Consider the following 72,089-nt stretch of genomic DNA (forward strand, 5'->3'; position numbering starts at 1 on the left):
TAAATGGTCTAATTTTAAAAGAATAGGTTAATTGGTTTTTTCTAAGATCACCCAAAAGGTTTAGTTTAATAAAGAAAACTGTGATCTTGAATTTATAATTTTACTCCTCCAAGTCCTAGATAGTGACTGGGAGCCTAAGACAGTGTCTCTAGCTTTTAGACTGTACTCAAATTTTCAAAATACAGTGTTTCACAACTTTTAAAGGAATTAATCAATGAATGAAAACATTGATTAGAAATTGAAGGCAGTCTAACAGGGAAACATTTTTAAAGCTAATGACAAAAAACCCAAGTCCAAGACAAGTTCTTTATCCCCAGCTTTTCCTTTACTATTATGTTAATAAACTGCATTGTTCCTTCTGCTTCCGCCAGGCCTTATGAATTTAAAACCCTGAGGAGTTGCTTGTCTTTAAACAACAGCTTGATGCATTTATTTATGATTTATTAGGTTTCTGCAGTACCTTTCCACCTAATTAAGAGCCCATGGCACTGGTCATGTAATCTTTAGGATGTTATTTTTATCATAAACATTTCTAAGTATCCTTACGTTGACTAGACAGCCAAGAGGAATGGTCCCCATTATAGCTGAAGAGGAGAGGCAACGAAGAAATTATTAGAGTGACATAACAATGAACTATAAACATAAAAATGTGAGCTAGGTACAAGGGGGTACAAGGGGGCTACAGAGGAGGAAAATCTAATTTTGGCTTCTGAAGTGAGGGTGGGGAGGAACTGGAAGAGATCCCAGAGAGAGACGTATGGAGGTGACTTTTGAAGGATAATTTAAACAATGTAAGATAGACAAGGATGAAAAGGACAGATTGTTTTTTAAAAGCTCTTTTTTATATTTATTTGATATACAATTAAGCTGTGGATATTTAAATTTCAGATTTAGTAATTTTTTTAAAAGATTTTATTTATTTATTTATTTATTTATTTATAGAGCAGCACAAGCAGGGGGAGGGGCAAAGGGAAAGGGAGAGAATCTCAAGCAGACTGTGCACTGAGCAGGGAGCCCAATGCAGGGCTCGATCCCATGACCCTTAGATCATGACCTGAGCTGAAATCAAGAGTCGGATGCTCAACCGATTGAGCCACCCCAGATTTGGTAAATTTTGACATGTATGTGCACCCATGAAATCATGCCATAATCCAAGATATTGAACGTAATCACCACTCCTAAACGTTTCCTTGTGGCCGTATAATCCTTCCCTCCTGCCTTGCCCCACCCTCCCCACACTCAACGTGGCCCCTTTCTCTCACTCTTGCATCAACTTGCATTTTGCTAGAATGTGTTTACACAGAATCGTAGAATGTGTACCCTTTTCATTCAGCATTAATCATTTTGAGACTAACCTAGAGGTAATTCATTCCTTTTTATTGTTGAACAGCTTTCCGTTGTATGGATTTACCCCAGTGGTGTTCATCACCTTTTGATGAATATTTGAGTTTGCTTCTAGTTTTGTAAAATTGCTGCTGAGAATACCCTATATACAAGTCTTGGGTAAGTACCTAGTTGTGGAATGACTGGGTCATAGGGCATATGTTAGTTTAACAATTTAGAACCTGCCGAACAGTTTTCCAGAGTGGAATTACCGTTCTGTATACTCACCTGCAACATATGAGAGGCTGGGTTCCTCCGCGTGACTTGGCCCAGCCAGCCTTTTTAATTTTAATTTCAAAACTAAAATTTTGTTTTGTGGTGGAAGGGAGCATTTCTGATGATTCTCTTGGGAGAGAATCACTAAAGCAATATGAACATTTTAAACCTCTTGCTTCATATGGGAAATTGGTTTGCATAAAATTCTTCATTCATTTATGCTCCTAAGTATAGGAGTATAGTAAGGAGTATAGTAAAGACTTCCTCTTACTGGCCTCCACTTTTTTTTTTTTTTTCCTGAGAGAGAGAGGGAAAGAGAGAGAGAGAGAGAGAGTGAGCAGGGGAAGGGGCAGAGGGAGAGGGAGAGAATTCCAAGCAGACTCTGTATTCAGCATGAGCCCTATGAGGTACTTGATCTGACAACCCTGAGATCATCCCTTGAGCTGAAATCAAGAGTCAGATGCTAAACCAACTGAGCCACCCAGGCTCTCTGGCCTTCACATTTTAAAATCCTTCCTCATCTCCCTGAAAATTCCTGTACCGAAAGTCGCCACATACCACCCTTCCCAGGACACGTGTGCAAAGCATCCTTGAGGGCTTTCTAATATTATCATCCACCTCTGCTGTGGTCCTACTCTAACACATATCTCTCCAAGACGAAGGACTCCACTACACCAGAGAGCAGGAATTTGGTGGGGGCAGAGAACCAGAAACGGGAAGGTACAGTTTTGAGGACCCAGGGCTGACTTCCATACCATGAGCTGGTCTTTTGGCCCCTTTTAAAACCTGGCATTCCTTATAGCCTGGTCAAAACTATAACTTTATTTTTCTGTCTCTCAAGTACCGCTTATTATTAGGAACACTTATAAACATGTTTATTTTTGTTATAATGAGTCCATCTAAAATCTTTTGGGGGAACAATTTAGCCCAGGGTTTACATTAGAAGATAATCTGTAATGTCTTTTCCAGTTTTATGGCTCTCTGGATGCTATTTCCCTTAAAAACAAAAACAAAAAAGAAAAACAAACCAAAAAAAAAAAAAGGCCGCTGCTTCTGTCTGTTCAGCAATGAATGTCTCTGCCGTTCACAGACCTTCGGGAACTTCATCATTAATGCAACCCCAGTACCTTGGCTTACATTTAGCTTGAGAATTCTGGGATTTATCTTTCCTGTCAAGTTTTAACCCACGATGCTTCTTCATAGGGACAGTCTGGCAGTATTTTGAGGTTTATGTCCTTGGACAAATGGCTCCCTCCAGCCTAAAAAGGGAGTAGACACATGGTTCTTTTTAAACACAGCTGAAGGCTGTGTGCAAGGGATGAGGCCTTCCTGGCTCATGAGGGACCCTAATCAGAGGGACACTGATTAGAATTAGAATTAGAATTAGAATCTGCCTTTTGTTGTAGCTCCAGCCGTCTCTGTGGTCGGTGGTCCCGGGGTGACATGGGAGTCGTAGGTCTTCTGAGGGTCTTGTCCTGGGCGTATGGGCTGGACGTAACCATTCTTTTAACTTATGGCTAAAGTTGTTTAAATATCGGAATAATTAAGATCCTCTACGGCAACTATTAACAATTAAGGGCCCTAAAGAAGAGTCTCGATCTTGTTCTCTCTCACCACCACTCCTCCCCAGATGGCTGAAAGGCTTACTCTAGGAGAGATTGCCTCAAATGTTAACATTGGCTTTCTCCGGACGGTGAGTCTCCCTACAGAGGGACATTGTTTTTTCTTCTTTCCTCTTCTCACATTATCTTTCCCTCACCCTCTTTGCCTTTCTCTCGATTTCCACTTTCCATTAGTGGGGAGACATTTTTACCCATTAGAATACTGCCCTGGGTGTTCCCCCACTCATAAGAATTTGACAGTTGACCCAGCCGCCCTGTTTAGGGGGCCAGCCCTCAGGGGACACAGTGCATTTTTTTCTGAATCTGCCCACCTTCCCAGGCAAAGCCGGACCCCTGAAATCCTAACCCAGCAGCGAAAACCCACCAAGAAATTTCTCCACTACACCGCTTCTTTCCTGGTCGTATTATCAGGTCAACGCAACTCCCACTTTGGCGTAATCAAACTCTAGTGAGTTTTGACTATAATGCCACCACCATCTAAGCATTTATGTTCTTTGTCTCCTTTTGGGTGATGGCAGGAGGTGACACCAGCTCCATTTAAATAAAGAAGGAAACAGGAAGACACCAAAGTCATCACATCATCTGGTTATGCAATGACTCAGGAGCCAAGTGAGAACTACATTTTCAACTTTCTTTCAACGTTTCATGGGAGTCCGTAGACCTACTTGAACCAGTCTAACCTTTCCCGTTGCCCCTCAGAGGGCTCCATTTTCATACCTACACTGATATTTTCCACACAGACTCATGGAGATAGGGATCCCCCTAAATCCACCCCTCTCCCTCGGCCCCTCTTTGCCTTCCCGGTGCTCCTCCCAGACTAGCTGAAGGAGAGGGTCCCTCAGCAGCCTCTTTCACCACACAGGTGCCTGTGACCTAGAACGTGTCCTACTATTCCACAAGTCACCCCAACTGTGGAACAGAACCCCCAAGGCGCTGCTCTGGTGAGCTCCCCTTCCTGGTCTGCTCTGCACAGGTCTCCCTCTCGGGGCGAAAGTGTCTGAGAAGGGGAGACTTCCGAATTCACATGAAGGCTGCTGACTCTCAGAGAGGGGGTTGGGGTGGGGGGCGGAAGCGGCAGTGGTCATGAACTATGCCCTCGCAGAGGGGGGTTGAGACCGGGGCCAGCTGCTGAGGTCAGCCCGATGGAACGCTTCTGGGTGACACACCCTCCCTTGTCAAGGGTGTGAGTCAGAGGATATGACGCAGCCCTGCCCAGCTGTGAGCAAAACTGCACCCCAGAAGCAAGGAAAGGAGGAAAGCCGGGCTGCACTGCCCCCACGGAGCGAGCGAGCACGTCGCTCTCCTCCGCTCTGGGGCGCGGGGGCGGGACTCCACCGCGTTTCACCCATTGCGTCTGCGCCCGCTCTCTTTCCGACCAATCAAAACGTGCGTTGGCGGCTTGGATGGGTTTGGTCTTCTTGGGAGCCGAGAGGAGGAAGCCACTTGTCTCCAGCAGCAACTTCTGGGAGGAAGGGAGCGTCTTGCTCAGTGGAGGTCAAGGTCAGGGGGTGCCCGGCTCCCGGCACACGGTAGGCAGTCAGCAAATAATGGACCCACCCAGCTGAGGAATGGGAGGTCTGCACTCGCCCCCGTCCCGTCCACAGGTCTCTCCCTCTTATCCCTGCAGTCACATTTTCTCAGCAGGAGGAACTGCCCCTCAGAACAATTCAGGGACTCAGAAACGGCCCTGCTGAGCTCAGCACGTTCCCTGAGGAGATCCGGCAGCTGGAGGCCCGACTACAGTGGCCTAATTGTGGGACACGGCCCATGACTTAAAAAAAAAAAAAAAGGTGTTGGAAAGAAAACCACAGGCCCAAAATGGCATCACCGAGGCCAGATCACCAAACGAGGACTTAACATCTAAGCGATCTGCAGTTTCACTCTCCCCCAGAAATGTAGTCTGAACGGGTCAGTTGGGAAATTTCTGATCAGCACCCATGAGGTGAATGTCCCGCGGGCCCTCTCGAACCCCCGAGGAAAGATGAGGTCATCCTCCTAAGAGGACCCTCTGCCCTTCCCCTAAGGAAAGGAGACCTCGCCTGGAAGAGTCAGTTATTTTCTTTAGCGAATAACTTCCTTGTTCTACTTCCTTCCTAGACAAACCTTCCATTTTCTACAGCTCCTCAGAGCTCCCCTCTACTTGCTAGATGGGATGCTGCCTATTGGTAAATCGTTTTTTTAAATAGAGCAAATCGATCTCCAGTTCCTTGGTTGAATTTTTGTTCTTTCACAGTGATTTCCACAGAGGTGCCTCAGGCCTTACTGAGATGGAGCCAGCGCCTGGACTTGGGCCTCCCGCCAGGGTGACACTGATGGACCAGGAGCCTGTTGCTGGGACAGGTAGGCTGCTTGGAGCACGGAGCGTGGGGCCCCAGGTTCCGAGGGCTCTAAAAGCCACTGCTGTGGGCAGCGCAGGCCTGAAACACGGTGCCCGAGATGGGAAAAGAAGCCCTCGGGCAGGTAGGCAGGCCGGTTGGCTTTGCGGGCTCTGGATGCCCACTTAGCCAGCTTTATAAGCACAGGCCAGCTCCGTTCTCAGAGTCCCTCCCCCTCCTGGGAGGGGCCGGTTGCATAGTCCAGAAGGGGTGGAGAGCCTTGAACCTGACCTCAGCCACCCTGAGGCACGGAGGAGCCCCAGCTGCACCAGCCAGGTAGATGCAGGTTTTCAGGGTGAGACCCCAAGGGCCTCATTCCCAGGAGGGCGGGCCCTGACTTCTTCCTTAAAATGGTCTCTGCCCACCCTTCTGATTTGCTTCTTATAACACGGAGCTATCCTGCCGTCCTAGATGGACGGGAAATTTGGCTTCCCATACTCTGTCCTGCATCCTTTCCACAAGGACAATCTCACCTATCACCCCTCGTTTCTTCTATCATCCTACCTCTTCCTGTCCCGCCACCACCTGACTGAGTGGGCACGGGGGTGTGCCAAACCCTTTGCAGGCCTGGGGATACAAAGTCCCATCCTGCCAGGGACTCCTGCTGGCATTCAGGGAAAAGCCCCCATGGCATCACGAGGACCCCACTTAAATTTTGTGACTGTGGCAAGAGGGAAGGACAGCAGAACAAACAGTATGCCCCCAGGGAGGTGGGGTGGGGAGACCTTTTGTCGGGGAGTCAGGGAGTCGGGACCTGAAAGGTTGAGCTGATTTCCCCAAAGATAGGTGGGCCTCATTCTGGGAAGAAGGGAAAAATGCGCTGGGGTCCGGGCTGTGAGGAGCATGCTGATTTGGAGGAAGAGCGCAGCTGAGCCGCCCTGGGTTTGCTGAAGTCTCAGGGCTCAAGGTGAGCTGGGGAGGGGCTGGTGTCTCCACATGCTGACCCTCTGTCCCCCCTCTGTCCCTGAATTTGGGGAAGCGTGGCACACTTTCCTCTCAGCCTCCTCCTGCCTCCTCCTCTGGGATAATTAATTAATAGGTCCCTCCCTCCTAGATCCGGCCTCCCAGGCACCTGTCCTGCTAGTCCTTGCTTTGACTCTCAAGCATGACCTGCCTTCCCATTTTGCCTGGGGCGGGAAGGAAAAAAAAAAAAAAAAAACGGAGTTGAGATCAGCAGCTATAGGAATGAGAAAGCAGCCCTCTCAGGAATCCTAGCAAACAAGTGAAACAAAGGCAGGAAGGATGTTTTAAAGGAAAATCCTCACACAGGAAGTAGGGAGACAAAAATAAAAAAAGGGAAAGGGAAAAGCAAACCAACATAGGTCACCTGTGAAAACCACTAAGTTAATGAAATACAGGATGTGACAAAATGAATCAGAAAAAGCTGGGGAAGTGATCAGTAAACCCTTAAGTAAATTAAATAAATTTAATATACTTAAGTAATTAAGTAAGCACTTCAATAGCAGTCACAGTGTAAGACCTTTTCTAAGCACGAAACATATTAAATCATTAAAGCCTCACGGAAACCCTATGTGTTGAGTACTCTTATAATCCCCATTTTACAGATGGGGAGACCAAGGCACAGAGAAGCAAAGGTAGTGAAGTAGGGAAGAATGCAGTGGATAGGAATTAGTGGCCTGCATGTGTTGTAACAGAAGTTCACAAAGAGTAAGTTTCCTTGAGGGGGTTGGGAGAATTCTTGCTTCGCGTTCTTCCCGTTCTCACCTGAGAGGGTCGCATTATATGGAGAGTCATGCCTGCTGAAGTCCAAGTTTGGGACTCAGACATGGCCTGAGTACACGGCAGTCTTTTTACATGACAGCCAAAATGAGTCCTGGGGGAGAAAAAGACCTACCCATACAGAAAACTGGTCCTAAGAGAGGGGAGGGCAGGCAGACCGCCTTCTTCTAAGACTAGAGATGGAGTGAATGGCTGTGCTTAGCTTCCAGATCTGTCTCCCGCTGCAGCCCCGTGAACTCATTCAGGCCTGAATCTCATTTCAAACAGATGATGAGAGTAATGGCGGCTAAATACAGAGCCGTTTCACAAAACCCTTGGGTGTGTAGTTTCTGGGCCAGTGTATAGGTGTATAGCGCTAAAAGGAAGTGAAGGATTCTTTCCCACTTGTTCAAGGAACATTCTACAACTCAGAAACCCCCCAACCAACCCCTCAACCCTGAGGTTTCAATATCTCAGTGCCTTGTGTGTGGGCTCCAGGGTGTCTGAGGGAAAGAGAACCGGGAGAACAATGGCGCCCACAGGAGGGCAGAGAGGAGCCGACAGCAGCCTGGCGGTGCCCAGCAGGAGTGTGGCCTAGCCCCCAGGGCACACAGCATGGTGTTCAGAAGGGGCAGCAAGTCCCCACCAGAACCCTGGTACCCAAAAAAGCTTCTCTAGTATCTGGAAGCAACAATGGGGCTTGGTTGCAACTGACGTGTCTAGCAAAGCTGTAGCCACACAGAAGAAATGTAAACAAGAGGAATAATCTTATTCACAAGTAAATGTAGGAAGAAACCCCAAAGAATCCTTGGGGAAAGAGATCTGTGGCAGGGCGCCTGGGTGGCTCAGTGCGTTAAGCCTCTGCCTTTGGGTCAGGTCATGATCCCAGGGTACTGGGACCCTCTGCTCAGCGGGGAGCCTGCTCCCCTCACCCCCCGCCACCTGCTTGTGATCTCTGTCTGTCAAATAAATAAATAAAATCGTAAAAAAAAAAAAAAAAAGATCTGTGGCAAGAGCAGTAAGTACATGTGACCTTAAAAAAACACAAATTCAACTAGTCTTATGGAGAAATATTTGAGTTGCTTTCATTTCAACTTCAACTTCAGGCAGAATCTGTGTTTTAAAAGAAAAACGTGTTCACAAATAATAAATTTTTCTAAGACAAGATATTTTAAGTGATGATGACATCAACCCAAAGGAGAGTTCGTGTTTAAAAAAAAAATTAGTGTCTTAGAAATCCGTGTTCATTTTTGTTTCCTTAAAGCTTTGCTAATTACTGTTGAATCTTTTCTGTTTTCTGTTGTTTGGGATAGTGGTAGTGTTTCTGTGGACAAAATCCAAGACTCGAGAGTACAAAAAGAAAGCTCATGGCATTTAGGTCAAGATCTGCTGCTCACCTCTCCCCTCCCACCCACCCCCCACCCCCCACCCCCCACCCCTCCGCACACCCCTGGTTTTGATTCATTGTGGTCTTGGAGGCATGACCTTATCTATTAATCTCAGTGACATTCTGGGTTCTGAAAGGGCAAAACTCTGAATGGCAAATAGTAAGATGAAAGTATTGAATCTCTTTAGTCCGTCTGGATCCTAGAGCACTTTATTTTCAAGGGCAGATAGTCTGTACAACTAACCCTCAGGGTGATCACTCCCGTTATAGCTAATGCAACAAATACTATTCAACTTTCACAAAATAAGAATTTTATACTGTCTGGCTTGTTCTTAATTCTTCCCTAAGGGCCTATTTGGTTTAGCATCAAATATAAGATTAAGAGCCTCTAAATTTTAGCTGAACAGCCACTCAAGGGATTTAGATGATCTCTTTACACAACAGAGAGTTAGTGTGTAGCTGACACCTCCCGCTCGGGGAGCACAGGCTTACACATACGATACACCTCAATTTCCCAAGGTTGGTTGCTTATTTGAAAGCAAAATGGAGAACACTATTACTCTGCCCTCAAAAAATCAACTCTCTTAGTTGCGGAAAACTTGGGGCCAAATAAATCTCTATCAATTTTTTTTTTAAAGATTTTATTTATTTGTCAGAGAAAGAGAGCAACAGGCAGGGGGAGAAGCAGACTCCCCACTGAGCAGGGAGCCTGATGCGGGACTTGATGCGAGGACTCCGGGATCATGACTTGAGCTGAAAGCAGATGCTTAACCGACTGAGCCACCCAGGCATCCCAAGTCTTTGTCGATTTATAACGAATAAAGCAAAAGAAGAGAACAAATTTTATACTGACTATATAATCACATAAAAATATGTGTGTGTATCTACACATGTGTGTATTTGCATAAATCTTAAATCTGCATGGCATAAAGGAAATGGGGAATTAATAGTGCGACAGGAATTCAGACTTTGGTCTTTTAAGACTGATTCTGGTGCTCCTTGCTTTACCCTGGGCTGTAACCCAAACGGGGATAGAAACTTACAGGCCAGAGGAGAAAAAAACATGCAGGGTAGTAGCTCTCAATCCCACCAGCTGGCCAATAAATAAATATTTTTTGTATAAGTAGTGAATCATAACATGTGCTTTTTTTGTGTATTTGGACTTAAGACTGTTTAAGTGATTTTAAAGAGATAGCAAGGATAAAGAAACAGAGAAGGCGAAAGGCAATAATAAAGATAAAAGGAATGAAAAGAAATCTCCCTCTCTCTTTTCTCTCCCTCTCTCTCTCTTTAGAACAGCTTTTCTCCAGACATTCTAGAACCATATAAAGAGCTGAAAAACTCCAAAAGCCTCACTGTGAAGTTACAAAGCAGAGGAGAGCTTTGGAAATGGGAATGGGAATGGAGGAAGGGAACGGGGAAGGTTCAGGAAGGCAGAACAACACCAGTTGGCCAGACCTGGCTCAGCTGAAAATGCTTTTGTGCCACCGTGTCCCAGCAGAGTGGAGTCATTCTCCTAGATTATTTGCAGGTGAGAGGAAATACATTTTTTTAATATCTGACTGTATTACCTTTGCAAGGCAAATGCAAATATTTGTATGCATAAACACATTTGAATGACGGCAATTGATGGTTACATTTTCCAGAATTAATTATTTCCATGTTCATAACGCTTGAGTGCCTATCCAGTTGCGGGGTGGAGGGAGAGAGAGAGCCCCCCCACCAGGTTGTACGCAGCTCCTTCATTCACGAGGAGCGAACGGGTTTGGAGATCCCATATGGTCTACATACGCCCAGCTTACGTAAGGTTGTATTTTTAAATGTGAGGGTATGACTAAGCCTTCAAAAACTACTTAGACTGCCTTACATGGCTTCAATTCTCCAAAGTCGTGCATTTTCTGCAAATGGAAGTCAGGGAGTAACCTTTGCTACACCTTCATTTCCTCGCACAGGGACCCCCCCCCCCCCCCCGCCTTCCGCTCAGAGGACCTCTCGCCCTGGTAAGAAATGCTAATGGTATGGCAACAGCAACCAAATAAAAGATTAGGAGCTGCTAGGGAAAGACTATTACTCATAACTCGGTATACATCCTGTCAGCTATCCTGCCCTGATGAACAGTATGTGACGGGAAACAAGGAAGTGATAAAAGACCTCCCAACCCCATCTCCTTGAAGGGAAGGCGGAGCGTCGAGTGACAGCATACCGGGCACCTTGCCACACACACTAAAGAGCGGGGGCCAGGCTCATCTGTCACTCAGACCACTGCAGACAACCTCTGAGCCCTATAAAGTATGGGTATAAAAGGGTTTGACATTCAGGTCTAAGTAGTTAAGTCAAGAGTATAAAGGGTCCAAAAAGAATGTCTCGTCCCAAACCAAAATATTGATTAAGGGCAAGGGGAGAAGCATAATCGGGCAAGTGAAAGGGTGGCTTTGCCTAGGAAATACATTTTTTATCCCTTCTCTTTTTTCCAGTTTGTAAATCACGTGATCTAATCCATGCGCCATGATCGAAACAAAATTTTCACATCTCTGAGTGTGTCTGTGGATAGTCAATAGCTTAGTTTTTGAATAGCAGACCCAGAATTGCAGGTGTCCTGGTGGCCTTGACATTGAAGTTCTCACCCAATGAAGGGATTCCTGTAACACTCTGGAGAATGACCCAGATCCTGTTAGTCCTTGAAAATTGCCGGTTTTATGGACAAATCGTGACCTAACTGGACACCCATTCTGTTTTCAAGTAGTTCTAATTACTAGAAAAGCTCTGATGTGATAAGATGGGGTGAGGTATTGGATACTTTTCAAAGTTTGCATGTCCCTCACCAACTTTCCATGTGCATGGAGTGATGTGATCGGGAGCTTGTTTTGACCCAGGGACAAGGAGAGAAGAGAATAAAGACCACACAGTTTCCTACCAAGCCCTTAGGCCTGGTTGGAGCTCCAAAGGAGATAAGGATTAAGAGCCAGAAATTGAAGGACTCCTTGCGAGAACTTGCTGCTGTAGAAGCCGGGGACCAACTGCGGTCGACAGAGAGCCCTTCCCTGCGCTTTTCTGTGGAGCCCAGCTCTGCAGCGCCCCCCCCCCCCCCCGGGATGGACAGCGGGGGTAGTAGAAGGGGAAGGAGAGAGGCATCTGTGACTCAGTCAGCTAGAGCAAGAATGTGGCTCCTTCAAGTGCCTGGGTGGGCAGCTCTCCTGGACCAGCGAGAGGCAAAATACAAAGTGAAGAACGTGACAGATGCCTCTGGGGTATGCTGTGGACAAGCTGGTTATGGGAAAGTCCCCGAAGTACTGCGGTTGCGAGGAGGCAGGAGGGAGGTCTTGGTGCAGGGAGCCAGGATAGTGTGGGCAGGATCAGTTGCCTGTGTTACTGACACTGACGCGTCTCCAGGCTGCTGAGCCTCGGCAACATTTGGGCCACATTTATGCCGAGTCACAATCCCTTCTGTTGCAACAGGCGCTGATTAAATTACTCGTCATTTCCCCAGACTGGGGGGCTCCAATGTGTGACCGACTCTGCCAGCATTGTTTTTTTGTTTCTTTTTAAAAACACAAATTGCTCTTGTCCATAGAAATGATTGGTGACTCCTATTTTCTCACAATAGAAAACATATTTGAATCTTCAGGGCTCTGAGCCGTGAGGAGTATCGCAATGGGGCTAAAAATGGTCCCTTAAAGGAAGAGCGGCCATATCCTATGTCAGCCAAACCAGGACACTTTCGAGGGTGAAAGACGGTGTTATTAGTTATTGTGCCGGAACAAGAGACAGTAACAGGGACGGTTAGGATCAAGTGGGCCACACAGATCCCCTACCTTAAGGTGCCTGGTATGACTAAAGCTAGTGGCCATACTTGTGTTTTTCAAACAGCTCAGAATGCGGCCTAAGTAGCACTGAGCCACCTTGAAGCCTACCTCCGCTGACACCAGCCCTCCCTGACAATAATGGGGTGGGGGTGGGGTGCAGTGCAGATTCTTCCAGAAACCGCAAAGCGTTATACAGATATTTCTTACAGGTTTTCTTGAAAGGGGGGGTTCAGTGGTTTCAAGGAGTGCATTATGCACACCGCTGAGCCTCCAAAAATTGTTCTTCCCCTTTCTGGCTCACCAGTCCCCACTGCAAAGGCTTCCTGCTACCCCCATCATGTCCTTCCTCCCGCCACCCAGTTATCTCACCGCTATTCTCCACTGTCTCTTTTCCCTCTCCCCCCTCACATCTGTCCTCTCCCGTCCTGCCCACTCCTCCCCACCATTGAACCCGGGCAGTGGGGGAAAGTGGGAGATTGTGAACACGCATGCATTAATTTGTTGTGTGTGTTCATCACGCCTTTTAGAGCCTCGTTAGGATAAAAATAAACATTTGTGTTAGGGAAAGAGGTGACCCCCATGTGGGACACGCTGGAGGACTGGAATTCAGATGGAAGAAAGAGTAACACAGGAACTGACGTTCGCTGAGCACCGGCCAAGGATGGGGGCTTGATTTGCACGGAGTGAAAATGGGCACTTCCAGCCTTGGTTTGCTGACACAGGAAGACCGTAGTTGCTGCATGTCGGGTGAGATAAACAATCCCATGGATATTTTCAACCGTGTCAGACAGTTCACCTGTGCCGAGGGCCAAAAGAGTTGCGTGGTCGGAGATTGAAGGGATCTGTGGCGATTACTTATTTTGAGATTGCTGCCAGTGTGTTGTAAGTTCTGCCCATGCCTCTTACCTAGAGCAGCACAGGGGCTGGGAAGGACCACTTAGAAACCTTGTGTCCTAGCATTAGATAGAGTGGATTTGGCCTTGACTCGTGGCCAAGGATCATAAGGTCCAAAAATGCCCTGCTGTCTTCTGAGGGCGGAGTGAAGGAGATTGATGGGTTGGTCAACTCAGCTGTTTGAGTAGGCAAATAATCCAGGAGCGTTTCCCATTGACCTCATCTGCTGAGCCCCTGCTGAAGAGAAGGCATCAAGTCTTGCCTTTGAACCCGTTCCGGGGGCCTCTAGCCTTCAGGAGAGGAGAAGCTGGAGGTGCTCTCCTCTTTCGATAGGCTTGAGAGGAGAGTGAGCAACCCCAAAACAAATTTCATTTGCCCAGGCCAAGGGAAGCCTACCTGGGAGCTGCCCCAGATGCGAGGGCCCCGGGATTGGCAAACCATCGCCAGCAGGCTTGCTGCCAGCTTTCGTAAAAACAAATTGACTGGGACGCAGCCACACCCTCTCTTTGGTGTCTCATCCGTGGCAGAAGTGAGTAGCCATGACAGACTGTGTAACCCACAAAGCCTCATACATTTACTACTTGGCCTTTCACAGGAAGCATTTGCGGATGGCTGGGGAGGGTCTTCAGAAATGCTCCCAGGAGGGAGAAGAGTCAGACTTCAACCGTTTTAGAGCGAATAACCATCTGAACACTGCCCACTGCTGCTTCTTGCTCCCCCTGTATCAGCCTGACAGGGTCCGAAATGTCTGTGGCAGAAGAAGTGGCGCGGACCCAGCCCTCCCTTCCCATCACGAGGGGTCAGACCTCAGCAGCCCGGGCTTAGGTGTGTGTGCGGGAGAATCAGACAGCATGAGATTTTTACTGAGTCACATTTGAAATTTTGCTTATTATGGAGGCCTGGACACTATAAATGACTAAACTTGAGAACGTGCTGGTGAAAAGTAAATGTGTTTTTCATTCAGAGGTAAGGAAGGTACTTCTACCACTGAGCAAATACACAGGAGCAGTGGGAGACAAAAAATAAACTTTGCTTTAAACGAACACCCCAAGGGTCCAGCCCGTTTCATTAGTTTGCTGGTTGCACATACATGTCTTCAGGGAGGAAAGCCAGACTCAAGATGGAACTCTCCCACTGTTTATATGATACCGGGCGGTGGTTCAACCTTTCTAGAATTCAGTTTTCTCATCTATAACGTGAGGATTGGACCAGCTCTGGATAAGTCTGTCCCATACTGGTAATCTGTGATCCCAGATCTTGGTGGACAGCCATAGAGACAGATCACATGTCTTTAGGACTGTGTACAATGGAGCTCGTAGCCTGTGGGTAACGGGCATCTAACAATGGGGCAGTGGTGCACAGTGTGTCCCCACCCTCGCCTCTAAGATCATCCTTGAGCCCTTCCTGACTACAAGAGCCTCTCCCGTTATGTGGGACGAAAGGAGCTGGGGTACAGAGGCCTTTGTGTAAGGCTTTATGTTTATCTGGCTGTGTTTGCCGTCTGCTATAGCTGTAATGTCTGAGGCTAAAATTCCCTTAAATGTCCTGGCTCTTGTGCCCCTTGTCGTCTCTCGAAAATTCCTAAAAACTCTTAAATAGGGTCTGAGGCTTGCAGTCCTTTAGCAGTATTCCCCTATGGCAACACGGGAGCGCCGCTGGGGTGGTGGTGTGGTGTAGGGGCAGGGGAGGCATTTATAATGCTGTGATTAGGTCTCAGTCTGTTAGGGAGAGGGAGCTGGAGGGGGTGGGGCGGGTGGTCGAGGCTTGGATAAAGTAGTTTCCCTTTGGGCAGTCTTTGTTAAGGAGAACAAAATGCTCTGGGTGCATTCAAAATGCCCTGCCAGACACACACACGGGATTTTTCTTCAGTCTTCACAGGAGAACTTGGCAGAGCTCCTGGAGGTCAAATTCATGAAAGTGTAGGGGGCCCAGTCTCGGGGGGTAGTTTCTAACTCTCAAAGTAAACTGTGACTCTTGCTACCCACCCACCCGTCTCTCTCCAGTGTGAGGGACAGCTGTTGGCTCAGGACCTCCGTTCTCTGACGGATCCAAGAAGAGTTGTTGATCTTTGCTTCGCTCAGCCTTTTTCTTGGAAGGACAGGAGTGATGCGTTGCCTGCTCTTCCCATGTCTGACCAGAAACCAGAAGTCTTCTCACTAATATAGCAAAACTATATGAAATCATGGAGAGGCTACAGTTTTTGTCCAACAAAATGGCCATTTCACTGGCTCAACCACACTCAAGCAGATGAAGAAAATTCATAGAGTGCAGGGAAACTGGTAAATGTGAGATTTGGGGTGTGTTGTTACCGGGCCTCCTGAAAGGGCTTTAAAGACCTATTATGATGCTTTGGGTTACAATACCGTTTTGGAAACCCAGTTATGTAAATCTCTAAAGCAATTTTCTGAGTACTGTTTCATAGGGAATTCTTACTCCAAGTCCTTCAAGCAATAGCTGACACATATTTTATTTTAAAATTATAATCACTTTTAGCACTTTATGCTTTACAGAGATTTTCACATACATTTTCTCAAAGGTGGGTTGAATCTCCAAGGTGGGTATCTTTGTCCCAAGAACTTCAAAATTTCCTCGTGGCCGTGGGACCAGGAGAGGGCCACTCTATTCTATGACAGATACTTGTGGAGGACATGCATTTGCAAACCTAAATTCATGGACGCCAGGAATGGAACCATTTCCTTAACTAAAGTAATTCCGATTTGGGATTCCCATTCTGAGGGGAGCAGCAGCAAATTCTGTTTCTGTGGTTACCAGTGTCCCTCTCTCCTCTCTAAGACACCAAGAGCCTGGAAGACCTGAATGGTACTCAGAAGGGAGAAGGACCACCTGTGTTTTGAGCCCATCCTGAGTGTTGCCGAGCACACAATTCTCTGAGCCCGTGACCCCCACACGGGAGTACACTCTCAACTCAAGCAGCTGCTTCTTGCTTTCCCATGAAGCACAGGTGTCTCGTTTTGCCAACATGGGTTCCCCCAGTGGGACTGCCAAAGTGAGCGTGTGGGTCTCCGATGTATCTGTACCTCATGATCTCACTACAGAAAGAAGAGGAAGGAAGGTAGGAAGGAAGGAAAAAAGAAAACAACAGAAAGAGTTTCTCCCCTCCCCGGACACAGAATACATTGAATCCAGTGAGTTCCAACTTTTGTAAAAGGCCGGTGGTGATGTTGCCCTCCATGAGCTTCCGCTTTCTGCCCTGTCAGAAGCCCCTACAGCGAGGGCCAGCGTCCAGGAGTTATGAACACTACAGGGAAACAGGAAGAAGAAACGCATTTTATCTTTTCAGCGAATTATCCTGCCACGCATCTATCAGTTAAGAAACCAAAACCTTAAAAAAAAAAAAAAAGAAAAGAAACCAAAACCTTACCCACAATAATTTCTTAATTTGATTCGAGGTAGTTTAACTCCTGAAAACTCTTTCCTTCATTTCCCAGATTTGCATACTAATGACAGAAGTCACGTGATGGAATGACACTGTACAAGTGAGTCCGCGGGGTGACACCGAGTAACGCTCAGAGGAAGATCAGTTTCCTCCAAGCAAAACCACCCAAGGACAATCACTTTACAACATGGGATTCAAGACAGCGGGAAGAATGGAGTAAATACTGCCTTGAAATTAAGACAGAGCCGCACGCAAAGAGTTTTAACAAGGCGGTGACACAATTAGCTTGATAAAAAGAAGACTCTGAGGTAGCTTCTGACAGAAAGTTAGAAGGCTGAGCACAGAGAAGAAGGAAATGGAGTAGGGAATGAAGAGGAAGGAAGAAAGCCTTACATGTAACTCAGTTACCGTGTTAAAGAAATTATATTGTGCTTTGTCATTGCGTGTTTATCTATAGGAGTTGAAAATGTTTTCTTAGTCGAGAGAGTGGCGTGCCTAGATGGAGGATACTTTTCCTTTCTTAAACTATACTTCAAATACCTGGAGTGTCATTGCAAAGTTCTCTACCACCTATCACAATCAGTCATTAATGGTCAATATCCCAGCGTCCTCTAAGACGTAGGGATGTCTATGTTTTGGGTTCCTGTTGTAGACCTACCTTTTCTTTTTGTGCCTTCATTTCTGTATTTGGCAGGCATTCGTTAGTATAATTATTAAATTATTCGATAGCCCAGAAATTCAGTGAAGCATGCGAGTCTCATTTTATATTTCCACTGGAGAACAGCCTCTGAATTCTTGCCACTGGACATGACAAAAATCCAGTCAAAGCAAAAATCTATCTTAGAATGCTTTCAGGGTATCAGGGCAGATAGAAGAGGGGAATAAGGGTGAGGCAATTCACTTAAGACAATGATTTCAATCATTCAAGCAGTAGGGAAAGGTCCTGTGAAGTGTTAGATTTTCTTGAGTAAGCCAGCAAGGGTGTGCGCACGTGCGCACGCAAACACACACACACACACACACACACACACACACACACACACATATGCTTACAAAAGACCAGTTCTATTTCTGGAAAAAATAAGGCAGACAAGATAATCAGATAAATCTCTTTAAGTATAACTCATCTAAAAATCCTAGATGTATATTTATATAAACATATATGTAAAGATATATAGGTGATAGATAACCACATGACTTAGCTGGTAGAAGTAAGGAAACTCTCTAGTGTCCAGAAATGGCAGGAAATCTTGAATCCATGGGGCATGCACTGGCACTGGAGTTTTCTCTAGGGATATCTTGTTGCCCTGGTGACAGAGAGCCTGAAATTTAACAGACCACATATGGGTGTTGGGAGACAAACCCTAGAGCCTGAACTTTGCAAGGGATCACATCTGAGACCCCGTCCGTAAAACTGTACCTCCAGGAGTGGCATGCTCAATTTGGACAGAGAACTTCCTTTGGAGAGGAAGAGAGTGAGCAGAACTGCCTAAATTTTGGTTTTGGTGCAATGTGACTAGAGGAAGGTGGGAAAAAACTCTTTATGAAAATTTCTAACCTCAAGACCATACTAACAAGTATTTAAGACCAGAATTTCTACTCTCTGTGTGGTCTGAAAAACCATAAGTTTACATTTAACATGGTCCTGAGTTGGTAGGACCCTTAAGGGAATAGTGTTCTCCGACCGCTGGTAGAACCTTCACCCTCTAAAGCCAGACCTCCATCCCACAGATGAGGCTGTTAACAAGGAGGATTCAGCAGGAACAGGAAACTGTAGAGTCAGATATGCAAAGATGATGGATATTGGAACTGTCAAAGAATATAAAATAAGTATGTTTAGTATGCTTAAAGGGAGAAAAAGGCAAATTGAAAGAATGACAGTGTAATAAGAGATTATGAAAATCAACCAGATGGACGTGAAAAAGAACCAAATGAATACGTCAAGATGAAAACCTGGAAATTGGAAACTTAATGACTGGATACATAGTTGATTATGGGAAATAGAGCTGGTGACATTTCCCAGATGACAGCAGAAACAAACATGGAAATGGAAAATCTGAGCGACTAAACGATGTGGACAGTGGATCAAAACTGGCCAATGTTAAAATACATCTACTGCTTCCTAAAGGAGAAACCAGAGAGGGGAGGAAAGAATAATTTGGAAAGATAGTAATTGGGAATTTTCTAGGACTGATGGAAAAACCATGTCTTGGGGTTCTGAAAACCCAGCCAATCCCAAGCAGAGTAAATAAAAAGAAATTCAACACTAACATATATAATAAAATTGCAGAACACTACAGATAAAGAAAGACTGTCTTGAAAGTAGCCAGAGGGAAAGGATAGATTGCCCATTAATTGGCTGACTACATACCTTATCATTTAAACCAGGATACTTCTGAGAAGGAAGGGGGGATGCTAACCAAACAGGAGACCAGGGAAACAGGCATAATCTGGGTCTGCAACAGACAGAGGAGAGTGTCTGATCACCAAATCTGTAAAAGAATAACAATTTAATTGACAGCAAGGACAAGGAGAGTCAGGCAGACACTGGATAATATTTTCAAAGTACTGAAAAAATTATTCAATTAGAATTGCATATCAGTAAAATCTCTTTTAATAATAAGGGTTGGGACGCCTGGGTGACTCAGTCCGTTAAGCGTCTGCCTTTGGTTCGATCATGATCCCAGTGTCCTGGGTTTGAGCCCCTTGTTGGGATCCTTGTTTCAGTGGGGAGTCCGCTTCTCCCTCTCCCTCTGCCCCTCCACTCTGCTTGTGTGCATTCTCTCTCTTAATAAATAAAATCTTTTTTAAAAATAATAAAGGTCAAAAAAAGACATGTTTAGATAAGCAAAAATGGAGAAGTCACAATCAGCAGACCCTCTCAAAAGCAAATTCCTTGTAAGAGAAGGAAAATGAGCCCAGAAAGAGTCTGATATGCAAAAAGTCAACGAAGAAAATTGAAATTCACATTGACGATAAAGTAATAATAATAATAATGCCTAACGTATAAGGCTACAAAAATTAAGACAGATCTAAATTTCTGTGCAAAAATAGCAAAGAAGTCCAGAAGGGAGGTAGCTTTTTTAAAAAGCTAATTAAGACTCTTAACGCTTTTGGAGGAGAGTAAAGGTATTGATTAATTTTATATTTTGTTAAATGAAATATCCATGTTATATTTTCTGGGTCAGTACTAAAAAATAGAAGCAAAGTATTACTTAGAAAATACAAGAAAGACAATGTTAAGGTATGGAATAAAAATGTAATCCGAAGGAAGTTAAGAAAAGCATAAAAGGAAGATAAACTTAGGAGGATTGGGCGGAGGGTGGGTGGGGGAGAACAATTAGAAAGTATGAAATAATAAGTGCATTAATTATAAGTAGACTAATATCTCCAGTCCGAGGATGAAGATAGACCAGATTTTTTTTAGAAATGCAGCTACAGAACTGCCTGGGTGGCTCAGTCGGCTAAACGTCTAGCTGTTGATTTCAGCTCAGGTCATGATTTTGGGGTCATGAGATTGAGCTTTGTCAAGCCTTATGCTTAGCAGGGAGTCTGCTTGAGATTATCTCTCTCTCTCTGCCCCTCCCCCTGCTTGCACACGCTCTGTCTCAAATACATATTTTTTTTTTCTTAAGAAAGAAATACAGCTACATTCTGTTTACAAGAAACAACACTTCAAAGCACAGTAAGGTTGAATAAAAAAAAAAAAAACGGGGGAAGGTAATATGAGGCAAATTCTACAAAGATGAAAGTAGGGTGGCCATTTTAATCTTAAATGAAAGAAACTTTAAAGCAAAAAACATGAATGACAATAAAGAAGATCACTACATATTGATAAAAATTTCAACTCTACCAGGGAATTATAGCAATTCTAAATTTGTCTAGGTTAAATAAAATTAGCCTCAAAGTATCTAAAGCAAAATTTGGAAGAATTACAAGAAGAAATTTACATATTAAATTTACATGCCATGATAGCGGGAAATCCCGGTACTACCTCTTTAGCAATGGGCAGATCAAGCAGGCAAGAAAAAGTAAGCTTGATTAGAAGGTCATTATATTTAAAAATCATGTTTGGAGCCATAAAGCTACTATCAACAAATAATTTTTAAAATCGACTTCATATAGGGGTGTCTGGATGGCTCAGTCGGTTAAGCGTCTGACTCTTAGTTTCCACGCAAGTCGTGATCTCAGGGTGGTGAGATTGAACCCCATATCAGGCTCTGTGCTCCATGCTGGGTCAGCTTAAGGTTCTCCCTCTCCTTTTGCCCCCTCCTTCTCCTTTCTCTCTCTCTTAAAAAAAGAAAATCTCCTTCATATAGATGGCAATGTCTGACCACAGGACTATTAAAGGAGCCACCAATACTAACAAGGTAATTCGGCACTGCATCCCTCAAAGTATCTGAACTGGGGAAATAATAATAAATAATCAGCAGGTCGAAAGAAGTCTCAATTTTTTAGAAACTAGAATTGCAAAGTAAGGTAAATGCTGCATACCATTGCAGTTAAAGCTATACTTAGGAAAGGGTGGGGGAGCTTTAAATGCTTCCATTTTCAAAAAGAAGGAAATATATGAGCATCCAGTTTAAGAAAGTAAACTAGTGCCAGGAAAAAAAAAAGCCAAATAATGCAGAAGAAGGGAAATACTACTCCTTTTCTGTTACTTTACAGTTTTCACTTAACGCCATTGTTCCCAGTTTTCGTTTCTTTCTTTTATTGGTCTGATCATAGGGCTATGCATTCCATTTTCATCTTGTTAATTTAGAAGTCTTACCATCATGTGCCATTCGAATAATGACTTGGCTTTTCCCCGACTGAGTGCGTCTGTTGCCCTATTATTTCAAAGCTATTTCTCCCACCAAGACCCACTCTTTCCCTACTCATTCCTCTTGCTGATTTCCTCACGTTTTGCTCACAGCCTAATGGAATGAAATCTTTAGAATTCTTTCGCTTTCCCTTTTTCTCTTTCTTACAGGCATCTCTTGCCCCCTACTTAAAGCCTGGAATGTTTTCACTTCCTCTTGTACTCTTAATTCTGAGGCTTTGCCAAAATAGTTGTACATAGAATTTTACTTAACAATTGTTTCTGTGTTTGTCTGTCTTCGGGGTCCACATGCAAGGTTTACATTACACATTATATTCTTATCCATTAATATTTAATGATATATTTCTAAAACCAATGCATTATTCATCTCTGACTGTTTTCTCCTTTCCCCTTCCTCATCTTGAAGTCTCTGTTCCGGTTCACTGGTCTCTGGAAAGGGCTTTTTCTCAGGTATTTGCCTCAGATGGGGGCATTCTGTGATTTATTCTCTGAATTAGTGCGTGTCCTTGAGTATTTTCTGCTCCCTTTAACAGGTAAACAATAGCAAAAGCCTAGTATAGGATTCTGGGGGGTTCTTTCAATCTCCTCTAGCTTCCAGTGTTGCAAATAAGAAGTCCAGCGACAGTTAAAAAAGTAAAAGACTAGGAACTTGTTTTAGAAGCATGTGTTTGCTTCATCAATCTAACTGAAAACTGAACATTTTTTACTCTGCAAACTTGTCTTTCTTTGGCTTAGGAAAATTTTCTCCTGATTTAAAATTATTTCTTCTACCTCATACGTTCTTTCTTCTTTTACAATGTCTATTATTCAAGGGGTGCCTGGTGGCTCAGTGGGTTCAAAAGCCTCTGCCTTCAGCTCGGGTCCTGATCTCAAGGTCCTGGGATCGAGCCCTGCACTGGGCTCGCTGCTCAGCAGGGAGCCTGCTTCCTCTTCTCTCTCCTTGCCTCTCTGCCTACTTGTGATCTCTGTCAAATAAATAAATACAATCTTAAAAAAACAAAAACAATGTCTATCATTCAAACAGATGGTATCCTGCATCCGTTTCCCAAATTTTCACCTTGTAACCTTGTGATTTCCAGCTCGTGGCATGTTTTATGGTGTGATTTCTGGATGTTAGGTCACTAACACAAACTAACACAAATCTCATCAGCAGTCACCATCAACCCATTCATGCACTGAATTGGTAAGGTTTTCATTTGTTATTCCATAGTTTTGTCCCTAAGGAATTCTTTTAATTTTTTATTTTTATTTTTATTTTTTTTAAGGAACCCATTTGTCTGATCCAGCAAGGCTCTTGCATTGGGTGTGAAATGTGGTTGTTGACTCTGTCCTCTTTGGCTTCTGGTCATCTTTAGGTCCTTGATTTTTTTTTTTTTTAACTCCATTGGCCAATTGGAGTTCAAGCCTATTTATTTTAGAGCTGCTCTAAAAGGGTCTCATTCCCATGAGCCTAGTACAGAGGCAGACATTCCTCCCCGAGGCACCTAGGAAGCAGCCCTGCTCTCAGGTCACCCTGGGCTCTCCCAGCACCCATGACTGGGAAGACTTGTGCAAACTTTTATGTTTTTATTTTTACAAGCTCAAGTAGGATACGGTGGACACCCTACCCCTGGGGTCTACATCTTGACTGATGAGCCCAATCTCTTTCTCCGAGCTCACCCAGCTCCGCACTACTTCCTAAGCAAGGGAAGTTTCAGGGAAAGGGAGTCTCCACTGAGAGTCCGAGGCCTCATTTACACCCATGCTAGATCCTGGCTCTTGAGAGGCCCATATTTTGGATTTGGAACTAGACAGAAGGGGAATCTCATTTAGAGTGCCATATTCTGAAAATCCTCTGCCCAGGGTTTTCTTCTATAAAATGAGAAAATTTAGGGGCTCTTTCACCTCCAAAAATCTATAAATCAGAGCTTAAATAAAAAGCATTCATGACTATGATCATTTAACGGGAATAGAGTTTGCATAAAAGAAACACTTCGGGGCAAAAAAAATTTTTTTTAAATTTATTTATTTTAGAGAAAGAAGAGAGCATGAGCAGGCGGCAGGGCAGAGGGGGAGAGAGAGGGAATCCTCGAGCAGACTCCCCGCTGGGCATAAAGCCCTCTGGCTCCATCCCAGGACCCTGAGATCACTACCTGAGCCAAAATCAAGTTGGTAGGATGCTGTTCCAACTGGGCCACCCAGACGCTGCTTTTTGAGTAGTTTCTGAGTGGTAATGCCTTTATGAAAACCCAGCTAATCTGGTAACAGGAGATCTCGCTTGGAACTCTATGGCAAGATCCTCTGAATTTTCAAATCTGCTAATTCTGATCCTTTATAGAACAGAAAATGTTTTTTTTTTCCATAACCTAGAATAGTGTTTCTCAAACTTTTCCTGCCCCCACAAATGGCCTGGCATTGTTACAATGTGGGTTCTGATTGAGTAAGTCGGGGTGGGGGAAGGGATGGCCAGAGAGTGAGTCTGTATTTCTTACTAGTGGGTTTGCCCATGCTGCTTGCCCTTAGCTCACATTTCAGCAGTAAGGCCTGGAATATTTGTAGGGGTGAGTAGACCTCTGGTGGCCATAGGAGAAACGTGCCATCATTTTGCCAGGCAGCTGAAAGTTCTTTTTCTGGGAATGTTAAAAAAACATTCCCCCCAAAAGCCAGCAATCGATGTATCTCTGACCCGAAACAGGCAAAGCCAACATAGTTTATTAACTTGGACACCGTTAATCAGGAAATTTGGTGTCATCTCGAGCAGACTACATTGCCAAGGATAAGCAAAGAAGACATGTGTTTATTAAGTGGGAAAGCAAATATATTTTATCTTAAATAGAAACCAACCTGGCAGTAGCCTTTACAAACAAAGCATGAATGAACTCCAAGTGATTAGTCTTTATTTTATTAAAATTTAAAAAATTCTTTAAGGCTTTTCATTTAAATCTCTTATCCCCATCAAGGGTGGCCATAAATTACATTTCTTAAGAAACAGTCACTGATTCAGGCCCATTTCTGAAGCAGAATAGCCTACTCTTTAATTAAGAAAAATGAGGGTAGTTTCCTAATAGTTTTAAATTTTTCAGTCTTTTGGCTTCTTTCAAGTCTGTGCTTCTCAAACAGAAAATAAAAAGTGTCATGCCACTTGACTATTGTCAGTGTTTCAAATTAAACGAAGAATCTATGTACATTTGAAAGGTATTCAATTCTGGAAACTATTTTTCCTATTGTGTTTCTTCCCCTTAGCTACAAATATGTTTCTTATTTTGAATGTCAATACATCTATTTCCTGGCTTTGCCATGAACAGATAAATGTTCCAGAAATCATCCTTTTTTTTTTGAGATAACAAAATTAGTATCAGGTTAGGAAGGAAGATAAACATTCTACACCAAGAATGCACTTATTCTCAAACTTGAAGCCCATCTAATTGAAACAAACTTGTGTATTGGTATCGGTATGAACTTGAGAGTGGCAGAAATCTCTGTCCTCCTAAGCAGCTCCTGGAAAATGGTTCATTGGCTCATGGAAATATTCTTGACTTTAGTCATGCATGCCCCAGTGTCCTTGCATTTGGACACTAAATAAGACCCCAAAGCAGGTCTGTTTCCTTTGCTGGCTTCCAAAGTACCCATTTATGTGATGAGAGTTACACAGATCTTATATACTGAGAGAAGTTATGTAAGTTTATTTAAACCTCTAGTGAGTCAGCTTCCTAACAACATCTGGAGTCATTACTGCTACTGACCCAGACTTGGCAGTTATTGAGGTTTGGTGAAAAGTGCAGGTAAATGGTTAATTACAAATATTTTTTCTATTTTTAGAGTCTCCAAGATCACACAAAATTTTATATGCATCCCTGACTCAGGGATCGACATGTGGTTCATGTGTACAACCAGACCTCTTCTGGTAATGGCCTTGATAACCATTCGTTACTAAATGAAAGGAAAAACTCTCTTCCTCTGCTCTACACTCACACCACTTCTGACCCCAGGTGTGTGTGTGGGTTTTCTCACCTTGACCAATCCACTGACACCAACTGGGTGTCCTACAATTCAGCTCAGCTCTGAGACTGTGTGGGGTCCCCACGGGTAAGGGCTCAGCTTCACAGGACAACCACACTTCAGACTCCAATTGTCGGTGCTGGTGCCCAGGTCATTCACCCTTCCTTCTGATTTGGCTACAACCAATTGGGGGTTCCAGTGACCCCCACCTCAGGTTCAGTAATTTACTATTATGTCTTGTAGAGCTCAGGGAAACACTTACTTACATGTACCAGTTTGTTATATAATAAATAATATGATAAAAGACACAAATGAAGAGAGACAGAGGATGTTCTAAAAGGACCCCAAGCACAGGAGTTTCTGTCCCCATGGGGTTACGACCTGTGACCCTCCCTGCACGTGAATATATTTACCAACTCAGGTGCTCCTGGAACACTTCAGGGATTTTTATGGAGACTTCATCATGTAGGTATGATTAGTTATTAACTTGTTTTCTGGCCCGTCTTCCCTCCCTTGAGAATGGGGAGTGGAAATGAAAGTTCCAGGCTTCCGATCACAGTGTGATCTTTCTGGTGACCAGCCCCCACCCTGAAACTGTCCAGGACCACTCAGGCTCTCCTCATTTGAACCAGAGTCACTCCCACCACCCAGAAAGTTCCAAGTGCCAGGAATTGGGGTCAAAGGCCACTTTCCATGGTTTCAGTCCTGGTTCGTCAACCAAAGTCAGAAAGCAGATAGTCCTCCTTCTGATGTATCCTGAGAAGGTCAAGATAGCTTAAGGCCACATCACAGTGCCTACGTCACTCCCCTCACTTCTGTTCATCACACAGGCATTGTATCATCTCACATCATCCCAAGAAGAAGGGTGAGTACAGTATAGTAAGATATTGGGAGAGACCACATTCACCGAAATTTTATTACAGTATATTGTAATAATCGTATATTCTAAATATTATATAATTGTTCTTTTTTTTAATTGCTTGCCATTGTTAATCTCTTACTATGCCTACCTGATAAATTAAACTTTGTTACAGGCATGTGTTTATAGGAAAAAACATAGTATATATAGGGCTTGGTACCAGTCATGGTTGCAGACATCCACTGCGGGCCTCAGAATGTATCTTCCGTAGACAAGGCGAGGGTTTCGGGCAGGGGGGCTACTGTACTAAAATTCAAGACACAATTCAAGTACTTCTTCAGCATTTTAAAACCCAACTTAATCCTTTATTAAGATAAGTCTAATTTATTCCTCTTCTTGTCTTTCATTCTGTGGAGCTCTTCTATTAAGTGAGACAGAAAAACACAGGTAATAATCGAAGTGACCGTTCAAGCTATACGCCAACGCACACGCACACAGAAGGAGCGTATTTTCCCCGTATCTGTGTACCCGCTGTGACAACTATAGAAGTCATCTGAAAAACCAAAACACTTTAAGGGCTCCGTGATTTCAGAAGTAGAGTAAGAGATGCAAAAATGGAGGCAGCAGGGGCTACACCCAGGAGATCCTACCTCCCGGGTTGGAGTGGCTTCTGCCAGCTTGAAACATCTTGTACCCTCAATACTGAATACTTCACTTTGTGTTGTCACCTTTGCTTGTTTCTAAAATCCAGAAATAGGGGCGTCTGGGTGCCTCAGTTGGTGAAGCATCCAACTCTGGGTTTTGGCTCATGTCCTGATCTCAGGGTTGTGAGATCAAGCCCTGAGGTGAGGGTTGCACAGGGCATGGAACCTGCTTAAAGATTCTCTCTCTCTCTCCCTCCTCTGCCCCCCCTAAAATAAGTAATAAAATTTTAAAAATAAAACCCAGAAATATGCTTAAAATACAAGCGTAAGGGTACAGCAGGTATCAGTAATTAACACATGAGATGGAATTGATTCAGCCAGATTGCTTTCCTCCTACATGGGCAGAGCCCTGAAGGAGCAGAGTGTTCACGGGGGAGAAGGGAAGGAGAGATGAGTCTCCAGCCCAGAATTCTCTGCTGTCATTGCCTTCCTGGGGCAGGGGGGACCGGCCTCGGTCTAGGGGCTGGGATGGGGCTGAAGAATGAGGCATCTGTTGCTGGCAGTTGAGGTGCCGTGTGCAGACAGGTAAATACTGAAAGTCACGTTCCCAGAGGAATGCAAGGTCAGAGCCAAAGCAAACATTCTACCCGGGTCAGCAATCCCAGGGGCCAAATAACAAGTAGAAACTACAGTAAGGCGCCAAATGGGTTAGGAAAACAAACTAAACGGGGCGAACTGCCGAGCGAGAGTATCAGGCGCGACCCAAAGAGGCAACTATTTGAGGTCATGCTGACTGCATTTAGAAGAACTAAAATAGTTCCCAGCTAACACCATCACCAGCACACTTTCTTCTGTAGGGTTTCCCTAGATTGGCCTGGTGGAAGGCCCTGGAGAAGTCTGAAGCTTGCATTTCCAAGATGGAAGGTGGTGCCCATTGTCACAGTGGATGGGTTACGAGCCTTGAGCCTTTGCCGGGATCCAGTGTTCAGGGCGAGTTGTTGTTGGGCGGGGTGGGGGAGGGGTGGTTGCTGGGTGTAGCAGGGATCTGTGGAGCATGGTGGGGATGTTTGCAGAAGGAAGGTGGAGACAGAAAGCTTGAAGGGCCCAAGTGGGCTTCTGGTTTCTGAAGTGTTGGGTCTTTAAGATTCTGGAGGAAACCCAGGCATCTTGCTTTGAGATGACCTTCTCTAGGGATGGAACAGCTCTCAGTTTATGACTCTTGACCCTCCACATACTGAAGGGTTTTCCAGAGAACTTTCTAGGTGTCACAGTCCTCCAGCTCCCAGGTACCTGTCCGATGTTAGGCCTGTTGTTGTAGAATGGATATTCTTGGGGAAGAGTTGGGGTTTGTTACAGCAAGTGCCACTGAGCTGAGATGTGTTGGCCTGGATGTATTAGTTATTTGGTTTCTGTAGAACTGTAGGAGCTTCCCTCATTGCCCTTTTATCAAGTTAATGTCCATTAGCTATTCATATAAGTCAAGCACAGTGATAAGGGCTCTTGCTGAATGCTTCCCACACTCAAAAGCAGACCCTCCCCAGCATCTGTGACCCCTTTCTCCCTTCCTAGAGAGCCCTAATTCTGTTCAGTTATCCCCCCACCTACCCAGCCATGTGCCCCAGGAGGAGTCACCCCACACTCAGCACAAGGCTGGCTCTGGTTTGTCTGAGGCTCCTGCCATTCCTTTTGACAATTTCTGCTTCAGGAAGGAGCAATGACCACATTTTGGCCAACAGAATCTGACGGGGAAGGGTGCCAGGGGTTCTGGGAATGTGTCCTCACTCCTAAGAGAGAGCCATGGAAAGAAACTTCTTTTCCGTAGTCTATGATGAACTTAAATCTCATTCCTGGAATCTTGCTGTTTGCCCGAGGTTGAAGCTTACACAAGGAGGGGTGTGGACTGAGAGAATCTCAGAGAAATGCAACCAGGGTTCCGATCTACCACCCTTTCTATGACATGCTACATCTCCTTACTGTTTAAGCTGGTTTAAGCAGGGGTTTTTGCTTATTGAAGTCAAATCAGCCTATTGATACAACCATAAAAGGCGGCCATGTTTTCCCCCATACTACTGTGGAGCAAACTGGAGCTTGAAGAGGTTAAGTAATGCTTCCAAAGTTATACGGCTCCTTACGTAGGGTCAGGATTTAAAGGTGACCTGAGTGCATTTGTCGAAACAGACAGGACATCTCTGGGGGATGGGCTGGACCTGAGTGTAGAGCTACCCATGAGCAGGGCACTTGTCCAAGCCCAGGCTGCAGGAGAAGGCGGGAGGCCTGGGGGTCTACAGGGAGCACAACCACTGTGACAGAGTGTAGATGGGAAATGGAAGGAAACCAGAAGTAAACCTCATCTATTTCAGAATGTTAGCTAGAAATTCATATGTAGAAAAAAGAAGCATTGTGTAACCTCTTTACCATCAAGATACACACACACACACACGCACACACACACACACACACAGAAGGGACTTGAGCTAATTCTTTTGTTACCACCCTGAAATTACGTAAGATTTTCTGGGCTCGTTTGAAAACTTAACTGTCACTTGTAATTTATTTCTTATTGGAAAATACTTTAAGAGTGCCCCCCCCATAACTCCCACGTATGAACTTTTGATAAAATATAATCATCCCTTCGTATTGAAGTGATTTTGTTGGTGCTGGTGGCAATTTGGACTCCTTCTCAAGCCAAGTACAATGCCTAGACCCTAGCAGGTGCTCAGTAAGTCACTGTTCAACAGAGGAAGGAAACTGATCACTGACTCTATTTGATGTCTATGTAGAACATAAACAGAAAGAAGTGAGTTTATTTTAACATGGTGCAGATGATAAAGGATATTTCTACAGTTGGAATTCCCTTCAACCAATATTGGCTGAAGAAGAAAGAAAAGTGCTTAAGGAACTTTAAGGCTGTTAGGAGCACAGAGGAGGTATCAGAACGTTGTCTGCCCAAGGCCGGTTTGGGGCCTGCTGTTCTCTGCTCCTTCATCATCATCAGGTGTCTATTCAGCAAATCTCACAGCACATGGTAGATACCCTGAGGTGTTCAGAAAGAGCTAGAACACACAGCTTCTGGGGGAAAGAAACACCACAATCACATTGACCTTGTAACATCAGATATGATCACGTCATTCTCCTGCTTAAAGACATCCCACTAGTGGCCCTCTGCTCTGCCCTGTAGATGCCCACTGCTTTCCTCCCCTCACCCCCCACCTGGCCCCCTGCAATGGCCCTGCCACATCCTAGTTGAATCCCGCTCAGGGTCGCCGCCACCTCCCACCCAGACTTTGCTACCGTGGCTTCCGCTAGAGCCAGCTCCTGGCAGACCCGTGTGGAGATGGGGCCCCAGATCCCACCCAGGTGTCTCCGAAGCCTTTAAGAGAGACACCAACAGTAAAAAGAGGCATCTGGGAGTTGGTGCCCGTTAGGATGATCATGGAAAGCTTTATGTGCTCCTCATATCCGGAAGGCAGAGGCCCAGATTACTGCAAAAAATTTGGGCAAAGAATACGTGCCCATTGAAGGACTTGTTGAATTTTGTTACGGCATATAAAAAACTGTCCCCGGGTGAGGACACTCTATCGCCATGTGTCGAACGTAGCCGTTATGTCACCCCACAGACCTTTCTGGAACTGGGGCCTGGAGGATTGGAGCTAATTTTCTTCAAAGATTTTTTAAGTTCAGCTAAGATGTCTTCCTGCCCAAACAGTCCTGCAGGAACCACACACCCATCTTCAGGGATGCTGGCATGGCGTGCAGCTGCATGGTTCTCGTTACTATGACCCCCAAGATGTGCAGCTTTGATGTCACAGGTGCTATGGAGGACATTTCCTAAATGCCACAGCAAAGTGTTCTTCTCCTGCAGGACTGTGCCCACAGTCCTGAGGGAGTGGACCCTCGCCCTGAGCAGCAGAAGGAAATAGCAACAGTGGTGGAGAAAATCTCTTCACATTCTTTGACATGGTCAACCAAGGCTTTGCCAGTGGTGATGGTAACAAAGATGGTGGGCTGTAGGCCACCTCATCGACCAGGGCATTCATGTTGGTCTCCGCCAATCCTGTGCCAAGAACATGGGTGGGCATGTGGGAGACTTCACTGTGGTCTGCAGAGACACTGAAGCCAAAAGTGCGGAGTTACAGTTAAAGACCTTGATCCGTCCCGTATATTCCAGCCATCTAATCAATGGGGCATGGGTTGCCTCAACCATCCTGACCGGCCCTGACCTGCAAACCGATGGTGGCAGGAAGTCCGAGGCATGGCTGGCTGCATCATGGGCATGGGGACCCAGCTGGTGTCCACCCTCAAGGAGGGCGGCTCCTCTCACGGCTAGGAGCCTGTGACTGACCAGATGGTATGTTTTGTTTCCCAGCACTAAAGCTTCAGCCAGTGGAGGATGACCAAGGAGTTCGCCATCTGCATGACAAAGGACGGCCGCCTCTCTGTGGCTGGGGTCAACTCCAGCCACTTGGGCCACCTTGTCCGTGCCATTCACCAGGGTCTCCAGTAATTTCCCTGCTGAGAGGGAACAGACACAGCCTTCCTACCTACCGACCCCACTGCTGTGAGAGTCAGGCAGAGAAAGGAGCGTGGACGGTGGTGAGCAAGTCATTGCTTTCAACCATAGTCCCTAACACTCAACCGCTGACTGTGTTTCTCAGAAAAGAATGTGTAGTGAAATAGGACAGGGGCATCTGTGGCGGGTGTCCGAAACTTTGTGGCTCAAAACCCAAACTCTGGCTCATCCTTTAACTCTAACTGTTCCAAAAGAGTTTACATGTACAAGGAGACATAGTACCCCCCTCCAAAAGCAGTTGATCATGCCACTGCGATATTCCAGAAGCTTTGACTGCAGCCCCTTGGGGTGCTAGGGGTACCTCTGTAGATCCAGCTTGAGATTAGCGCCCATCGGATGCATTGTGGGAAGAGCTCGTTTGGCCAGGAGATCGTGTTTGTCCTCCCACGATCCCACAAGCTTATCAACAGCCCTTGTTACAGAGATCCTGCTGCCTGAAAACCAGCAGGTCTGCTTCCACTGCGGCAAGGAAAAGATGCTGTTTCCTGTCTTATTTATGAAAATAAAAGGGGGTGGGGCTCTTTTTTTTTTTTTTACCTCCAGGCATTTTAACGTCCCCCTTTTCTCCCTTATCACTGCTATTCTTTTCCTGAGATGCTGAGATCTACACCTAGCCTAGATTTTCATCCTAGTCTACCGTTGGCTTGGCCAGCAACCCCATCCTATAGGATTTACTTATTTGAAGAGTAAAGAACCCGATCTTCTGCTCCTCCCCTCCCCTCGCCCTTCTCATCAGAGAGCAGTGGAGGGTGGGCAACTGCACTTTCGGTTCTGCATCCTCTACGAGGAGTGCTGGTCTCCTGTCGGGATGCCGTCTCTGCGCGGTTGGACCTCTTCCTTCATTTGGTGTGGCTGTGCAGACTCTCACCTCCCACCATGAGCAGGCAATGCGGGGCACGACCGGGAAAGAGGAGTATCTGGGCTTCGGTTTTAACCTTTCTGTGCTGCCAGCGGGGCTCCGGCATCACCCTTGGGAAAGACCATCTACTCCAATCATGGAGACTTACTGCCTGGCTTCTCTGTTGAAATGAAGTTACCATAATGGCGTCTGGGTGACTCAGTCAGTTAAGCCTCTGCTCAGTTCATGGTCCCAGAGTCCTGGGATCGAGCCCGGTGTCAGGCTCTCCACTCAGCCAGGAGCCTGCTTCTTGCTCTCCCTATGCCTCCCCGCTCATGCTCTCTCTCTGTCTTGAGTTCTCTCTCTCAAATAAATAAATTCTTTTTAAAAATAAAGTTACTGTAGATCTGAAAAAGAAATCCCATTTCCTGTAGGATAAAGAGAACAATCTTCTCTATCCTATCAGAGGCGTTTAGGGTTCTGTTCCTGAAACTTTATTTTTCTCTTTTTACCTAGCCTTCCAGTGAGAGCACATGGCAGGCGCTGGCATCCTTATGTTCATGATTCTGCCGAGATGTCTCCATAGAATCCTCCCCCCTCAGAACAACTGCCTTCCAGACATCCTCATGTTGACCTTGTACAGGTACCTATGCTTCAATTTTGATGCAAGCCCCTTTGTAAAAGCCTTGTTTGATTACTGCCATAATTTCACATCTCACTCCTTTCATCGCCTTTCTCCGCAACCAGCAACTCTGAATGCAGGCCTCTCTCCTTGACCCAATGGGCCTTTGCACAGCTGGGATCAAACATACGAAAAAGAGTTTGGGGAAAATGGAATGCAGGCTTTTCGTGGGGGGAGTAACACGAGGAAACTACATTCAGGAAGCTTTATTTCAGTTATTCAGTTACAGTATTAGATTTTCACCAGTGACTCAGATGACAAAGCCGAGTGAAATACACATGAAGGTTGGGGAAGAAGATATATTCACAAGGTTTTGATTCAAGGGAAATTTAGTGCTTTGGAAAGGTAGCAGAAACAGAATTCAGTTAAATCAGAGGAAAAGCAGAGTACTGCAGAAAGAGGATAAACTTAAGATGGAAAAAGGAACATTTGCTATGAGCGAGCATGGCTATCAAACACCAAGAAAAAGAGAAGAGAATCCTAGTAGAAAGTGCCTTTAAATTAGCACTCTAGTGCCAGGCTTTCACAGTGAATTTGCTTCTAATTGTGGAGACTCCAAAAAGCACAGAAGGAGGAGAAACTAACTGGGGCCATGGAAAGATCCCTGGACCAGGCATCCAAAGCCAGAGAGAGACTCAAGTCACGGCTCTTCCGTATGATAAAACCTCAGTAGCGTCGGAGGTCATTGACTTGGCTGAAAGCCAAGAAGTCATCCAATCCAGATTCTCACGGAAAGGCAAGGAAGTGGAGCCCACGTGTGAAGGACATCCAAACCCAGCAGGAAGTGGTCAAGATAGCGCTCCTGACCCCGCTGTCCCCCCACAGCTGGCTACCAGTCCCTGGCTTCTGGCTCAAAACCTAGGAGATGCTATTTCTCCACCAGCCTTTAAATATCGCCGTTTCGGTGGAAATATAGTTAAAAGGAGCAACCACGGGCCGCCCTCATTTCTGAAATAGTGCTGATCAAATTGAAAATAGCAACCATCATCAAAATAAACACTTTGGCTTCCTCCACTTCCACAGTGCTGTTGGAGAGCCTAGAAAAGACCTGAACCAGAGCCAGAAAGCAGAGGCCCAGGTGGTGGTGTACCAGGCTCTGAGGAATAGTTAAGACATTATTATCTCCCAGGAATATTTATTAAACACGTACTACGGTGCTCAGACAGGTGCTGCAGTGATTCAGAAAAGACAGACCTCAGGGGAGCCTCCCCTCGAGCAAGAGGAGGTGCTGGGACACTCACCAAGGTGACTTCCGTGCAGCGGAAACAGGTTCCGGGCCCTGCAGGTCCCCAAGGAAGAAAAGGCGACGTCTCCCACGGGAGCCGCATGTACAGCCGCCGTGTTAGACCAGAACCGTGTGGAAAGGCTTTGAGAACCAAGACAGGTGGAGCTGTGCTCAAAATGAAGAGAGAGAATGAGCTCCCTTTGTAGTAGCATCAACAGAGGTAAACAGAACTCGGCAAAGTGTCTTTATATTGAAACTTAATCCAAAAATTACTTGCTATAAATGCTGGAGAATCTTTTTTCTCAAAAAAAAAAAAAAGGATGATCATTCAACTGGGATGGCTTAACTATGTTCACTAAGGGTTTCAAGACTCATTCAACTCATAAAATGGTATTTTTACAAAAACACAATTACTTGAAAAATTGTGTGATTACTTAAGTGCTCTAAAAGCAGACAATTAGCGCTTGTGAAACAGTGAATCATCCTCCACAGAGTCTCCAGAAGACTGACTGTTCTTTCTAGTCACATTCGGAAACTCTGATACTTGAACTTGAACCGTGCAAGCCATCACAGATAGGAGCATGTCTATTTTTAGAGCAAAAACATGACGAACCAGCAGAGGGCGGTATCAGCTACGCACCCTCTTAGTTTGAATAGAGCAAAACTCTATGGTTTTGCCCGGGCGTTAGCCATTAGTCTAGGGTGTGTTTATTATAGTTACATTGAACATGTAGGTCCTTTTAGGAATACTTTTTATTCCATTCCCTCCAATAAATGCAAACACAATAAGGTTGTTAAACGGCTGGTTTGAAGAAACACACACACGCTCACAATGGAAACAGCCACAGAAACAACCGAAAACGTGTCGGAAAAGCACGTGCACGGGAGACATCACTCATCGACTCAGAGGAACAATTCAGTATCACAAAGAATGTGTCGAAAGAGCTACTCTAACCAGTCGGTCACGTTTAGCAAAAGACTGGGAAGAAGAACTACCGATTGGGGTGGGGGGAGACATGGGGGGTGGGGGTAGGGGGAGGAGGGTTGGTGCTTGGCAGGTTTAAGAAAAAGGCTAGTAGGTCACCCAGCATTTGAACATGGGGAAAGGAGCAAATCACTAGGCTTGGTGACAAGTCCTGCTGACAAGCCATGGACACCCAGGCCTCTTGGGATCGGCACACTGTGGTGCTGTGTCCAAGGCGGATAGAAGACTCAGAGCCACACAGGGGTGCAAGGCTTAGTGAGGGGAACAAGGGCGGAATTCAGTTCCCTTTTTGCCACCTGAGCTGGGGGACCAATCTGTGTAAACAAACTGATTGCGAGCTAACTCCAACGCAAGTGCCAGTCATCCTGCAGAGGGCGCGTCTGCCCGACAGATTCTCCTTATGGGTGAAACGGATCTGATTTGGAAATAGGTGTCTAGTAGAAGTTAGACCACTGAAGGGGAGCAGAACGTGCCACCCGGAAATGGGCCACTTTGGTGTAAGGCTCATTTGGAGCTAAAGGCACTGAAAAACAGCAGGGCCAAGAAAAGTGCCCTAACCACCCCTTTTGTTCCTGAAAGCAACATAAAAACTCCCCTGTGAGATAGGTCCTCTATCAGGAAGAAAGAAACATTCTTATTGCCAGGGACGAGGGAGTAGAAGCCCAGAGGATTCCGTATACAGGGATTGTGTTAAATGACTCCCAGCTTCCTCTAGCTTCCCCAAGTGGCTTGGTTGCTTTTTCATAATTGCTTGTCTTTGTTCAACTCGCTATAAAAGCATTTATATCTCGCCACTTCTTTAAGTCTTCATTTTTTTTTTATTTTGAGATTTATTTATTTGGCAGAGAGAGACACAGCGAGAGAGGTAACACAAGCAGGGGGAGTGGGAGAGGGAGAAGCAGGCTTCCTGCCTTGTGTGTGTGTGTGGAGACTTCCATGTACATGTAAAAAGAAATGTGTATGCTTTTCTCCTCTTAACCAGTCTTACGTCTATTTGATTCTTGGACCCAACTGGGGACCCCAAAAAGATAAGAAGCGAAGTTTTGGCTCCCTTACATCAGCAGGGAGGAAAAGATCCTGTCTGATTTTAAAGGTCTTAAAAGAACAATGTGTTCACCTCTGCAATGACCCGTCGGAGGACCGTAGCCATAAATTTCTCTTGGCCATTGGAGCCTACAGAAGAAGAAAAAAAAAAAAATGCTTTTCAGGTTGTGGTTGGTTGTATGCAAATATGGCCACAAACACTCTCACCTTGGATGCTTGTTCTTGCTGCTTTCAAGCAAGTAAAACAGTGGAATGGGTTTCCTCTCCGCCTTGGATCTGGCCTGGCCTTGCAATTTGTTTTACTTGCTTTAACTTCTGTCCCTGTCAGACTGCAACAGAAATGACATTCTGGGAGGTCTGAGCCCAGGATTTAAGAGTTTGGCAGCATCAGCTCTTTCTCTCTCGTAGGGAGCCAGCTGCCATGTAAAAAGTCTGACTACACTGAGACTGATGAGTTGCAAAGGAACCCACGCTAGCAGTGTGGAAAGATCACAGGGAGGGGAACCGAGCCTCCTGGCTGGTCCCCCAGCCCACCGGCTGACAGAATACAGACCTGCGAGCAGGTCGAGGTACGGCCAGGAAAACCACCAGTCAACGTGCAGAATCATGAAATCATACTAAACTGCTTTTGTTTTAAGCCTGGAAGTTTTGGGGTCATTCCTTTCGCAAAGTCTAACTAGATCACTATAGTAGAGGAGCTTCTGTTATAACAGGTATGAAAACAGAACAGAAACAGATGCCGCCATGAAATTTTATGGAAAGCGATGCGAGTGGTCAGTCAGCAAAAAAATCCACAGGTGAGGTAATAAAGTAACAAGAAAAAATTTCCAGTAGAACTTCCGAAAATGGGATGCCTAAGTGACTCAGTTGGTTAAGTGTCTGTCTTCCACTTGGGTCGTGATCTCAAGATCCTGGGATCAAGTCCTGCATTGGGCTCCCTGCTCGGTGGGGAGCCTGCTTCTCCCTCCCCCACTTTCCCTGCTTGTGCTCTCTCTCTCTCTCTGTCAAATAAATAAATAAAATCTTAAAAAAAAAAAAAAAAGAAAGAAAGAAAAGAAAAGAACTTCCAAAAATGACATGGGCTACATTGTCCCTGGAGGGACAAGACAGATGAGCACGGATCTAGGCCATCGGAAGGGACTCCTAACAGGTATGGGACACGAGCATAGATCAGTGGTTTTCAACTATTTCAGTGATGGAACTCCAATATACAAAGTTGATAAAATACTATGTTATTAGTAGATATTTTATAGTTCAAAGCATCACTTTCACTTATTAAAAAGACCATCCATGAGATCAATAAATGCATTTTAATTAAAACAAACTAATGGTAGCTATACTTCTATCCTCACTCTCCACTTCATTTCTATATTTGGTTTTGAATACATCATATCTAGGAAATTCTAATTAACTTAGAAGTATGCTGAGAGGAACTCAAGTTCAGGGATTTTGTCCCAAAGCAAAGGAAAACATCCAGGACATGGTAGGTGCTCAATTAATTTTTCTGATTTTCTTCACTCATTGCTTAGTTCTGGAGTCATCTACGGGAGCATGTATGTGCCTCTTTTATCTATTGGAGGTGTAAGGAACTTACCTCAGCCACCCACCAATTCCCCCCTTGGTCCCCCTCCTTCTTTCCCAGGAAGCCTGGCCTCCAGGCAGCAGAGACCAGCACCTTAATCAGGCTGTTGTTCCTCTTCTTGCTTTAATACAATCGATGGGGCTATTTCTGTTATCTTTGAAATTTTATCTCCCAACCTGCCGTTTGTGTCTCTTCCTGAAGAGAGATGACTTCATTACTTTTATTTTCTTTAATTCAGACTGAATTTCATTCATTTCCATCGTACATGATCGGGTGTTAAACACAAATCCATGGCCTTACTTTACAGTGTCCTGCGCTAAGGCTCTCTGAATAGTGATTTTGTTTAACCTCAGCTGACAATACTAATTCCAAGCAGCAAACGATGATCGGGCACCTATTTGGTGGAAGGACGACGCTGGCATTCGCAAATGGAGCCTATGTGTTCCATATGCTGTGCTTAGTTTTAGCCTTTGATGAACGCAAGTGTGGATACAGAATTGCTTGGGGTCACTGTAGCTCCCTTGATATTTTTAGCGGAAGCTATTTTTACTGAGGCTGTTCTATCTGTATCCACAGATGTAGCATCTTGTGATATAAAAAGGCTCCACTAATGAAACGGTTTTCTCCCTTCCCCCGGCCACTTGCCAAGGCTCAGGTGGCTGCAGGAGACATGGGTAAAAGCAGAAAGAAAATGCAAGAGAAACAGCAGCAACTGCGAGCGTAACGGCCTCGAGGGGCTTGCCGGGAGGCGGTCCTTCTGGGCCGAGTCAAAGGTTCAATGATCTTGGAGGAGGTTTTCTGGAATCTTTTGCTTTGTCAGTTCTTCTGCTCTCCCCAGTCCTCCTCAGCAGTGTATACATTATCTCTTTTAAATGTCACCTGTCACTTCGCATGGCAACTGTGAGTCTGTGTCTGCGTTGTCCCATGTGCGGTGAGCTCCTCCAGGGAGGGAACACTGTGGTGGACGTCCCCTGTCCCTGGCTGAGTGAGTATGAAAGAAATGCTTGCCAAAAGTATTCCCAGTAGTGCCCTTTCTCTTGCACTCGATCCATGGTTTTCAAAAGGAACCCTATTTCGGATAGCACCTTAATATCAAAAAGCATTTTAGAGGTTCCTGGGTGGCTTCAGTGGGTTAAGCCTCTGCCTTTGGCTCAGGTCATCATCTCAGGGTCCTGGGATCGAGCCCCGCATCAGGCTCTCTGCTTAGCGGGGATCCAGCTTCCTCCTCTCTCTCTGCCTGCCTCTCTGCCTACTTGTGATCTCTCTCTCTCTCTCTGTCAAATAAATAAATAAATAATCTTTAAAGAAAAAAAATATCAAAGCATTCTAAACTGAAAGGTAACAGCAAAGCTTCTAAGATCTGCATAAATATTTATCTGTGATTCATTAAGTGCTGTTTTCTTTTGAAGGTTTGTTCTTCACCGTGCTTCTGTTTGGTCTCTAGAGACACGTAGATTTATATGCCAGTTTTGTTTTATTGATACAATTTTTAAAAACTATGTATTCATACAATGCTAGGTCCTCGCTCTTTAGATGATAAGCATGTGATCTTCACAGGTGCCACTGGGGTCTCTCTCTGAAGGCTCTCCGCTGCCCCATGCAAGGCTGCAGATGTCATCATGGTCCCTGTCCTCTGACAATGCCCCCGGAGTCTGGTTCGGTCACACCCTTCCTTCTTCCTCTTCCTTCCAGAAGATCACACCCTCCTGGTTTTCCCGCCTCCGCTCTGTGGATACTGTGTAGCACGCTCCTCTCTCTAATTGTTCTTTCTTACCTTGCTTGGTTCTACCCTGGCAGACAAGAGAGTATCTCACTATGGGCCACCCCTCTCCCCGCTACTTTTCGAACGTAAAGGAAAACAAAACAAAAACACAACACAAAAGGAAAAACCCTTAACTCACAGATGAAGAGTGAAAGACGAGCAGCCGCGGTAAGGAAATCCACGTATCCTCACCAGCAATTACATGATGATAAGTAGTGCCGCCGATCTTTAACACCCAGAAATGTCCTTCAGAATTGGACTGTCTTTCATCCACCTCCTCACCCGCGTGACGGGACAGAGACCCCTCTTTAGCTCCCCACGGAGTTGACACTTTTTTTTATTACAAATTTGTCAAATCAATAATGGTGTTTTTGTTTTGTTTTAAAGATTTTATTTATTTATTTGACAGACAGAGATCACAAATAGGCAGAGAGAGAGGAGGAAGCAGGCTCCCTGCTGAGCAGAGAGCCCGACGTGGGGCTCGATCCCAGGACCCTGGGATCATGACCTGAGCTGAAGGCAGAGGCTTTAACCCACTGAGCCACCCAGGTGCCCCCAGAGTTTAGACTTTTAAAGAAAGGACTCAATAGTTTCTTGCATGTTCATTCTTTTTTTTTTTTTAATTCCTGGTAATACATTGGTATTTTTCTTACCATTTTTGTTCGTCAATATCTGGCGCTTTAGCTTCAGTAGTAGATCAGGGACCACTGGTCTCAAAGACCAGCCTGGAAACTGTTAAAACATTGTTTCCACGGAGAACTGTGTCCTGAGGTCCAGAAAAGCCATTGAAAACGTGCTCTTAGAACACAGTGTTTGCAGTGTGGGGAGCCGTCCACAGTTATTAGTCTTTGTGTTCAGAAAAATGGGCCGTGCTGCTAATTCCTAACTTTCCTCTTGTGTGGACATTTCCTCTGAGTAATTTACTCTGTCTAGCTTAGCCTCTTTGCTTTATGCAATAGTCTTGAGTGTGTGGCATTTTGAAACAAGTTTTCTACATTCAGCGATTTTTTTCCTTCAGTTACATACACAGGCACACAAATCACATCAAAAAAGTCAGGAATTTGGAATATTGAGCCTTAGTAGGTACCCACTTTATTCTGCCTTATTGTCACAGATTATTTAGAAAAAGGAAACTACAGACATAAAGCAAATTCCTTTCTATACTACTCTGGATTTTTGGTGTTTAATATTTCAAAGTAATGTTTATATTTACATTAGTTTACTTTATGTTTAATTTATTTAATTATATAATTTTTATTATATTAATGTGTATATTTATAGATGTAACCATATATGTAGTTGACTCTATATCTTATTTTTATTTATAATTTTCTCTTCTGTATTATAAATGGGAGAGCTAATAAAATTACTCTACAGGTAAATAAATAAATTTATGAAACTATATGCCACTCTGCTGAGAGAGGCTGGAGAGGAAGGGACAACCTAGTTGGTCCCACAAAGCCTGAGGTGGGTGCCTCTGGCCCAAATTCTAAGGTGATCCCCCAGAAGGCAAATGCTAGAAGTGTTGCCCTGGAGTGTAAGCTGAGCTGAAAGCTGGTACAGTAGATTCAAGCCACATTGCCCATGAAGACCAGGAGAAAATCAGGAGCTAAGGTTTTGAGTTGGAAAGGAGGGCTTTGGGGAGGCAGAAAGGCATTTCCTGCAGCCGGGGTACCAAGGCCTGTATCCTGGAGCCATTGAAAGGGGCTAGAGACCTTGAATTTTTCCCAAGAACTCAAACTTGGTTTAACATTTTTAAATTGACCAATGTAAGTAAATAGAGCAACAATCTAAATAAGAAAACAGACATATGATCATCTCAATAGATGCAAAAAAGCGTTGACAAATCCACCATCCTTTCCTGTAAAAGCTTCCAGCAAACTCAGAAAAGAAGGGCACTTCATAGGGGTGCCTGGGTGGCTCCGTTGATTAAGCACCTGCCTTTGGCTCAGGTCCTGATCTCAGGGTCCTGGGTTCAAGCCCCACCTCAGGTGCTCTGCTCAGTAGGAACCTGCTTCTCCCTCTTCCTGGTGCTCCCTGCTTATACCCTCTCTCTCTATCAAATAAATAAATAAAATCTTTTTAAAAAAGAAGAAGAAAAGGGCACTTCATCAAACAGACACAGTGTATCTATGAGAAACCTGCATCTGACCTCACACTTAATGATAAGGGGCAAAGCAGGAATGTTTGAACTACCTGTATTCAACACCATACAGGAGGTTCTAGGCAGTGCACTAAGGAAAAAAGAGAAATGAAACACATTCAGATTTGAAAGGAAGAAGTGAAACTGCCAGTTCACTAACGACACAATGGTGTTGAAAATCTTAGGAAATCCGCCAAAAGCATGTTTAGAACTAATATGTGCCTTTAGTACGTTTGCAAGATACAAGGTCAATACTCAGAAGTTTGTTACATCTCTATATACGAGCAACAAACAGCTGGAGATTGAAACTTTTTTTTAAATTATTTATTTATTTATTTATTTGACAGACAGAGATCCCAAGCAGGCAGAGAGGCAGGCAGAGAGAGGGGGGGAAGCAGGCTCCCTGCTGAGCAGAGAGCTGATGTGGGGCTCCATCCCAGGACCCCGGGATCATGACCTGAGCCGAAGGCAGAGGCTTTAACCCACTGAGCCACCCAGGCGCCCCTGAAACATTTTTAAAATACCTTTCACAATAGTAGCAAAAATACAAAATACTTTTGGTCATCTTTGAGAAGATGTGTAAGAACAGTTCATTGAAAATGTCAAAATATTGCTGAGAGAAAGTAAACATCCAAATTAATGGAGATACAAATAATGTTCACGGGTGAGAAGACTCAGTAGTCTTGTCTATTAGGATGGTAACAGATGTATAGTAATAGTCCAGAATTGCTCCTGTTTCAAAATAGCAATGAAATTTAACAGCTCAGGATAATCAAATACGCTGCCTTTCCCAGCTTCTCTCTCCCTCCCTGCCAGCCTCTGTCCCTCTCCCCTCTGCCTCTCTTCCCATCCAGTTCTCTCTCTTCCTTCCCCATGGACACGTCCTGGTAGGCAGAAGTCATGCCTGAGAGCTCCAGGCTACCAGGATGAATGTCCCAAGAGAAACTGATGGAAGTTTCATGTCCGCTTCTACCCACGTGGAAGATCAAATTGCATCACTTTTGGCACCTTCTAAAGCCCTGGCCAGGTTCAAGAGGAGGGAAACTATCTATGCCTGTTCTTTTTTTTTTTTTTTTTTAAGATTTTATTTATTTATTTGACAGAGCACAAGCAGGGGGAGCAAGAGGGAGAGGGAGGGGAGAAGCAGGCTCCCCGCTGAGCAGGGAACCCAATGTGGGGCTCGATCCCAGGACCCTGGGACCGTGACCAGAGCTGAAGGCAGATGCTTCATGACTGAGCCACCCAGATGTCGCTCTACACCAGTTCTTGATGGCAGTGTCAAGGGATTTGTGAATAAGTTTTAGAACCATCACGAAAACCCTCCCTCTTAAGGCTGTGTGTGCACATAGCCTTTTTCACTTCCTTTTCCTTCCCACCACCGTGCTGCCTGGACTGTGGCTTTTACCATCCTGGTCCCTGAGGCAAGGCAGGACCTGCCGAGCAACAAGATGGCGGACCTCTGGCTCACTGCCCACCCTCACACCAGCCCTTTACTACCTCCCTGGACTCTTACTTCTATCCTGTTTTTAAAAATGCTATTTTGAGTTTTCCATCACTCACAGCCCACCCTACCCTGTGCTGATTAGCAAGGTCAGCAGGACTAGGGAGTGAAAACTTAAAAAAAAACAAGAGGAATCATATGAGAATACAGGAAAAACGACATTCCCCCAGCCTACCACTCTTGAAAATGGAAGTTGTTTTTATGGCTCTGTAGGGGGAAATCTCACATTCTACTTCCTACAGGTAGTCAAGGGGCCGGCCTTGAAGAACCAGGTACATTTGCTGGATTTGAGTGGTACTGGGTGTGGTGGCTGTGTGGGGGTGGTGTGTGTACCTTGAGGGAGGTGAAGCTGGGGGCCCGGTATGCCTGCTCCTCTGGCTTATCTCATCAGATTCTTTGATGAAATCTCTCATAAATTCTCAAATCAGAATATTTCTGTCGAAGCCAAAAATCATCTCTTAACCCAGAGCAGTGTTTAACATCCATAGATGAGATTTTGGGCAGATTCTAAGGTCTACTTAATGGTAAGGAATTATTTCAGCAAGGGAATTAGATGATGCCCATCTATACACAATACATATATGAGTAACACAGGGTCACCCGCTCCCACCAAGACTACATTTTCCTACATAAAATATTCCTGCAGTCACTTTTTTGGAGAACAACTTTCAAAGCACCTGTGAAATGATTTCGTGAATTGTCTATCCTTTGACCATTCATCAACTGGGGGTTTCCTGTGTTTTGTATCCTTTCGTGTGAGCTTTTTTCTTAAAGCAAGGATCCTAGCAGAATTAATTCTGATGCAGTTTAATGCCATTCTTCATTGTTAGTCATTCTCAGAAAATTATAAATATTTCATGTTGGGTATCGCCAAATGTTACACATCATGGTTCTCCATGAATAATCTTTTGCTGATAATTGCTAGTGAGGCTTATGGTCTCTTGACTTGTTAGAGTTCATGGAGATGTATTGACTTAGAGCTAATTAAATTGTTGCCTGCTGCTTTTGAAACTCTGCTACAGAAACATGCCTGTCATTAGCGCAGCCTTTGTATGGGAAGCCTGAGTTGGGTTGAAGACAGCCATTTTCCCTAAGTGCTTGCTGAGGATGGGGGCGGGGAAATGAGATGGCTTCACAGAGATTAAGGTTCTATGTATAAAATTTAATCGTGGGCACCGTTTTGGTGTTTCTTGTTTGTGTGTGTATATTTTTGGTTTTCTGAGACTTTGGAACTGTATGTTTAAACTTGCTACATTTTCCTTCCAGAATTTCTCTGTGAATAAGAATTCTATTTGGTGGTCATCCTGATTTCTTGTAATGTATGACTTTTAGGAAAAGTTTAAATACCAGTTTATTTTGCTGCAGGATTGTGAATACATGAATTGTTTGGGATCATTTTAACCCAAGACAAAATATATAGGTTTTTCAATTTAGGGTATGACTGAAGAAGCTTTAGGAGTAGAACTAACCATCCTTGGAGGTCACATTAAACCTATGATGTCCCTGGGCACCTGGGCAGCACAGTTGGTTAAACGTCCAACTCTTGGTTTCTTGGTGTCGAGTCAGGTCATGATCCCAGGGTTGTGAGATCGAGCCCCATGGCAGGCTCCACACTCTGCATGAAGGCTGCTTCAGACTCTCCCTCTCCTTCCGCTCCTCCTCCCCACCCCCTGTTTGCACATGCTCTCTCTCTAAAATAAATAAATACTTTTTTTTTTTTTAACTAGCCTATGATGTCCCTTCACATCAAGTTTTTCAGATTAGAACTGATGGAGAAGGCAAGCTGTGGCCTAGAGTACAACCGCCTTCTGCCACCACTCAGCCGTGTGACCTGTTTGTCAGTGATGTGTCATTTAAAGCCCTCTGCCTCAGTTTCCTCCTCCAGGAAATGGTGATAGTAATTGTACTATCCCGTCGGGTCATCGTGAAGATTAAGGGACCCCCTATTCACAGCCTTTAAGATGATCAGTAAATGTTGGCTGGTTTTGTTTATTTTGACTTTCATCCTCAAAATTATAGTACTAATATTCTCATATATGCTGAGCTCTGGGCTTAACAGAGTTTTCCTGTCTGCCGTTTCGTTTGACCTCAACCAGATGTAATTAAGTTTCGTATTATTTTTACGATTCTGGCTTAGAAATGAGGAAACTGAGATTCAAAAGGTTAAGAGGTTTTCTTTTTTTGAGAGTCCAACAAAGTTTGAGTGTTAAAACTCACATTGAGCTCGGCTAACTCCAATCTTCCCCAATCATTTACATTACTGTGTTTTCCCATAGTATCACTGAATTTTGAACTGGAGGAAATGCCAGAAAGCATTTATTCTGAGACTTTAATTATAGAGATGGGGAAAATGAGGACCCCCCAAGAGTAAAGATTTGCCCAAGATCACTTGGTTTGGAGAAGACCCAGTTTTCTTCCTTATCATCTAAAAGCCTTTGGCCACAACCAGTATCAGATAATAGAAATTCCAGGAAAGCCCCAAGGACATGGTGATAACGATTCCACATGAAGAATAAGATTTTGTTTCAGTATCTTGAGAATTTTAATAGCATGACTTTTCTGCAAACCATCACAGGATTGCCATAAAAGGCAAATAACATCGTTCCCATCAGTAAGGTATCGTCAAACCCAGAGGATCCCTTTCACTTCCGCTTTGTAGTGCTTCGGCTTTGTCTTCTAGTAATTTCTCCCCTTTCTATGGGAATCAAGGGATCCCATGGGAGCTGCCCTGCCTCATGGTGATTATGCTCATTGTTTAGCGCTTTCATGGGCTATGATGTGGGGCTCCAACACAGTGAAGTCAGTCCTCACGTGCAGCTTCTGGAAGCAAAGAGGAATGAGGGCATATTGTAGCACCCATCGTCTTGTAACCTCAGGGGGATACGTGCACACACTTTAGTGGTGGCAGCTTTCTGATACACTTCACAACAGAGGGGGGTCTCACATTTTGTGTGAAGTCATCTCTCCCAGCCTGGCCCCGTGTTCTGGGAGACAGAGGGAGGAAGTGATTTAAAGATAGGAAATGCATCTATCATCATGCCTGAAGGGGTGATTGAATTGCTCACCGGAATGGAAAAATTTCTGGAAAGGGCTTTCCCTCCCAAGTCCTCTGATGCAGGGCTGCAACTCCAGAAGACTGCTCCCGCCTTCAAACACGACGCATCTTTCCCACCTCAGAGCCTTTACACACTCGCTCTCTTTTCACCTGGAACCTTCCTCCCGTGCCCGGCTTCCTTCCTTGCTTCTCATGCTCATCAAAATGTTTTCCTTGACCACGGTATCTAAAATAGGTCACCCAGCCCTGTTCTTCTTCATATCCTATTTGATCCTTTGACAGCATGAGTGACAATTTTATATGGCTTGGTTATTGCTGCAATAAATCTTCTCTCCCTCCTGCTAGACTTTAAAATCCGCGAATCTCGGTGACATTCAACTTGTAATTTCAGTGCCTAGAAGATGCTGTTAGTAAACGCATGCCGAATGAATACATTTGGTTTGGCCACTTGGGTGGATAAGTGAGATCATCACTAAGGGTTAAATGGACATAGGACATTTAGGGAAAATGAATTTAAGATGCTATCCAGGTGTGATGGTAATGTAACAACTGATGGTTTTAGAACCAGAAAATCTGTTTATTCAGGTTGTCCAAATAGGTGTAATACCAGTGTCAGAAGTAGCCTGACCTTTGAAATCAAAGGAGAAGTGGCGTAAAGCTACTCCATGGGCGTGATTTCTCAGAGTCCCGCCAGTTCTCTTGGGGCTTGGGGAGAGGAGCCTGGTTTGGGGTCGCTCTGGATCCCTTTCCATTTTTGCTGAATTGTTTGACTCTTGGGGATCTGGACTGCACATACCCTCCTTGCCTTGACCCCCCGTGGCCACACACACACACACACACACACACACACACAAGGCTCTGCTCTCCTCCGATGTCACAGCCCTGCTGGATCCTTCCGTAAGCAGTTCAGCTTTTTCCTGCCAATAATAGCTTAGGGATTTTACCCACAAATTCTAAGCTACTTTGCAAGGTATTTTTCTCAGGCAAAAACAGTTCCATCCCTAAGAGAAATGTGTTGCCTCACCTTGCTGTGTTAGTTAAAGGTCACTTGGTGATGAGTAACAGAATCCAAATGAAACTAAGATAAGCAGATTAAGGAATGTGTTGTAAGAAGAGTGTGGTTTCTAATGGAACTCCAGAAGAATTCAAGAACCAGGACTCAGGAAGGTGTTTCCTAGTAAAAACAAGTAGTTTCTGAGGATCGTAGGCAATTCCCACAGAGGGGGAAATCCACATGAGTTGGCCAGACAAGCCCAGAAATGTCCGTACTGTGACCTGCTGAGTGCCCAAGATCTGGACCCATGTCACGTGGGGCACTGACTAGAGAACACTTCACGGGACCCGTAGCACTTTTACACATCACCATCTGCAGAATCATCATTGTTTCACTTGGGAACAAAAATGAAAAAAAAAAATCCTTTACCATTCAAGTGAGATATGGATGAGAGAAGAAATAATGCAGTTTGAAACTAATGATGCCAGAAATTATATTGACCTTTGAAGTGACCATCTAAAAAGCTGAATATTTATTCTGTGCCGTCATTCTTAGCATTTTTTGTGCACCCACTACCTGCCCCTGTGAGATACGTAGTACATATTTCACTCCTACAAAACATGAGATATGGCGGAGGAGTGCTGACAACAGTCAACTCTGGCTTTGGTCCTCAATCTTGTTCTCCCCTCGGGCCCACAGGTGATGCCACTTTGGAAACTAGTGGAGATCTGGTGCACACGTGGCTCTTTTTCTTTTTTCCTTTCCTTTCTTTTCCTTCCTTTCCTTTCTTCCTTCCTTCCTGTCTTTCTCTGACATTTTTAATATGCTTTAATTCACTTTATTTTCCTTGTTTGAACAATGTGGTGGCCACCACTGGAGCCTGGGTCCTCCACATGGAGACTATGATGTGATCTTTACAAGATGGCCAGTGAATTCCTGATAGGGAGACTTGGCGAATACCCTCTTTTCCCAGAGATTAGGGGCGAGAGAAGTGTAGGTCTCGAAAATGGCATTAAAAGTGGCCTTGGCGAAGTTGCCCACAGTGACAGGACAGCTGAGGTATAGCAGTCATTGATATGGGCCATCATCAGGAGCTTCCTGGGTAAAGGCTGAGATGCTGTCGGTGGCGGTGAGGGAGGGGATGAGGCAGGCCGGCACAGGGCCACGGCAGCCGGTCACCTTGCATGGGACAGTGTGGCGCTTGCCAGTCTTGTTCTCCTGGTAGTCGAACCGCAGAGGAATGATGGAGAACTCAGCCAGTGTGCTGGCCGCACGGAAGGCAGTGGCTACCTCTTAGAGAACCCAACCCCCAGACCAAAGCGTCCATTGGAATCTCTGTCGGCAACGAGTGCCTTGAACCTGACCCGCCAGCCTGCCTGGTCTGCTTTTGCACAGACAGGATCTTCAAAACCTCATCTTTGAGGAAGGCCCCCCCAGGAAAAGTTCAATGATTCGGATTCCTTGGTGGGCAGAGACAAGAGATAGATCTTCTCCAGGGACTCGTTCATGTCCTTGATCGGGTGGCCCAGCTTGGTGAAGGGGACCCCCTCCTCGTCCTCAGCCTTGCCTCCAGGAGCTCCATGGCTTCAGCCAGCCCCCACTGGGGTGGGGACCCCAGATGGAGATGTTACTTCCCCTGCCTCCGCCAGAAGCCCAGCACCCAGGCCTCCCATTTCAGGGCCCCACGACAACACCTGTCATCCTCCGTGTGGTGTTTCTTCAGAGAGGACTCCAGGTGTGGCCCTTTTAGGTAACTACCATGTGACCCCACCACGTTGCCCCTCCCTGCATAAAAGCTGGGGGCGGGGGGCGGGGCTGGGTGGAGACTAACTTGGAGAGTGGCCGTCTTCTGCCTGGATCCACGGGCTGGGGCTCTCCCTGTCGGTAAGTTATGCTGAATAACCGTGTGATCAGTACTGAGTGACCTGCTTCCTTTTCCAGTCTCAAGGTGCCTTCTGGGTCTGGAAGATACATTGCTGTCCCTCCCCCACCTAATAACCATTGGCTTAGTCAACAGGGCTCCCAGAAGGGAGCAGGCATGAGTAAAGGGGCCAAGCTGGGGGAAAGCCCGAGGTCTGCGAGGGGCCAGCGCAGGTTGTCCCTGCCGGAGGAGAGCCCCTTGTCCAGGCCCGGGGCGGCGGGGGGTGGGGCACACCTGTTGTCCCTACAGTTGGTGGAGTTTCTGAGCCGACGGGCTGACAATGGCAGTGCGGTGTTTCGATCCTGGGGGAGATGCTGTTATGTGAAATGGGTCTGAGATGATAAAAAATGGTCTCGGTCACTGCTCAGCCTGACTTGCACAAAGGACTGTATACCGTATGCACGGGTGAGAGTCTGTGGGCGCTTAGCTCATTTGTTGATTGGATAAGTGCCCGCATTAAGGTAACTGGGCAGAGCGAAGGGGGTTGTTCCCTCTGCTGGGGGGTCGTCTCTGGAAGAACTGCAGGAGATTCCTGGTGAACTGGGAATGAAACTTGAGCTCTGTGCCCAGCGTTTTAGAGGCCCACACACAGACTTATTTTTCTCTGGTATGAAAGGTAGCATCTTACAGTCAGTGCTGGGCACCTGGTCTGGGATTTGAGTATCTATCCTTGCCCCTAGGGTTAATCAGCCTATCACTACAGCAGCCCTTGTGGCAGGTGATGTAAGTAAGACTGAAGGAATCGCCAAAGGTGGAAACAGATGGGTTGAAAAACGGAAAAACAGCATCTTGCTGATGACAAAATGGTGGAAAGGGGGCCCATCAATGTCTCCCGTAAACAACTGTGGTGAGATCTAAGATTATCCTGGACTCCCCCACCCCCCCATCCCCCAGAGAAAATCTAAACAACCTGATTCAGTGCTGCTAAGCCTGTTGAAAGCATTGCCTAAGGGAAAGTGGTTTTCTCCCTCTGTGGAAGGCTCGAACAAGACAGGTGGGTCACAGAGTGCCCCCCCCCACTGGGGAATTTAGGGGCTGGCTACCCTCGACTACAAAGCGGGGATTAGGCCAGCGTTACCCTCTAGTATGAGCGATAGGGGCCAACCAGAGGGCCCCCCAAAGTGGAGTTAGCCATTTATTGGTCTCCCACTAACAGCCTGTCTTAGATTCCCTAGACAGTGGAGCTGAAGGCCCTCTCTCCATGGAAATCCCTCAAAATTTGGGGGAGAAACAAGAGCTGTTGATGGTCATGGCAGACGAATTATCCAGATCAGACAAACTAGTCGTCGCCTACAGGTTGGCAGGCTTCCTCCCCACTGTTTTCTAGCGCACATTTCCCTCAATCCTGTGCACATTTGGGGTGTAGATGTTCTACAGGATCAGGATCTAACTTGAACCACAGGTGAATTCAGGTTGCGTAACTTGTGACGATTTACCCTCCCTGTCTCAAGCAGTACCGTCATTCTAGGCGTACTTACAGCCATGAACATGGGCGATAAATACCTACAGAATCCCCATACTGGGTCAATCCATGAAGCTCCTGGGGGAGACCAAGGTGATGCTGGCAGTGGTCATTGATAAAATGCAAGCCTTCCCAATCCCACAAACAGTAAAGGAATGACAAGATTTAGTTGGCTTACTGGGTTACTGGAGACCTTTATATGCCTTGATTAAGAAGGGAAGCCAAGGTGGTTGGAGTGCTAAACAGAAGGCTTTCTTAATGGCAAAAATGGTAGTAAAACAAATACAGGTCGTCGGGGTATTTTAATGCCAGATGCAAGATACAAACAAGTTCATAGAGGATTTGGTCAGGGGCTTGTGGCAAGGACAAAATGGGAAATCAGTTATTATTTGCATAAGTTCAATAAGAATCTTTCTTCTCTTAAGATGACACCATTGTGGGGGCACCTGGGTAGCTCAGTGGGTTAAGCCTCTGCCTTCGGCTCAGGTCATGATCTCGGGGTCCTGGGATTGAGTCCCGTATTGGGCTCTATGCTCAGCGGGGAGTCTGTGCTTCCTCCTCTCTCTCTGCCTGCCTCTCTGCCTACTTGTGACCTCTCTCTGTCAAATAAATAAAATCTTAAAAAAAAATGACACTATTGGAAGCATTGGTTGTATTCCTGTGGCTTTGACTGAAATGCTGTGTTTGAGAGAGACACACCTCGACTCAGATCTGACCAGACAGCTTTGAGGAACTCCGGTTAACTTGATGGAGCCAGTGAAGCGCCTTGGGGGGTAAAAATGACCTGATACCTTGCTTATAGGGTTCCTGGGAGCCTTACCAGGTGAGTAAGAGAAGTCACTTCCTGGCAGGCTCGGGGACCTCCAGAAGAGGGGAAGTAATCCAAAACTGTAGATATCGCCAACAAGTCTGACGGCAAGGATTTGGCTTGGCTCTTAGCCTTGAACAGCTGTTAAAGGCTCACTCTGAAATTCCTTATGAAAAGTTCTAGTAAAGCTGATTAAAAAGAACCTGACCAGTCACTATTCTTACTGCCTTATGTAACTTGGCCAAGTCGGTTAAAACTGGACTTTTTTTTTTTTTTTTTTTTTTTTTTTTTTTACAAATAACTTAGTCTTAATTTCAGTACCTTTGCTAGAAGTGGGAGTGACTTTGGAGAAGAAAAACCAGATTATTGCCGTAACATACCTCTGTGGGTATTAGATTCTAGTTCTGGTTAATCGTCCTTGAATGTTTATTATTTATCTCTAAAACCAGGTGGGATCCTGCATTCCGGTTTCTTTGCATATTTGACTAATTTTCTACCTGATCGCTTGCACACTGTAAGCCTGACTTTGAAAACCCAGCGGCAGGCCCATCTCCTGAAATGGGACCACTTGACTGACCTGACCTAATTGACCTTGTTATGAAATGCGGAACAGGTGCTGTCTCAGACCATCCAGGAGGGTCCCAAACAATGGCTCTACGAAGGATGGGGCTCAACTTAGCACTAGGCAACATCAACAATTGGATGCAAGCCCGTTTCATTGCCCAAATCATGATCTGTGCCCCTTTCCAGCAGGAAGTAGCTAGAGCGGTCATCACCCTTACACCTCGAGAATGAGGAATGGCGAAAGCCAGGGCAGGTGCTGGCTCACAGAGACCAAACAGCCACTGTGCTAAAATGAGATTTGTCCTGCTGCCCATAAAGCATCTTACGGCTGCTGGCCTCACATTGCTGATGTTCCTTTCTGTTGCCTCAGGAAACGTCTTCCTGTAACAACCCCACTTACACTGAAGCTCACAACCGCTACAACCGTGAAGTCTAAGGACCGCTTTACCAGATCACTCACGTTATATTGTAGCTGTGGGGTAGGGATGCATGTCCGCTCCCGATATCTGGCTCTAGGGTCCTCAAGGAAGATTGGCATACCAAGACTACAGGGGCGGTAGAAATGTTGGGGTGGAGTGTAGGAGTGCTGACAACACTGACTCCATCTTGTCTCCTCCATCTTGTCCCCGCCCCCGCACGGATGGGGCCACTTGAGATAATTAGCAGAGCTTCTCGGCCACACAGATGACACAACTTCGGATAACTGCCCCGTGACCCATCATTGCCCCTCACTTCATGAAAGCTGTGCTTGAGGTCCAGTGGGATGGACCCCGAGCCTGGGACAGATCTCTGTCAGATCCCACCTGTCAGTAAAGTATTCTGAATAACTCTCAACTGTAGGGAGTGGCTTGCTTGGGGTTATTATTTTTTTTTATATAAAAATGCCTTCTGAGGATTGAGGAGACACCGCTGACCCTCTTCCACCTCGTGACATAGTTATTTTGCCGTTTATACATGAAAGAACTGTGCTTGGGCATTAAGAGCCCCTGGAAGATTTCACATCTAGCAGCGATTAGTTAAAATCTTCACTTATCTTTCAGGCTTCAGAGACTATGATTAAAAAGCGTTCCCCTTGTCATAGGAAGGCTATTTTTAACAGAGAATGTCTTTAAACACAATTTAGCCTTATCTAAAAGCATATTTTTTGTCCTAAAGGAGGGGGGTGGTAGGGATGGGGTGGCTGGGTGATGAACACTGGGGACGGTATGTGCTGTGGTGAGTTCTGTGAGTTGTGTAAGACTGATGAATCACAGAGCTGTACCCCTGAAACAAATAATACAGTATATGTTAATATAAATAACATACCCATCCAGCTTCCTCCAAAGTGGAGGTCATGGGCGCTGTCTCATCTTAAGATGTGGCAGCACCATCTAGTGGTCAAAAGAGGCATAGACCTATGAGTTGATTTTCTTCATTGGACAATGATCCCCATTTTTAGGGGCGACCAAGATGAATCTGGGGCTTCCAATTAAAGATGAAAATGACCAAATATGTTTATCTCCCTTACTTGGGAAAGATTCTTCCACAAATACTGAGAAGACCGAAAGAGTACAAAAGGACTTAACAGAGGAAGTGAGACGCCTTAGCCCGCTGAGGGCATAGGGGATGGGAGCCCGGGCTCAGTGCTGAGGCATTATGATGTTTGAATGCAGGCGTGAGGCCAGAGACTGGAAAATGGGGTGAGTTAAAACGGTCTCCACCCTGCCACCCTATAGGAGTCAGGAGGTTTACAATCGGGGCTGTCAAGTCAAGGACAGCCGACCCTGCTTAAATCGGGGGAATAAAGAAGGAAAATCCACACGGTGAGTGGTGTGCCTTCCACATCCTTCCCACACTCAGCTCCCACGTTCCTTTCTGGAGGAACTGAAGGGTGCTGGGGGAGACTCTGGCCATCTAGAAGTCCCTCAGGGGGAAGGCTGCTGTCTTCCAGGAGGCCAGCCTTCAACAGCCCATCTCTGCTTGTTTGAGTCTCTAAAAATGAGTAGGTGGCCCAGAGTCATCACAGATTTGGGAGAAACAGCAACATGAAAAAATGAAGATCAAAACCGACAAGAAGTTAGTGGGAACAAAACAAGGAGGGGGACAAAATGTCCTCTTCAGGGTGTCTCCTTTCCCCATAAGTAGAAATGGCCAGTTATTTCGTTCCTTCATCTCTGGGTCAGGAAGGACCTTGCCGGCCTGTCTGTCTCACATGGGAGGGAGGATGCAGAGCAGTGGGAAACTGCTTAAGCCGCATTTGGGTAACAGGGAGGGTTAGGAGGGAGAATGGCTCAGGCACTTGTTCTCTGAAACCTGTATCTTCCCCAGGTTGTGGGCACCGAGCAGCCTGACTTTATTGTGCACGTCCTTTCTGCAAAAGACAGAGACCACAGAATCAAAAACAACATGGCGAGTCTAAACTGTATGTTGGTTCTAAACCAGGACCCTAGGTCTGAAAGTAGCCAGCTGAGAGTCTTTATTGGCACTTAGAGAGGAAAGGCTTTTCCCTATGAAGGCAAACCTGACTCCAGGTTTCCTCTTGAAGTTCCTGTGAGGCAGAAGCATGGAACAGAATAACAAAGCACGTTTGGGAAAATACAGCACGATTACAAATAGGAAGCGATAGTTAATGAACTTTCTGCAAGAAAAACGAAACTTCAAAGATGTCTTAAAACAGTATTGCTATTTCAAAAGAGCTGCTTAGAACCCTGTGTGTGCTCACTAATGGTCTGTAAAGGTGTAAATTCAGAAATGATGAATTTGGAATAGAATCCAGAGTCTGTTAATAGTTCAAGTAAAAGAGTTTTGTGAATTCTGAACCTTCTAACCCTTCAGAAATGCTTGCAGGATCCTGATGAGGCTATTTCTGAAAATGTTATAATCAAAAGTGGTCCCCCCCCGCTTTGTTAAAGATTTTATTCATTGCAGGATCATGATGAGGCTGTTTCTGAAAATGTTATAATCAAAAGAGGTCCCCCCCCTTTTTTAAAAGATTTTATTCATTGACAGAGAGTGAGAAGGAGCAGGGGGAGGGGCAAAGGGAGAGGGAGAAGCAGATTCTCTGCTGAGTGCTGATCCAGGCAGGGCTGGATCCCAGGACCCCAAGATCATGACCTGAGCCCAAAGGCAGACACTTAACTGACTGAGCCACCCAGGCTCCCCTGAAGTTTCCCCCTTTTGCAAGAGATTGGGAGATGCAGATAAAGGACATTTTCTTTCCATGAAAAGAGAAGAATCAACAGATACAGGTGTACAGGCTGGTCTGGACATCTTGGGTAAGCTCTCTCTCCATATCTTGTCAGTTCCAATTCCAGAAAACCTTTACTTTTAGGTCACCAGATGGAGTGTGGGTCCTGTCCGGGTTTGGTGCTTTCCTTAGATGTGTCCCACGGATCCAAGAGGCTGTTCTCTGGAATTTGGTGGCCAGGGGTTGGTTAGAAGTACCTGGTGAGGGCCTCTCCCGAGAATTTGAAGAGTCTTTCTAGAAGTGTCTTTTCCAATAGACAAAATCAAGTCGCAAGGTGGGATGCTTAAGATCATTGTCTCCTGGGAGTGCACTGTGAAAAGATAGCTCTCCCAAAGCATGGTTATTTTTAATAGAAGTAACCAGACCTTTAGGGTATTGAAGTATATCTCCTTTATCAACTCTGGGTCAGAAGAGGCAGGGGCCAAGTGCAATGGACATCCTGTGACTATCTCAAAGGGTGAGAGTTTATAAGTTCCGAAGGGGGTGGATCAGAGTTTTAGAAGGATCAATGGCAATGCCATTGGCCAGGGTCTTGGGAGGTACTGACAAATATTGCCAACTGAGTGTTAATGGAGCAGTTATTGTGTTTGACCAACCCTGAGGATGATATGCATAATGAAAGTGTTGTAAGACTGGCCAAGCAGTACAGACTTGTTGAAGCACCTGGCCAGTGAAATGGGTTCCCCAATCACTATGCAGTTCAAGAGGGGTTCCCCAGGTAGGGATAATTTTTTCTAATAGAATTGGGCTGTCTATGAGGGAAAGCTTTGGTCCACTAGTGGGAAAACATGCAAACCATGACTAAAACATAATTCTGTCCATGAGACAGGGGAAGTTACATGAAGTATATTTGCCAAAACTCAAACGGTCCATTGGGCAATTTGAAAGGCCCACAGGCAGGATGGACGGGTTTCCCAGGATTGTATTTTGGACAAATGGGACAAGGTAGACACTTTTGTAGTCTTCTTAATATTTACCCACCAATATTGGCTCATGAGAGCTATTTTGTCAGGAGACCAATGATTTAATGCATATACAATTTTAAGTAGTGGGAATTTCAGAATTTCTGGTAGGACTGGATTGTTATTTGGTCCAAATCAGACTTCTTTTTATCAAAGCAGCCGTTACTAGGTTTCCAATATTGTTTCTCCTTTTCTGGGGCCCATTGTTGGGCATCCTTGGTCAATTTCTCCAAATTATCATTTGGATAATCTCCAAATTATCCAATTCCCTTTGGAAGATGACAGAGGTTTGGCTATTGGTCTCCTTGAAAGCAGCATTTTTGGCAGAAATATCAGCAGGGTGGTTTCCTTTGGCCTCCAGGGAGTTGAGTCTTGAATGCCCAGGAACCTTAGGAATAGCTAAAGCTACCAGCAAAAGCATGACATCCGCTGCGTTTTGGACATGGCAGCCATTTTGAATCTTATCCCCACTGGAGGTAGGGAGACCTCCGTGCTTCCGTAATGTTCCAAAATCATGACCTAGCCCAAAGTCATACCAACTACCAATATAAATGTCTGTGGTTTTACCCTTGGCTAAAAAGAAGCTTAAGTAAGGGCATAGCCTGTTGGGCTGACATGGCCAAAGGTACAGATGCTGCCTCAGTGACTTCGAAGGGAGTTGCAGTGCCATACCCAGCATATTTACCATTTTTATCCTTCAAATAAATAAGAAGCATCAGTAAACCATGAAAAGTCTGCATTGGTTAGAGCTTTCTAAAAATTATCACGGGGAATCAAAAGGTGATCTGTGAACATTAAGCAGTTGGGGGGTTTCATCCATGGAGGAGTAGGGATGGGCGTCAGGGTTAAGGCTACAGCAATGAGAAAAAGTTACAGGAGGAGCAGTTACTGGGAGAACGTCCTGGGAGATGAGGCAGTAGGTTGGAAAGGGTTGAGTGGGACGAGGCCTTGGGATGGCTTTTGCTGCACAAGGCACAGGGATGCTTAAAGGAAACCCTCGACTGTTTCTTCAGTGGCTTAATCAAAAGGGCAGTGGCAGGAATGGCTCTGAGGTAAGGGGGATGTCACCAAGCCACAGAGACTACTTATTGGCCATAGTACCCTGTGGAATGGTGATGGTCCTACATTTTGGGCGAGCACTCCCAGGACATTCCACTTCCTCTCATGTCACCTACAAAGAGGCAAGAGGGAAGTTGGTAATTAGGATGTCTGAGGGCAGGGGGTTTTGTTAGACTTTTAAAGTCTCAAAGGCTGTGTTACCACCACCCCCCACCCCAGTTTCCAAATAGTAGGGTTAGGATTCTCTCTTTTCACTAAAGTATTCAGAGGCTGAGCCTAAAGACAGAAGTTTGGAATCCAATTTTTTAAAAATTCCAGTAGCATACAGTGTTATGTTGGTTTCGGGTGTGTAACAGAGTGATGCTACAATTCTCTACTCCATGCTCGTCATCATCCGTGTACTTATTCTTAAACACCATCACCTGTTTCACCCATCTCCCCTCTGGTAACCATCAGTTTGTTCTCTCTAGTGAAGAGTTTGGTGTTTTGTTAGGCTCTTTTTTCCTTTGTTTTGTTTCTTAAATTCCACGTCTGAGTGAAATCATATGGTGTTTGTCTATCTTTGACTTATTTCACTTAGCATTATTCCCTGTAGATCCACCCACGTTGTTATAAATGGCAAGATCTCATTGGTTGTTTTTTTTTTATGGCTAATATTCCATTGTATATATCTAGCTTTTTTTTTTTAAGATTTTATTATTTGTCAGAGCACACACGCACGCACACGCACAAGCAGGAGGAACAGCAGGCAGTTGGAGAAGCAGTCTCCCTGCAGGACTCCATCCCAGGGTCCTGGGATCATGACCTGAGCTGAAGGCATTCTCTTAACTCACTGAGCCACCCAGGTGTCCTATCCACCATCTTTTTTTTATCCATTCACCTATCAATGGACATGGGTTGCTTCCATAATTTGGTTATTGTAAATAATGCTGCAATAAACACAGGCACGCGTATATATTTTTGAATTCGTGTTTTCATATTCTTTGGGTAAACAGCCAGTAGTGGAATTACTGGGTAATATAGTAGTTGTATTTTCAAATTTTTGAGGCATCTCCACAGTGGTTTCACCAGTTTGCCTTTGCACCAACAGTGCATAAGGTGTCTTTCTGCTCCACTTCTCGCCAACACTTGTTGTTTCTTGTGTTTTTGATTTTAGCCAATCTGTCGGGTATGCAGTGATCTCGTTGTAGCTTTGATTTGCATTTCCCTGATGATGAGTGAGGTTGAGCATCTTTTCATGTGTCTGTTGGCCATCTGTATGTCCTTGGAAAAATAGCTGTCCGTATCTTCTGCCTGTTTTTGAATTAGATTACTTGTTTTGGGGGCGTTGGGTTTTATAAATTCTTCATGTATTTTGGATACTAACCCGTTGTTGGATATGTCATTTGCAAATATCTTCAGGAGGTTGTCTTTTTGTTTTATTGTTTCCTTTGCTGTGCAAAAGCTTTTTATTTTGCTGTAGTCCCAAGAGTTTGTATTTGCTTTTCTTTCCTTTGCCTCAGAAGATGTAACTAGAACAACATTGCTATTGCCGATTGATGTCAGAGAAATTACTGCTTGTGCTCTTTCTAGGATTTTTATGTTTCAGGTCTCACATTTAAGTCCTGAATCCATTTGGAGTTTATTTTTGTGTGTGGCGTAAGACAGTGGCCCTGTTTCATTCTTTTGCAAGTAGCTGTCCAGTTTTCCCAGCACATTTTGTTGAAGAGAATTTTTCCTATTGTGTATTCTTATCCCCTTTGTCATAGATTAGTTGACCATCAGAGCATGTGTTTATTCCTGGGCTCTCTATTCTCCATTAATCTATGTGTCTATTTTTGTATCAGTACCATAATGTCTTGATTACTGCAGCTTTGTAATGTAACTTGAAATCTGGGATTGTGTTACCTCCAGTTTTATTGTTCTTCTTCAAGATTTCTTTGGCTATTCAGGGTTTGGGGTTTTTTTTTAATTGTTTTGCATTTGTTTTTTTGTCATTCCATACAAATTTTTAGAATTTTGTGCTCTAGTTCTGTGGGAAAATGCTTTTGGTATTTTGGTAGAGATTTGCATTAAATCTGTAGATTGCTTTGGGCAGTATAGACGTTTTAACAATAATGGTTTTCCAAATCCATGAGCCTGGAATCTCTTTCCGTTTGTTTTGTTTTCAATTTCTTTCATCAGTGTTTTATAGTTTTCAGAGAACAATTCTTTCACATCTTGGTTAAGTTCATTCCTAGGTAATTTATTCTTTTTGGTGCAATTGTAAATGGGGTTGTTTTCTTTTTTTTTTTTTTAAAGATTTTATTTATTTGTCAGAGAGAGAGAGAGTGAGCACTGGCAGAGGGAGGCAGAGGGAGGCAGAGGGAGAAGCAGGCTCCCTGCCGAGCAAGGAGCCCGATGTGGGACTCGATCCCAGGACGCTGGGATCATGACCTGAGCCGAAGGCAGCTGCTTAACCAACTGAGCCACCCAGGCGTCCCTGGGGCTGTTTTCTTAATTTCTCTTTCTACTGCTTCACTATTAGTGTGTTAGTGTATGGAACTGCAAGGGATTCCTGTGCATTGATTTTTGTATCCTGGACTTTTTATTTATTCATTTATCGGTTCTTTTTTCATTTATCAATTGAATTCATTTATCAGTTATAATAGGGTTGTGTTGGTTTTTTTTTAATGGAGTCTTTGGAGTTTCTATATATGACATCATGTCATCTGCAAATAGTGAGAGTTTTACATCTTCCTTAGCAATTTGGATGCCTTTTATTGCTCTTTTTTTGTCTGATTGCTATGGCTAAGACTTCCAGTACTATGTTGAATAAAAGTGGTGAGAGTGGTCATCCTTGTCTTATTCCTGATCTTAGGGGAAAATCTCTGTTTTTTTCCCACTGAGGATATCAGCTGTGAGTTTTTCATATAACATCTTTATTGTGTTGAGGCATGTTCCCTCTAAACGTACTCTGTTGACAGCTTTTATCATAAATGGATGTTGTACTTTGTCAAATGCTTTTTCTGTATCTATTGAGATGATCCTATGGTTTTTATCCTTTCTCTTGTTGATGTGATGTATCATGTTGATTTTGTGGATATTGAAACACCCTTTCAACCCTGGAATAAATCCCACTTGATCGTGGTGAATTTTTTTTTTTTTATGTGCTGTTGGATTTGGTTTGCTAAAATTTTGTTGAGGATTTTGACATCTGTGCTCATCAGAGACACTGGCCTGTAGTTCTCTTTTTTTGTATTGTCTTTATCTACTTTTGGTATCAGAGTAATGCTGGCCTCATTGAATTTAGTAGCTTTTCTTCCTCTTCTACTTTTTGGAGTAGTTTGAGAAGAACAGGTATTAACTCTTCATCTCTTCATTCAATGTTTAGTAGAATTCATTTTTTGAAGCCATCCTGTCCTGGACTTTAGTTTTTTGGGAGGTTTTTTTTTTTTTTATTTGCTTTTTTCCTTTTTTTTTTTTTTTTAATTATGTATTCAATGTCATTGCTGGTAATCTGTTCAAATTTTCTATTCCTATTTCATTTGGGGAGCTTATATGTTTCTCAGAATTTATCTGTTTCTTCTAGGTTGTCCAATTTGTTGTCAGATAATTTTTCATAATATGGTCTTATAATCTTTTGTCTTTCTGGGTGTTGGTTATTTCTATTCTTTCATTTCTGATTTTGAGTCCTCACCTCCTGCTTTTTTCGATGATCGTGGCCAAAGATTTATCAATCTTCTCAATCTTTTCAAAGAACAACTTAGTTTCATTGATCTGTTCTTTGTTTTTTTAGTTTATTTCTAATCTTTATTAGAAACATATGACATTGTATGCCTATAACAATGTATATTAAGTTGATTTAGACTTAAGTTTGAACCCTTTGTTACTCCTCTTCCTCCCCCCCTGCCATTTTTCGGGTATATGGAGTTGTACTTTATATCCTTTTATTTTGTGACTGATTTTTATAGATATACTTAATTTTACTGCTTTGTTGCTTCCTACTTTTCTTACTCCTACTCATGGTCTTTCCACACAAACAGTCCCCTTTAATATTTCTTGTAGGGCTGGCTTACTGGTCATGAATTTTTTAACTTTTTTTTGTATGGAAACTCTCTCTCTCCTTCTATTCTGAATGATAGTCTTGCTGGATAGAGTAGTCTTTGTTGCAAGGTGTTTTGTTTTTGTTTTTGTTTTCCTTTCAGCACTTTGAATACGTCATGCCACTCCCTCTAGCCTGCAAAGATTTTGTGGAAAAATCAGCTGATGGCTTTACAGGAGTTCCACCGTATGTAACTGTTTTCATTTCTCTTGCTGCTTTTAAAATTCTGTCTTTATCACTACTTTTTGACATTTTAATTGTTATGTGTCTTGGTATGGATTTCCTTGCATTTTACTGAGGGCTCTCTGGGCCTCCTGGATGTGGATTTTTGTTTCCTTCCTCAGATTCAGGAAGTTTCCTGCTCTTATTTCTCCAAATTTTCTGTCTCCTTTACTCTCTCTTCTCCTTCTGGGATCCCTAGAAGGTGAATATTGGCTATACTTCATGGTGTCATTGAGTTCCCTAAGTCTGTTGTGGAGACGAAGAAAAACAAGGCTGTACCCACCTCAAGTCTAGCCTTGACATAAGTACAGCCATCTTGGCCCCGGCAGCCATCTTAGGCCTCCGTGACCGGTAAATGATCCCTGGCTCCAGGAAGACTGACCAGAGGTTTTGAAAACAAAACACCATACCAAAAACCAATTAGAAATAGGATAACTTAACGAGGTAATAAGTCATGTCAGGAGCAGGATAGCTTGACGTTGTAATAAATCATGTCAGAAATAGGATAGCTTAACACTGTAATAGATCACAAGAACATAGGGATGCGATCATGGCCCAATCACTTACTGCAAAATCCACCCCTACTCTGTCTTTAAAAACTCTGACTGTAATCTGGTTCGGGGTCCAAGTCCCTACTCCACTGTGTCGGGTATACTTGGTCCCAAGCTTAAGCTTGTCAAATAAACCCTCGTGTGATTGCATCAGTGCTCGGCTCCTTGGTGGTCTCTCAGACACGAAAACTCAGGCATTTTCATTTTTTATTATTTTTTTCCTCTCTCTTTTTCAATTTGATTGCTTTCCAATGTGCTGTCCTCCAGGTCACTGATCCATTCATTGGCTTCCTCTAGTGTAGTGTTCATTCCATCCAGTGTATTTTTAATTTCAGTTATGGAATTCTTCATCTCTGCTTGGTCCTTTCTTATGTTTTCTCTTTGTTGAGGGTCTCACTGAGATTCTCCACTCTTAAGTCCGGTGAATATCTTTATAATGACCATTACTTTAACTCCTCTATCCGGCATATTATCCCCATTTCGTTGGGCTCTCTTGCTGTGTTTTTGTCCTATTCTTTCATTTGGCACCTATTCTTCTGTCTCCTCATTTTGTCTAAGTCTGTCTGTTTTTATGTGTTGGGTAAGTCAGCTATGTCTCCAGCTCTTGAAAGTAGTGGCCTTATGCAGAAGAGGTCCTATGGTGGCCTACAATGCTATGTCCCCTGTTCACCAGATCCTGGCACTTCAGATGTGTCTCCTATGCATGTTGTGTGCAGCCTACTCTTGTGGCTGAGCTGTGTTTGCCTTCAATCTGGTCATGGACAATGGATCTTGCTGCCTTTTGTGGGCAGGGTTGGGTCCCTGTGGTGTTAGTGCACCAGTTTGCGGCTGCCTTGCACTTGGGTTGAGTCAGACCAGGAATTTGCCAGAACTGCGGTCACACCAAACTCCAGGGGGCTCTCCCTGTGTTGTTCCCTGCAAAGTTTTTATTGGTTGGTGGGGCCAGCAGTCAGACCAGATTTCTGCCCCCAGCCCATTGCTGGGGCTGCAGTTGGACTGGAGTGTGTGTGTTATACTTTCCCTCTTCCCAAGGCAGGAGTCTCTCTGGGGGTGGTGCTGGCCTCTGTTAGAGCTTCTTGCATACTTGCCAGCATTTTGGTACCTCGTAGGCATCTGGCAGGAGACTATCCAATTGGAGGGGGTAGGTCCACAGAAGAATGCAGGAAAAGGGCACACGGGGTTAGTGGCTCCAGGTCTGTTGTGGGAGGGGAACTGGAGCCACTTTAGAAAACTTCTCCCACAGGGCTGGAGGGGACAAGTCCTCAGGAGAGTACTGGAGTGGGGTCTGTGGTGTCAGCCGGGTGTGGTCCCCTGGAGAAGGGAACCTACAAGCCTGGGATGAGGTTGGCCAGGTTGGAGGGGTTAGATCTACAGAAGAGTTTGGCGATGGGCCCCGTGGTATTAGCAGGGTTTGCCGGGGTCTGTTGTGGGAGACCTGGAGCCCAGGCCTGGCTGGAGGGGGCAGAACACAGGAGCACTGGACTGTTAGCACGTTAGGTGGAGAGTGTTCAAGCTGCTCTTGTTCTCACAGGTGTCTGTGTATCTAGGCTGGGGGCTGGGGAGAGGGAAATGGTGCCTGCCTGCAGCTCCTTTGTTCCAGAGAAGTCTCCTAAAGATCTCTATTCCTCCAGTACATGTTCTGGGATTAGCTAACATCCTGAGTGTTCTTTCAAACTCTTCTACATTGAATCTCCATCGGCTAGACATTGTGGTGTCTCTCTAAGGGTGAGGACTCAGTTTCCTATCGCCCTCCTGGTTCTCCCAGAACTGAACCTTCTGATTCTTTAAAGTTCTAGGTCTTAAGCCCTGCAGATTGAAAGAATTCATGTAGGGGCACCTGGGTGGCTCAGTGGGTTAAGCCTCTGCCTTCAGCTCAGGTCATGATCCCAGGGTCCTGGGATCCAGGCCTGCATGGGGCTCTGCTCAGTAGGGAGCCTGCTTTCTCCTCTCTCTCTCTCTGCCTGCCTCTCTGCCTACTTGTGATCTCTGTCTGTCAAATAAATAAAATTAAAAAAAAAAAAAAAGAAGAAGAACTCATGTAATTAGGCCCCTTTGGTTTTCAAAGCCAAATGTTAAGAATCTGTCTTCCCTGGGTGAGTTCCCTGTGCCTGGGGGTCTCTACGGAGGTCTGTTTCCCTCCACCCCCATGGGCATCCATCCCTCCCACAGATAGTGTCATGGCCCCTTTTAACTCCTGAATGTGTCCTTGCCCTTCCTGCCATCTGCAGCGTGGCCTCTTGTCTACATTTAGCTGTGGAGAGTCTGTTCTGCCAGGCTTTGGGTCATTTTCTGGGTTATTCACACTGATGTGAATGTTAGCTATGTGACTCCATGGGACAAGGCAAGCATAGGATCCTCCTACTCTGCCATCTTCTTTGGAAATCCAGCCACGTGATCCTAGAATCCAATTTTGAGCATAGCCAGCTAGCCCGAGAAAGCCTCATAACTGGCCCTTAGTTTTGAGGTTTTGGGAAACTCAGGATTCTTTGAACTCTACCAGGATCTGAATCTAGTCCTTACTCGGATGCAACGTGCCCTAAATATCTAACCTGAGTTTGAGCAAAACACAACTTTTCTTTGGGGACTTCACATCCCTTTAAGTCTAAAAGTTTTAAGAGATGGATGCTTTCTTCCTATGAAGAGGTTTGACAAGGGGAGCAGAGAAGTGAATCATCTACATATAATAACAGAGCAGAAACTGCAGAAAACCTCACTGCCTTCAAGGGTTGTGAAAAGTTACACTCTCTGTAACCCTGGGGCACTGCTGTCCGGGTGGATGGCCATTCTTCCCAAGCGAAGGCAATTGGAATACTAAAAAAAAAAATGTACCACATAGGTCCATTCCAATGAAAATTTTGCTTTTAATAGGACTGGATGTGAGCATCTGAAGGTTAGGAATAAGAGGATGTCAAGAGATAACAATGCTATTTATTGCTTGGAAGTCCTGGACAAACCTCCATCCTTGACCATTAGATTTTCTCACTGGTAGAATAAGGATCTTACAGAGATCCTAGTAAGGAAGACTCTGAGCCTTGTAGTCCTCTATTACAGGCTTGATGCCCTGAAAGCCTTCCTTATAAGACATTGATTAATTCTAGGGAGAGGTTTTGAGGGATCTATTTGAATCCTGATGGAAGGTACATGGTAGGTTCTGCCAATATCATTTGAAGATTTTGCCCATAAAGAGGATGGTAGCTGATCCAGTAGGAATAAATGACGAGCAACCCCAGACTTAGCTATATGCTATCATCAGAGACAGAATATAGACAGGATGGCAAGGGGTCGTTTATTTTCCCTTGTTCACTACTTTGGGCCCTACTGTGAAATACTGGAATTATTTTCCCCCTTTGAGAAAAATTCTGGCGTGATATTTTCCTAAGAAATCTCAGCCCAGTAAATGAATAGGGTTGGAAGAAATAAGGAGAAAAGAGTGTGAATCTCTCAAAGGGCCTAGACAGAATGGAATAGAGTCATAGATGGGAACCTCTTGAGGTTTTTTCAAGGACTCCCGTTATTTAAGCTGTTTTGGTGCCTGAGGCAGGGGCTGCTTTATAGTAGTGGGGCGAAGAACTGAGATTGTAGCTCTAGTGTCTGTAAGGGCAGAGACGTTAGTTCCTAATCTGGAGAGCATTGTTCCCAATCCAATTAAGAGAGGATTGGGAAGAGCCCCTAAAGTTCCTTACAGTCCCATTATTGGGCCTTAAGAGGACGCTGGCTAGAGGGCCGAAGGTACCTGAAGCTCTTAAATTTGTTACACTCTTTTTTCCAGTGTCCTGGTTTCTTGCAATAATAGCTTCTGCTTTTGTCAAGGGACCTTCATTTGCTGGAGTTGTACCCTGAAAATTTTAGCAGTCCTTCCTCCAAGTGACTGATCTAACATGTGAGCAAGCTGGTGTGGCAGGTCAGTTAAATCTGCAGTGGGCCTCCTTTCCCATTTTATCCTGGTCCCTCTACCTAAAAGGAAAAGACCTCAGATTACCCCATTAAAAAGTATAGTTAAATGCTACCCCGGTGATTTCAACATCTAAAGGAAGACCAGAAGTTTCCTTAAAGACAATTTGGAATCTGTTGTAATAATCATGAACGGATTCATCAGGCTTTTGGGTATGAGTCTGAATTTTGTTCCAATCAACAGACTTAGGAAGTCATTGTAATTGCTCCGTGAAGATTTCCAGTAGGTTTTTTAAGCATCTTGCCAAAAGTTAGGGATCTGTTTCTCTAAATTCTATTCAGGATGTTCCCAGATGGGCTAGTTTCATCCAGTGTTTAGCCTGACCCTCAGCAGCAAGCATGTGACCATTTGATACATATCTGAGAGACCAACTTGGTAAGTTTGAATAAGTATATTAAATTTTTTGCAAACTTATGCTCAGTCACTTCGGGAAGCTCTTTAACTAGGGCTCACAGTTCAGCCTAGACCAGGGAACATCAGAAAGTTGGGTTCTCTTTAGATCTTCAGAAGACTTGACTTTAAAGGGGCGAATTGGAAGAGGTCCAGGAGAGGAGGTAGCAGAGGGAGTTTCAGAGGTGAGGAAGCAGTGAGCCCAGATAGCTCCAAAGATACTGCACCTGTCTACTCACCCACCCTGGAGCTGTCGGTGGTTCTTCTCTAGATCCCGTCTCTGATCGCCAGCTAAAATAAACAAGCTGTGGCAAAACTATAGACAAGTCTGAGGAACAAAGGAGAGGCACACTTTAAGGAGAAAGTAGGTTAAGTTGGGAAGGAAGTTAGGAACTAAAAGTCCATTCGAGTTTTACCAAAACCAAAGTTCAGTTGAAACAAGCATTGGTAGGAAAGGAAAGGTTGCCCTATTTAGGGAACTGACAATCTGAAAAGATGGTGAAGTAATGTCCAAAAACCATCTCTCTTTGGTGAATGAGTTAAATATACGTAGGGTTTATGCTACTTGGAACACAGTTATAGGAATAAGCTGGGAGTTCAGAGGATGGTGGTTTTTCATTGGTTGAGCTATTGCCAATGAGGAAAGCATGTCTTCCTCTGGCTGGAGTAGCAAGGTTGTATCCATGGGCAAGGTCAAATCCATGTGAGGTCAACTCCCTCTTTTCCTATTGGTTCTGCAATTGACTGCAAGTAGTAGGGTGTGGGAGCTCCTGTTGTCGAAACTTCCTGACTCTGTTTTAGGGAGATTTCTCATTACTTTTTTTACAGTGTCTGAAGGAAATGGGTTTTTTAAAAAGAAAAACAAAAAGAGAGAATGCCTTGAAATTTATCAAAGTGGTAATTTAAATCATAAGTTTTGCAGGCTAATATTGAGGAAATTCCATGAATTCCAAAGTTCCATGAACATAGAAAAAGTAGGTAGAGAATAGCGGACAAAAGAAATAAAAAGTTGAGAACAAAAATAAGGGGAGAATATCTGTCTAATGGAACTTTCAGAAAGAGAAGAGAAAAATAGGTGGTATGTGAATTCGTAATGACGTATCTTGGTGGGGCCTTTCAAACCACTTATTATCATGCGTACTTGGTAAACCTTTCAAAAAAGTGACTGGTTATCCCACTCTGGAAAGTGGGTTTTTTTTTTTAAATGATTTTATTTATTTGACAGACAGAGGGGGCACAAGCAAGGGGAACAGGAGAAAGAGAAGTAGGCTCCCCATTGAGCAGGGACTTGATCCCCGGAGCCTGGGATCATGACCTGATCCTAAGGCAGATGCTTAACCAACTTAACACCCAGGCGCCCCTCTGGGAAATGTTCTTACAAGAGCTTTCCTCGTGAGCAGACAAAGCTCATTGTCATTTCTTAAAATTTACTTTTTTATTTTAATTCCAGTATGGTTGATATACAGTGTTACAGTAGTTTCAGGTGGACAATATACTGATTCAACAATTCCCTACGTGGCCTGGTGTTCATTTGACAAGCGAACTCATTAATCTATCACCTATTTCACCCAACCCCCCACCCACCTCCCCTCTGGCAACCATCAGTTTGTTTTCTAGAATTAAGAGTCTGTTTCTTGGCTTGTCTCTCTCTTGCTCTTTTTTTTTTTCTTTTACTCATTTGTTTCGTTTCTTATTTTCCATATATGAGTGAAATCACATGGTATTCATCTTTCTCTGACTTATTTCACCTAGCATTATACTTTCTAGCTCCATCCATGTCATTGCAAATGGCAAGATTTCATTCTTTTTTTATGGTGAATAATGTCCCATTGTGTGTGTGTGTGTGTGTGTGTGTGTGTGTGTATAAAGTGTATGTGTTACCCATTCATCAATCAATGGATACTTGGGCTGCTTTTGTATCTTGACTATGGTTAATAATGTTGCTGTAAAGATCAGGGTGTGCATATCCCTTTGAATTAGTGTTTTTGTATTCTTTGGGTAAATATCCAGTAGTGCGATTACTGGACCTTAGGGTAGCTCTGTTTTGTTTTTTTTTTTCCTTTTTGAGGAAACTTTATACAGTTTCCACAGTGGTTGCACCATTTTACATTCCTACCAACAGTGCAAGAAGGTTCCTTTTTCCCCATGTCCTCCCCAAAACTTTTTTCTTGCATTTTTGATTCTAGACATCCTGACAGGTGTAAGGTGATAACTCTTTGTAGTTTTGATTTACATTTCCCTGAAGGTAAGGGACGAGGAGCATGTTTTCATGTGTCTGTTGGCCACCTGGATGTCTTCTTTGAAGAAATGGCTATTCATAGTTCTTCCTATTTTTTAATTGGACTATTTGTTTTTTGGTTGTTGATTTATGTACTTGCGTTATATATCTTGGATACTAACCCTTTATTGGAAATATCACTTGCAAATACTTGCTCTGATTCAGGAGGTTGTCTTTTTAGTTTTGCTGGTTGGTTCCTTCGCTGTGTAGAAGCTTTTTTTTTTTGATGTAGTCATGATAGTTTGTGCTTTTATATCCCTCGCCTCAGAACACATACCTAGAAAAATGTTATGACCAGTGTCAAAGACATTGTCTGTGCTCTCTTCTAGGATTTTTATGGTTCCGGGACTCACATTTAAGCCTTTAATCCATTTTGAGTTTATTTCTGTGTGTGGTGTTAGAAAGTGACCCAGTTTTATTCTTTTGCATGTAGCAGACCAGTTTTCCAAACACCATTTGTTGAAGAGACTTTTTCCCATTGGATATTATTTTCTGCTTTGCTGAAGATTAATTGACCATATAATTGTGGGTTTATTTCCGGGTTTTCTATTCTGTGTCATTGATCTAGGATATCTATTTTTGTGCCAGTACCATACTGTTTTGATCAATACCTCTTTGTCATAGAACTTGAAGTCTGAAATTATGATGTCTCCATAGGATTATTTTAGGATTATTTGTTCCAGTTCTGTAAAAGATGCTGGTGGTGTTTTGATAAGAATTGCATTAAATGTGTAGATTGCTTTGGGTAGTACAGACATTGTAACAATATTTGTCCTTCCAATCCATGAGCATGGAATGTCTTTCCATTTCTTTGTGTCATTTCCATTTCTTTCATCAGTGTTTCATAGTTTTTAGGGTATAGGTCTTTTCACCTCTTTAGTTAGGTTTTTTCCTAAGTATCTTCTTCTTTTTGGTGCAGTTGTCAATGGGATTGTTTTCTTAATTTCTCTTTCTGCTACTTCATTCATAGTGTATAGAAATGCAACAGATTTCTGCACATTGACTTTGTATCCTGTGACTTCACTAAATTCATTGACCCATTCTAGTAGGGTTTGTTTGTTTGTTTGTTTTGTGGAGTTTCTAGGGTTTTCTATATAGAGTATCAGGTCATCTGCAAATAGTGAAAGTTATACTTCTTTACCAATTTGGATGTCTTTTATTTCTCTTTATTGTCTGATTGCTGTGGCTAGGACTTCCAGTGCTAGGTTGAATGAAAGTGGTGAGAATGGACATCCTTGTCTTGTTCCTGACCTTAAGGGGAAAACTATCAATTTTTGTCCATTGAGTATGATGTTCACTATGTATTTTTCATATATAGCCTTAATTATCATGAGGTATATTGCCTCTAGACCTATTTTGTTGAGGGCTTTTATAATGAGTGAATGTTGTACTTGTCAAATGTGTCTATTGAAATTATCATAAGATTTTTATCCTGTCTTGTGTTGTGATGTATCATGTCGATTGATTTATGAACCTTGAACTACCCTTGCATCCAAGGAATAAACCTACTTGACTGTGGCAAATTAATTGTTTTCAATGTATTGTTGGATTCCATTTGCTAATGTTTTGTTGAGGATTCTTGTGTCTATGTCCATCAGAGATATAGGCCTGTTCTTTTTTTGTGGTGTGTTTATCTGGTTTTGGTATCAGGGTGATACTGGCCTCATACGATGAATGTGGAAGTTTTCCTCCTATTTTTTTGGAATAGTTTAAAAAGAATAGGTATGAATTCTTCCTTAAATGTTTGGTGGAATTTACCTGTGAACCCATCTGGTTCTGGGCTTTTGTTTTGAGGGAGTTTTTTTGTTGTTGTTTCTGGTTCAGTGTCCTTCCCGGTAATCCATCTGTTTAAGGTTTCTATTTCTTGTTTCAGTGTTGGGAGGTTTCTAGGAATTTATCCTTTTCTATATTTCTACATGTTTGTAGGAATTTATCCATTTCTTCTAGGTTGTCCAATTTATTAGCATATAGTTTTTCATATTCTCTCTTACAAGTGTATTTCTGTGGTGGTGTTATTTCTCTCATTTCTGATTTTAAGGTTTTTTGTTTGTTTGTTTGTTTTTTGATGAGTCTGGCTAGAGGTTTATCAGTTTTGTTGATTTTTTTTTTTTAAGATTTTACTTATTTAACAGAGGGAGAGAGAGATCACAAGCAGGTAGAGCAGCAGGCAGAGAGAGAGGGGGGGAAGCAGGCTCCCCGCTGAGCAGAGAGCCCGATGCGGGGCTTGATCCCAGGACCCTGAGATCATGACCTGAGCTGAAGGCAGAGGCTTAACCCACTTAGCCACCCAGGTGCCCCTTGTTGATCTTTTTGAACACACCTCTTGGTCTCATTGATCTGTTCTATTTTTCAGTTTCTGTGTCACTTATTTCTCTTCTAATATTCATTATTTCCTTTCTTCTGCTGGTTTAGGGTTAGCTCCTTTAGATATAAAGTTAGGTTATTTGAGACTTTTCTTGCTCCTTGAGATACACTTGTAGTGCTATAAACCTCCCTCTAAGAACACTTTTGCTGCATCCCTAAGGTTTTGGGCTGTTGTGTTTTCATTTTTGTTTCCATGTACTTTTTGATTTGTTTTTTCTTTTCTTTTCTTTTTTTTTTTTTTAAGATTTTACTTGTTTAGTTGCGAGAGAGAGCAGGGGGGAGAGGGAGAAGCAGACTCCCCGCTAAGCCGGGAGCCTGACGTGGGACTTCATCCCTGGACCCTGGGATCATGACCTGAGCTGAAGGCAGACGCTTAACTAACTGAGTCACCCAGGTGCCCTTTTCTGTGATTTCCTGGTTGACCCTTTCATTGTTTAGTAGCATGTTTTTTAAACTCCATGTGTTTGTGGTCTCTGCAGACTTTTTTCTTGTGGTTAACTTCTAGTTTCATACTGTTGTGGTCAGAAACAATGCCTAGTATGACTTTGATCCATTTTAATTTGAGGGTTGTTTTGTGACCTATCATGTGATATATTCTAGGGAATGTTCCATGTACACTTGAAGAAAGTGTGTATTCTGAACACAGCTCATATTTAAATGCTTCATAATATTCTATTGTCCAGAACTAAATAGCGTATTTAACTATCCCTTTTTCTGGTGATCATTGAAGTGTTTTCTTTTTCTTGGCATTACAAGTAATGTTGCTATAAACATCCTATAATCCTTG

General features: G+C 44.3%; 1 pseudogene across 1 annotated transcript; it reads left to right on the forward strand.

Moving 5' to 3' along the window:
• Positions 1-4,418: 4,418 nt before the first annotated feature.
• LOC308338222 (aspartate aminotransferase, mitochondrial-like) lies at positions 4,419-31,603 on the forward strand (annotated as a pseudogene). The gene is made up of 4 exons: positions 4,419-4,607; positions 5,113-5,207; positions 5,455-5,681; positions 30,381-31,603. The product of its transcript is annotated as an aspartate aminotransferase, mitochondrial-like (transcript).
• The last annotated feature ends 40,486 nt before the right edge of the window (positions 31,604-72,089 follow it).

Source organism: Martes martes (genome assembly GCF_963455335.1).
Source record: "Martes martes genome assembly, chromosome: 2".
Taxonomy (NCBI): Eukaryota; Metazoa; Chordata; class Mammalia; order Carnivora; family Mustelidae; genus Martes; species Martes martes.